This window comes from Physeter macrocephalus, chromosome 1 (genome assembly GCF_002837175.3).
Source record: "Physeter macrocephalus isolate SW-GA chromosome 1, ASM283717v5, whole genome shotgun sequence".
NCBI lineage: Eukaryota > Metazoa > Chordata > Mammalia > Artiodactyla > Physeteridae > Physeter > Physeter macrocephalus.
In genome coordinates, this window is record NC_041214.2 from 73,770,807 (window position 1) to 73,842,895 (window position 72,089).

At 37.0% G+C, this 72,089-nt stretch overlaps 1 pseudogene; it reads right to left on the bottom strand.

Moving 5' to 3' along the window:
• Window positions 1–30,612: 30,612 nt before the first annotated feature.
• Window positions 30,613–31,401, bottom strand: LOC102980128 (coiled-coil domain-containing protein 90B, mitochondrial-like; annotated as a pseudogene).
• Between the last annotated feature and the right edge of the window lie 40,688 nt (window positions 31,402–72,089).

The window sequence follows — 72,089 nt, forward strand, 5'->3', positions numbered from 1 at the left end:
TTTTCCATTATGGTTTATCATAGACTACTGAATATAATTCCATGTGCTATACAGTAGGACCTTGTTGTTTATCCATTCTATATATAATAATTTGCATCTGGTAACCCAAAATTCCCAAGTACTTTTATAATTATATAATTACTTTTATAATTATATATTCTACAAAATTCTAATGCACATAAAATTTATGTTTGTGTATGACAGGACATAGATTCATAGTTCTTTTCCAAAACAAATAGGAATTTTCTCAACACCATTTGGTAAATAGTCTATCTCATTCCTGTGGTTTGAAATGTGTCCTTTTGTATACTAAATTCTCATATATACAATGATATGTTTCTCGATGTCTGGTATTTCATTGATTTATTTATCTATCTCTACAAAAGTACCACACTGTTTTGAGTAGCATAGCTTCTTACTATGGTAGGGCCAAGCACACCATCTATCACCATCATCACAACTACTCTTATTTATTTTCAAACACTTCCTTGCAATCAAGTTGTGAAGTTCCAAAAAGGTCAAAGAACCCTAGGATTTTTCATTGAAATTTCCTTGAATATACATAATAATTTAAGAAGAAATGAAACTTTTATTGTATTGTCTTCCTACCCAGAAATATGGTAAATGTCTCCATTTTCTCAGATTTTCTTTTATGTAATTCATTCTTAACATAGTTCCATATGACTAGATTCAGAGCATTTATATAACCTCAGAATTAGAAGAAACTTCCAAGATAGCCCCTGGCTACAACATGCACCTCAGCAACATGCAATGCTTTTACACTGCTATTGTATTGCTGAGGTACTCACTCCCTCCTGAGGAAATTCATTTTATTATGAAACAGTTAATGACTTGGATAATGAGATAACAGTCTCATTGAAAGGTCAGAAGGGTCTTATAATTGTTCTGTTCCACAGTTTCCCTCCCTATACAAAACATGTTTTTAGTGCTGAATATTTTGACCAGTATCTATAACATTTTGCAAACTTGTACATTTTACAAGGCTATATCGGATAATTGGCTGCTCAGTTAATGAAAGAGATGGATGTAAGTCTTTACAAAGGAACACTTACCTCACAGCCAAATATTATGCAATATTTCTGAAATCACTGTTCTGTTTTTTCAATGTTCTTATCATTGTTGCTGAAACATAGTAATCCCTTGATTAATACTTGCTGAATTAATGAATTATTGAATGGATTATTTTTAAGGATTTATTTCTTCTGATAACAGGAGGCCATAACTATATTTAAAGAAAACATTTTCTACTGCAGAGAAACAGTAAAGGAAAGACCTCCTTAATTACAGACTTTCTAATATCCTTTTCTGGGAAATTACATTCACAAAATTTATTTTGCCAATGGCAACCACTGCCTTGTAAAAAAAAATTACATGATTTAGTTGGGTACAATGGGATATGCGTGTGTGTGTGTGCGTGTGCGTGTGTGTGTGTGTGTGTACGTGATGCAAAAAAAAAAAAAAATTTCCTAGATGCAAAGCCAAAGGGGAAAAGAAGGCCCTATATAGCAAAGTACTCTCATCTACTAGTAAAACAATCATCAAAATCAAAAGAATTGGCTAAACCAATTCCTATCAAGCTATAGGAAGCTTTGATATTCATAGTTTCATACTTTTGCTAGTGGAAATACAGATTTTATTCATTTATTCTAATCCAGTAGATGGTGCTACATGTCTGTCTATGTAAAGTACCACAAATACCTCTATTTTTCAATCTTTTCTTTCTTTTTTAGCCAGAACTATCATCAAGGTCTACTTTATAATGAAGCTCATTATTCCTGACATCTGAGTCAAATCTCTGGGTGCAGTATTAAAGATGTTCTTAAGGAGAAACCCCCCCAGAAATAATTGTGGCCCAAATACCAACCTAACAATCTATTAACAATTATTTTCCCCCAGCTCATTCTCACTGTAAAATGACAAAATCTTTGCTGTGACACAGAACTCTGTGTCATTCCATTGAAAAACATCCAGATGCAAAATCAGAGTCCGTTTTATTCTTCTAAACACTGTTATTTGCTATTAATGTGAAGCAACCATAACAATGATAATAATTAACAATGAAAGTTTAAATGTAAGATTGTCATGGATAGATCAACATGTAAATTAACCATTTAGAAGATAACATATGCTAAAAAACTTAGGTATATGAAATTTTATAAACAAAGTTTGTTGAATCTGCTTAAGTGAACCATACAAATTAATGTTTCATTGTGAATCATGAAAGACTGAAAGCTTTAGAAAAGTAGGGACTCTAATTAGGTATCAGGAAAAATAATCCATATCACCCACCACCCTACAAATAGTTAATTTATGTTACTTATTTACTAGAAACACAATAATGAAACTTGACATATAATCTGAATCAGAAGTTAACAATTTTTTTGGCTTTTCATATTTCTGTAGATTTGTGATATGTTATTAGCTCACAAATTTATAATGCTTTGAAAGTGTCATTGTATATAAAATAAGGATAAGGAGAAGACATCTACTAATATTAAATTAGAACATTTTTACTATTTTATTAGTTTATTGTATTAAATTTTGATTAACTGTGATGTTATTTCACAAAGTCCTTTCACATACTTTGAAAATTCTTTTACTCTTTTCATTGTATCAAAAGAAAAATGAGAGCTATAATTACTAATTTTAGATGAGTTCTATATATAATATAGGTATTAATAATCTGCTGACCAAAGGCTTAATAAAATGATTTTATTCAGTGAATTATATCACTTTAATGACTAAATTCTAATACAAATACAGGGAAGTCAGAAGTAACCTTTCAGATGACTATTTTATCATTTATGCTTTCCTTAATTCATATCTTCATTAACTCTTTCACCAGTCTTTGAATAAACACAAAGAGGCAGAGTTGCATGGATTATTCTTAGGTAGGTTATGCAACATGGAAAAGCCATGATCTTAATCCAGGAATGACATCTTCATGAAAAAGCCAAAAAAATACAATTTAAATGGTCAGTTATAATATAGGCAAGGTAAGGTAATATAAATCAACTTATGTATCTATCAGGAGCAAGGTCAGGGTGGAGGTGCCACTAAATCTCCTTTGTGTAACTAGCTTACCTGGAGGTAGTTATATTGACCCAATGACTAGATGAGCCACAGGGGATGCAACTTCTTAAAAGAAGGGGCTTTTTTATTTTTGTTTTTCTGAGGTATGATAATTGACATATGTAGAGTTTGTCATTCATTAAAGAAACATTGACCTAAGCCCTTAATTTACAAAATTGAAAAAGTGATTATCCTTTCCCTCAAGGAGTTTACCATCAAGTGGAGGAACCGAGGACAAAAGCCGTCTCCTAACAGGTAACTGCCTCCATAATTGATCTCTCTAATACCATCTCCACGCCTCAGCCAAAATGAGTTTTTCAACCCACAAATCTCAGCACGTCATCCCTCCCCAGCTCTCCAAGGCCTCCCTAACATGGATTCTGAGGCCCTCATGAACTGGGCCTTCTCCCTCCCCCATCTCGTCTCTCACTCGTCTTCATCTCGCACTGGGAATTCTAGCCCGAGTGAATTTGTTTCCTTTTCTTCAAGTTCTCTCTCACTTTAAGCCTTAGCACATCTGTTCCTGCTGCCTAGGCACTCTTCCCATATTTTCACAGCTAATGTCAACCTTCCCTGACCTATATACATTTCCCCTGGCATCATATTTCGGCTATCATGACATTTCCTCTGTTTACTTCCCTGAGTCCCCCTATTACATTGTAAGCAACGTAGGTCAGAGAGGCCTAGCTGATTTAACACTGGCTCCCCAGCACTAGGCACACAGTAGACATTCATTCATTCCTTTATTCACTCATTCTCACTGTATAGTCATTGAGCACCTAATGTGTGACATGCTCTCTGTAGTAAGTGATAGTGATATGTGTGAGTGAGCAAAACTAGTAGGATGCTGCCTTCCAGAACTTCTGTCAAATGAGCTAAAGCATACCAGGTGCACACAGTATGGCAAAGCTATCAAGACTCATCAGGGAAGCATGTCTGTCTCCAGGTGGGAGGGCGTCAAGGGCAGAGCAGTCACACCATTAGAATAAGGACTTACCTCCTAAATGTAAGACCAGATACTATAAAACTCTTAGAGGAAAACATAGGCAGAACACTCTCTGACATAAATCATTGCAAGATCTTTTTTGATCCACCTCCTAGAGTAATGGAAATAGAAACAAAAAAAACCCAAATGGGATCTAATTAAACTCAAAAGCGTTTGTACAGCAAAGGAAACCATAAACAAAACGAAGACAACCCACAGAATGGGAGAAAATATTTGCAAACAATGCGACTGACAAGGGAATGATCTCCAAAATTTACAAACAGCTCATGCAGCTCATGTGAAAGAAACAAACAACCCAATCAAAAAATGGGCAGAGGGCTTCCCTGGTGGCGCAGTGGTTGAGAGTCCGCCTGCCGATGCAGGGGACACGGGTTCGTGCCCCGGTCCGGGAAGATCCCACATGCCGCGGAGCGGCTGGGCCCGTGAGCCATGGCCGCTGAGCCTGCGCGTCCGAAGCCTGTGCTCCGCAACGGGAGAGGTCACGACAGTGAGAGGCCCGCGTACTGCAAAAAAAAAAAAAAAAAAAAAGGCACAATACCTAAATAGACACTTCTCCAAAGAAGATGTACAGATAGATGGCCAACAAACACATGAAAAGATGCTCCACATCGCCAATTATTAGAGAAATGCAAATGAGGTATCACTTCACACAGTCAAAATGGCCATCATCAAAAAGTCTACAAAACAATAAATGCTGGAGAGGGTGTGGAGAAAAGGGAACCCTCCTACACTGTTGGTGGGAATATAAATTGATACAACCACTATGGAGAACAATATGGAGGTTCCTTAAAAAACTAAGAATAGAACTACCGTATGATCTAGCAATCCCACTCCTGGGTGTATATCCAGAAAAAAACAATGGTTTGAAAGGATACATGCACCCCATTGTTCATTGCAGCACTGTTTACAATAGTCAAGACATGGAAGCAACCTAAATGTCCATCATCGATGAATGAATAAAGATGTGCTACATATATACAATGGATTATTACTCAGAAATTAAAAAGAATGAAATAATGCCATTTGCAGCAGCATGGATGGACCAGGAGATTATCATACTAAGTGAAGTAAGTTAGAGAAAGACAAATACCATATGATATCGCTTACATGTGAAATCTAAAAAAATGATACAAATGAACTTATTTACAAAACAGAAACGCTCACAGACTTAGAGAACGAATTTATGGTTACCAGGGGGAAAGGTGGGGGAGAGCTAGAGATTGACATGTATACACTACTATATTTTAAATAGATAACCAACAAGGACCTACTGTATAGCACAGGGAACTTGGCTCAATATTCTGTAATAACCGAAATGGGAAAAGAATTTGAAAAAGAATGGACACTTGTATGGGTATAACTGAATCACTTTGCTGTATACCTATATCTAACACATCATTGTTAATCAACTATACTCCAATATAAAATAAAAATTAAAAAAAATAATGTAGCCAATGAGAAAACAATAAAATATATGCACTCTATAAAAAAAAAAAAGAATAAGGTCTTATCTGAAACTCCAAAGATGGGGATATAAATGTTCCTGGCGAAAAGTTGAGGTGAAAGTGTATTCCAGGTAGAGAGAATAACAATAAAAAGGTAATAATGTGGAAAATCTTGAGCCTGAGAGGTGAAGAGAAGTGAGAAATTACAAGTAGTTCAACACTACTGAATGGGGACTGGGGACAATAGGGACACACTGAATAATTTTAAATGGGGGAGATGAATAGAAAAGGGATCAGTAATGAGGGTCTGAAATAGAGAAAGAGAAAAAAGGCAGAAGATAAGACTTTGTGACTGTTTAAAAGTGGGACCAACCAAGAGGATGGTCTTCTCATTCTGTGAGAAATATTGGGGACCAGTGGGCTTGGGATGAGAAAAGCTAGCTCCAAAATCTGCCAGCAATATTGTGCCACAAGTAGCAGAGTTTTCAAAATATCCTTAACATTATCTCATCAAAGTGTAAATGTGGTTTTGCTTAGCCTTTCACACCTTATATATTCTCTCACGTGCTTGACAATCCCACTCTACGCCATCAGAATATATAGCATCGCCTACGGGTACCTGCATGTTTTTGCACATCATTAGAGTGTTATTCTCCCGGGACCATGGTAGACACAGAAAAATAAAGAAAACAGGCAGGAAGTAATATCCTGTGTCTTATGCTATCCCAGCAGTTAGTAAAAAAAATATTGGTATTGGTTTTCTTTGCTTTCAGTACTGCTCTTCAAAACAATACCAAGCGGTTTCCCTGGTGGTGCAGTGGTTGGGAGTCCGCCTGCCAATGTAGGGGACGCGGGTTCGTGCCCCGGTCCGCGAGGATCCCACGTGCCGCGGAGCGGCTGGGCCCGTGAGCCATGGCCGCTGGGCCTGCGCGTCCGGAGCCTGTGCTCCGCAATGGGAGAGGACACAGCAGTGGAGGCCCGCGTACCACAAAAAAAAAAAAGAAAAAAGAAACCAAGATTCTTTCATTTCCTTCTTTGTTTTTCTGTGAACTTTTTTCATATTCTTTACAACAAGCTTGAATTTTTTTATAACCAGAAGAAAAATACTTTTTAACAACAATAATACCACCATCACCCCCCAAAAAAATCCTTGGGAGGTAGTGGGGAGTGGTGAAACAGCAAACAAAAAACACACCCACCGTATAATCACTATGTAGAAAAAGGTAGGGTAAACATACAAGAAAATGTGTGTTGTCATGATACTGTAACACACCATCCATTTGAGCGCAGTATAAAAACAAGGCTGGCACAGAGCTGCAGCTTGAACCTTCCATGCTGCTGTATGGAAAAAGCACCACTCCACTGGGCTAACAAGCTTGGCTTTTTTATAGTTGAGGCTTTAAGAGACACTGCAGAGAGTTGGCCTACTTTAATTCAAGGAGCTATAGCTCCCCACATAATATATGGGTAAGTTTACTCAAAGCACTTTCTATCAGCTGTCAATCTGTTTCCCAGCCTGCATTTGGCTTTATTTCAGGTAGCAAAGGAGAAAGCAGGGATTATCCTAAGGTTTTTGCCCTAGGGGAACTAATTGTTGCCTATTACTTTAGTGAATTGTATGTGAAGTCACTGCTGTTCTTCTACTATGTTCTGTAGTATTATTCACATAAATCTTATGTAAAGCTAGGTCTGTATACAATCTACTCAGTTTAGTCAAAAGTGGGTGATGTCTGTATACGTGTACCTAGATAGTTGGAAGTGGTGGTTATGTCATTCATCCCATGTTGAGACATCAGTGAAGGTATATTGATTCCTTCCTCTTGGAATCTGTTCAGTGTGTCTGCCCACATTCTAAGAATTTTATGTTATCTGCTGTTTTTCTTCTCTACACGTTGAAGGCTGATCTCTTGGTATTCCTATAGCATTACCTTACTCCAAAGTCTTTTGTGAATGAGTTTCTTAAGTTTCGGTGAGTATTTCTGAAAATACAAACTATTCTACCACCTTTTTCTCATCTTCTTTGAACTCTAACTTTCACTGAGGTTCATGTAGGGGTGGATAATAATGGTAGGACAGAGAGAGTGAAAGAGAGACAGGTGGGGGAGAGAGAGAAAGAGATGCACACATTAACCAACAGTTTTCTCTTACGAACAAGAAAATTGGCCATTTTCCTACTAGCATATGAGGAACCTAAGACTGTCCCTTGTTGTCAAGGCAACAGCTGTTCCTTGGGTAGCCTCAATAGAAGAGAAGCCAGAGCAATCTTTATAGGATCAAGTCTTTTTTATCATCAAATCATAGAAAGGAATCTTGAGAGTCTACCCAGATTATTCTCCTGCCTTTAGTTAAGACCTACTAAAATAATTTGAAACTAATACAAAAAAGTCTTATTTTAACTAATTCTGAAAAGATTACATAGTTTTACTTGGTAATCATTTGCAGTGTTTTACATTTCACACTACCTGTACGTTTTTTTTTCAATCATTCTAACTTAAATCTTCCATGCTGTAGTTTGAAATCCACTTCCTATTGTTCTAATCTCAGTGGAAATAAATAACTGTATACTTCCTAAGAGAGTCTTGCCTGTACTTGAAAAATAACAAAAATGTCTGACAAATTCCTCAAAGAGAATAATGCGGTTCTTTTTTTTTTTTTTTTTTTTTTTTTAGCCATTTGTATTGTAGGTCCTCTCTGATGAAGTCCTACACTCTGCAAGACCATCCCTAATTAGGGAACCCAGTCCTATCTTGTTACTTATCTGAAAAGCTGATCAGTGGTGCTCCAAAAGAGCAGGACACCACCCCTTTCTCAGTATTCCTCAAAGAGAATAATGCGGTTCTTTTTTTTTTTTTTTTTTTTTTTTAGCCATTTGTATTGTAGGTCCTCTCTGATGAAGTCCTACACTCTGCAAGACCATCCCTAATTAGGGAACCCAGTCCTATCTTGTTACTTATCTGAAAAGCTGATCAGTGGTGCTCCAAAAGAGCAGGACACCACCCCTTTCTCAGTCTGTCTACTCAAGGCTTTCAGGTTAACTTAATCTGTAGAATTACATTCATCATACAGTTGTTTTGCACAGATTGGCTGATAGAGCTTTTTCTTCTTGGTTTGAACATAATCATTCATTTCGCATGTGGTACTTGGGCAACTGATTTTTCTCTTCAAGTAGACTACTATCACCTTTCCTGGTAGAATTGTATTTTCTTGGTTCTTTCTTTCAAGGTGAAGCTCATGCCCCCGCTCCCTCACACTAGCAGGTTTAATGAGCATACTTTCTGTGCCACTGTCCATGTCACTAATGAATAGATGCTGAGCACTAGCCACAGGAAGGCATCCTGGAAATATATTTCTTTTAAGATATCCATATTGGTCAGCAAGGCACAAAAAAATTTATCACCTCGAACCAGAAATATCCTTCTCACTGGATTTCCTGTATCATTTTTGCTTACTTCTTTAGTTCTTCAGCCATGGATGACATACTTCCTGGTCCTAATTTTCCTTATCTTTAATGTGGAGGGACTGCAAACATAGACTAATAGTTAGCATGTATTGATCCATTTCTCTATGTGAGGCACTGTGCTAATCACTTATACCATCTCACTTGAGCTTCCTAACAATCCTAAAAAGTAGATATTTATTGTCATTCCCATTTTACCGAAAAAGAAAGTGACGCTTAGCAAGATCAAGCAACTTTCCCAGGATAACATGGCTACTGGACAATGGAGCCAGATTTTGGCCTGACCTCCCACACTCTTAACCACTCTGCCATGGGAGCAGGAAAAGGGGTACTCCACTCACATGCTGTGCTCTAAGCATATAAATTGGTAGATTCTTTCTGCAAGGTAAGAAAAGAATGCAGAAAGAATCCTTTAAAAGGTGCACACACTTTTCTCCGGTATTTATTTTATAATACTATGTGCCAGGCACTGCCCTAAGCATTTTTCAAATGTTAAAAATAAACCTTTATGGCAACATTATATTGATATTATCTCTATTTTACAAAAAAAACAAGTTGAGGCACGTAGAAACGAAACAATTTTCCTAAAGTTTCGCAATTCATAAGATGTGAAGCTGGATTGTGGCTGCTAAATCATATATTAATTATTGACAGGAAAAGATAGTAAATGAAATAATATTATGGTGTATCTAATTTTTATTTAAAAATAGAAATTTATGGGACTTCCCTGGTGGCACAGTGGCTAAGAATCCGCCTGCCAATGCAGGGGACATGGGTTCAAGCCCTGGTCCGGGAAGATTCCACATGCCGCGGAGCAGCTAAGCCCGCGAGCCACAGCTACTGAAGCCCGCGCGCCTAGAGCCCGTGCTCTGCTACAAGAGAAGCCACCGCAATGAGAAGCCCGTGCACCGCAACGAAGGGTAGCCCCTGCTCGCCGCAACTAGAGAAAGCCCGTGTGCAGCAACGAAGACCCAACGCAGCCAAAACTAAATACATAACTAAATAAAAAACAATAGAAATTTATGTACGAACACACAGAAACTAGGAGAATATAAGAACAACAAAATTAAACAGTGATGGGGTTATGGATGGGTGATTTTTTTTCTTGAATATATCTGTATTTTTCTTCCTTTTTTTTTACAGTGAAAGTATATTTCTTTTCTAAATAGCAATTCTTCATTTAAAAGTAACCTAAAGAGATTGTAGTAAGGTTTCTCTGGGGTCTCTTTGACAGTGGGATGGTGGTTACATTATATAAGTTTATAGGAACAGCCATGCTTGGAACAAACTTTAATTGGAAATCTATCTCCCTGGCCCATCCTTTATAAATATCAGCCTAGCAAGCAAGGAGGATTACTTGATTTACTTTAATGAAGTTATGTGATCTACTGAACAACCCTAATTTATGAATTTGGAAAACCGCATTGATGGATATCAATATGACAAGTCTTTTAACTCCTCTTGCTACATCTCTGGGTTATGTTGAAGGTGTTCGTAGTTCTAGGATAGAGTAATGGTTAAGAGCCAGGCTCCAGGGATCAGGCTTTTATAGGTTCCATTCCTAAATCCACCACTTATTTTAGCTGTGTGAACTTGAACTCTCTAGGCTTCACGGGGATACTAACAGCATTAAGCATTAAGCCCTATGGCTTTTGAGAGAATTAATTAAGATAATATATGTAAAACACCACTATGTCAGGTACACAGTAGTTACTCAGTAAAGGGTAGCTGTTTTATTATTACTGTTTATTATTGTTTAATGTTCATTTTAAAAGTACAGTTGAATTCTCTAGTAAAAGTTACTGTGCACTTTCTTCAGGTATGCTCACCTGAAGAATTTAAATTTTTCTTTCATAAGGAGATGAGGAAAAGGGCATCACTTATGATCTGATCTATTTAAACTTGTTAAACCTCAATATTTTAAATGATCCCTATGGTTTTCTAAGATCAGTTTTCTTTTTTTTTTAATTTTATTTATTTATTTGGCTGCATTGGGTCTTTTTGTTGCTGCATGCGGGCTTTCTCTGGTCGCAGCGAGTGGGAACTACTCTTCGTTGTGGTGCACGGGTTCTCACTGCAGCGGCTTCTCTTGTTGCGGAGCACGGGCCCTAGGCACGCAGGCACACGGGCTTAGTTGCTCCGCCTCATGTGGGATCTTCCCGGAACAGGGATGGAAGCTGTGTCCCCTGCATTGGCAGGTGGATCCATTTTTTTTTTTTTTTTTTTTGGCAGGCGGATTCTTAACCACTGTGCAACCAGGGAAGTCCCTAAGATCAGTTTTCATAATCAATGTGACTACTATACCTATATTGATTAATAATGATTGTATGAACTGTTCAGAATCCATAGTCAATCTATACTTGTTTTGGCTATGCCACAGACTTTGTTTTTGCATATAGACTTTTGCATATAGTCTCAAATTAAGCTGTGGACCCTCATACACCCTAATCCTCATCAGACCCCCATGCTATATTGTTTGAATATTGCCAGTTTCCATGGGAAAGGAACATTAGATTCAATTCTGTGTGTTATGGACAAGAAAAATATCAATGAAATAGCTTTACCCTATAGCACTCTATGGCCATTTCCAAGAGAGACTTCTTCCATGTTTCCGTGCCAGTGTAGGGAGGAATAAATGAGTGCACACACGTGTGTATACACACACACGCACACACTTAAACTTCTTTTTAATAAAATAAATTAAGAGAGTAGTATTTACATCCTTCTAGCACTGTTTCCTCTGAATTCTGAAGAAACAGCTTGGGGAAAACCCTTGCTGTCTTTTGCCAATAGAGTTGTTACATTAAAATCTGAACCGGCTTTTCAGCTGGATTTGGTCATGTGAGTCAAAGCAGAGCTTGTGTTGTTATATGTGTCCCTGCCTCTCTCCACTCCCCCACATTAGTTGAGCCTCACTGCTCTTCCCCATAATCCTCCCCAGCCCCACTCTCCAGGTTTGCTGAGCCTCACTGCTCCAACAAGTAATGCACTTCTGACACAATGGGGGATGGCAGGGGAAGTGCTGGGGAAATCAGATAATGCAGACACCAGCTTGACACACTTGCTTCCCTTTGAGTGCCACATTATAAACTGGCCAAGTGAAACATGAAGGTATTATCCTGTCTTATCTGGTGGTTGAAAGGGGTGCAGCCTCCTTAATGATAAGGTTTTGGGCTTGTTGCCAAAGGATTCTCACTTTCGCTGCTTCCCATGTTCACCCAGAGTGCTCTCTCCTCCCCTCTGTTAGCTGTTTTGACTTGAACATGCTCCCGGAGCACGAGAGATGATAACCTGTCAGGACCAGGTGTTGTCTCTGCCACACAAGTTTTATGAAGAACGGGTCAATTCCAAAGCCAATTTAGAAATGTGTACAACTGGAGGGAGAGTTTAGGGACTCCAGGATACCTTACAGATAACCTAGATTTCATAGAGTTTCCCACACTCATGCACCTACCCTGGACTGGCTTTAGTCTTCTCCCAGGGAAACCTGTCATTCTTGGATCACTATCTTCCTATCTCAGAGAAGAGCGTGTAAACACACACACACACACACACACACATACACACACACACACACACACACACACACACACACATTCTTCAGAGTGAAATCTACATGAAATGGCTCCTGTGTTGGTTTTTTTCAGCAAGCTTCCCAAGTGAATCTGATGCCTAATCTGTACTTTGAGAAAGAATGCCCACAGCATTCCTATAGTCCCATCTAGAGACAAACTCAAGGGCTAACTTTTTTAATTTATGAGCCATTCTGATACAGCAAAAACACGCTGAAGCTCAAAGTTCCTCTTACTGCTGACAGTAATCAATAATAAAATGTATAGCACTACTTTTGAAAAAATGTCCAAAACAGGCACCTAGTTTTTGTTAACTGTTATGAGTAAATGGCTTAATATGCCAGCACCCAAAGCACAGCCTTCCGACAGCATAATTAATTCTACAAAGACCAGCACACAGACCATTATCCAGTTGTTGTTTGTGTGACCCTGAAGAAAATTATTTAAGGTATCTGAAGTTTGGTCTCATTATGGGTAAAAGGTGTTCTCTATTTATCTCATAAAATTTTCTAAGGATTACAGATAAGTAAAGACCCCTGCTTAACACGCAGTTCGTGGAGAGGAGCCACCAATTCAGGGTGGCTCCCTTCCCTCTCCTGTTTCTGAGCCTCCCTTACAAACACCTAGACTTTGCTTTCCACCACGCTAGAGGCCTTAGTTTACCTGTTCGTCCATGATGCTACATGGCCACGCTATTTAAGAGCTCAGGAAAGTAAGGCACACCATCCTCGGAAATCAAAGGCGTGTATAGGTAATATTTCATTAAACCACGTAGAAGCCTGATGTTGAAGGAGGCAAAGATCCTCATCTTCATTTTACAGGCACTTGAATTTTTTGAGGTTGTGTGCGTCTAAGAAAACAACCAATCTGTGACCAAGATGTAATTAAGACCCACAATTTCTAATTCCCAGGCTTTGACTCCAACCTCTGAAAATGCTTCAATTCAATGAAGCTAATGGCACTTTGGTCTCCGGCATTAGATCCTGTTATCAATGACTTCCACATGGAAAGATCATTCCAAAATGTGTAATTAACCAAGAAAATGCAAATAAACCAATTTGTACCTGCTATTTAGAGGTAAGACACAGAAATGGCTTAAGTTCATTATTTGAAAACTAACCTTTTCTGCTTCGAATGTAGCTTATGTTCTCCACTTGTTCACATATTTTTCAGAAATTACATTTTCAGTGAAATATTGTAGATCATTTGTGATTCTATTACCAGTGCAGAACCTGAATGGAGAGAGAAATACATGTCATCAGACACAATGGGAAGAAAACTCTTCTTTGAACAACATTTAACAATTCAAAGTAATAAACATTTTTTAAAATTCTACTGTGTACTAGGCACTGTGCTGAGTGGGGTATGAGACAAGCTCCCAGTCTAGCCCAGTGGGAAACATGGTAACACTTGGCAAATGTTACTGAATGATTGAACTTAGTGGAATAAGTAAATACTTAACTATACCTTTGGAAAAAGCAGATGGTAATTGTATAATAAAGCAGGTCTATAAGGTTACAGTCTAGAAAGGCTGCATAGAGGAAGAAATATTTAATGTGGACCTGAAGACTATTCCTTTCAAGTGACAGAGACTCAATTCAAGCTAAGATGGAAACTAAAGTCATTCCAAGAAGAGAGTTTGAGCAAAAGCAAGAAGAGGGAAAACTCAGTGCGTGTTGAGGGACTGGATGGTATTGGTGGTGCACAGTGGGAAAGAATGGAAGGTTGCTGAGGTCAAATAGTGTGCATATTTGAAGCCCTGTAAAGAAGTTGGTGTTATGTTCTCTAAGCAGCGTATAGTTTTTTAAGGTTTTGAGAGTTACATAATACATTCTACATTTTAGAAAAATAATCTTATCTCATGGAGGATACGCTGGATAGAAATACTGGAGACAAGGAGATTGGGTAGGGAAGGTATGGTAGGCATGTTGTTTTGTCTGAAAGTGTTCATTTCCTGGTGAGAACTTCCTCTCCACTCTGTGCAGTCTTGGTGGGACTGTCAATCAGTGTCCCACAGAACCACAAAGTTGGGTCAATTTTAGTGCTGCATTTCCTGGGACGCACAATTGGTTCATGGATTAAGCATGTGATTCAAACAGAGCCCATCTGAGTTCCTTCCTGAGGTTAAGCCATGGATCCTTTCAGTAAACATCGACTAAAGATGTAGGCTGAGAGTTCCCAACAGCCATCCTGCCATTACACAGAAAGAGTCTGTGTAAAATAGAAGCCAACATATGAGAAAAAATAGAGGTGAAAGGAAAAAAAGAGCTCTACAACATTGTGTCAGCCCTGGGTGACAGTGTCCTCAAATTCCCAGTTACATGTGTCAATATCATTCTTCTTTTGTTTGTCTCTTAACTGCATTTATTTCACACTACAACTGCATACAAAAGGTACCTGTCATTTATTAAATAGCTATTACATACTACGCATGGTACTGGGTACTTTATGTACAGTATAATATTAAATCTTTACAATAAACCTGAAAGTAAATATTATGATTCCTCATTTTACAGAGGGAAAAAATCATGACCTAAATAAATTAAGTAACTTCAAAAAATTTATTTAAATATTAAGAGTTGGAAATGATATTCTAAAGGTTTGTTCAACTCCAATGCCTATATTCTTTTTACTTTACCATATCTATGCTACATTGCTCTGTACCATTAGAGAGCAATAGCCTCAATAAGAAATAATAAAAGCGTGAACTAAGGCGATAGCAGCAAGAATAGGAGAAAAAGGCAGATTCGAGAGACATTCAAGAAAGAGAAAAAATGGTTCCTACTGATTTTTTTTTCAAAGAATTTTAAATGTTGAGGAACAGTAAGAAATCTAAGAAGATTCTGAAATCCAGTTAATCTAAGTACATATAGGAGGAAAGGCTGATTGGAAGGGAACAAATCATGTTTCATTTAAAGTGTGTGTTGACTGTTGGTGGAAACATAAACCGGTGCAGCCACTGTGGAAAACAGTATGGCGGTTTCTCAGAAAACTAAAAATAGAACTACCATATGACCGAGCAATTCCACTCCTGGGTATACATCTGAAAAAAAACGAAAACACTAATTCGAAGAGATACATGCACCCCAATGTTCATAGCAGCACTATTCACAATAGTCAAGATACGGAAGCAACCAAAGTGACCATCAACAGATGAATAGATAAAGAAGATGTGGTATATATATATATATATATATATATATATATATATATATATATATATATACAAATGGTATACTATTCTGCCATAAAAAGCAGAACTTTTGCCATTTGCAGCAACATGGAAGGACTTGGAGTTATTAAGTGAAATAATCAGACAGAGAAAGACAAATACTGTAGGATATCACTTATATGTGAAATCCAAAAAATACAACAAACTAGTGGATATAACAAAAAAGAAGTAGACTCACAGATATAGAGAAAAAAACTAGTGGCTACCCATGGGGAGAGGGAAGGGGGGAGGGGCAATAGAGTGGTAGGAGATAAAGAGGTACAAACTATTATGTATAAACTAAGCTACAAGGTTATATTGCACAACACAGGGAATATAGCCAATATTTTATAATAACTATAAATGGAGTATGACCTTTAAATATTGTGAATCACTATATTGTACACCTGTAACTTATATAATATTGTACATCAACTATAATTCAATTAAACAATAATTTAAAAATAAAGTGTGTGTTGAATATCCAAGTGGAGCCATCCAGTGAGTTAAAAATACAGTTCTGGTGATCCAATAGATATATAGGCTTGAGACTAATATATCTATACCAGTGTTTGCCTCTGGAGTGGATAAGACTATTGGCAGATAGCCCATAAAGTGAGAAATAAAAGATGGAAGAAGATGAACCCTCTAGATTTGAAAACATCAGCGTTTAAAGAGTAGGGCTTTGTTCCTGCTCACTCCCTCTGGAGTGCTCTTCTCCTTTGTGTACCTTGTGTATGTATAGTCATCTGTAACAACATTACACAATCATAATACCTCTTCGAGGTCTGTTTGGCTCTTCCATTCTTCATCCTCTAACAGAGGGATGTTGTTATGTTCATGAGTTTGTTATATTTTTTAGATTCCACATATAAGTGATATCGTACAGTATTTGTCTTTCTCTGTCTGACTTATTTCTTGGTGGAAGTATATAAGTCAAACATTTGATCATGTATTGTCTAATTTACTCTCCACTGACCATATAACAAAATGATAAGATCATTTCATACTAGAGCTCTTTCACTGTCTCCACTTTTGTTAGGCTGGGGTAAATGCTCTACGTTCAGTTGGTGTGAAGAGACACTAAGCACTTGTTTTCTATGGCAGGTATATCTACTGCTGCTTTTCAAGTGAATAACAAAACCCATTTTCCCATAACTCAAATATCTGTTATGTACTCCTGATTTAAAGACATTTTTTTCTGAAATGTTTCTGCTTTCTGGGAACACTCAAACACAATGTTCCCGGAACACAGGGAACACTCAAAATATTGTTATAAAGTATAAGGTCAATTTGGCATTATCTATTAAGAGACTTCAAGATGTGAGTAACTTTTGATTAAGCAATTCCACTTCTAGGAAGGTATCCTAAAAAACAATCAAAGGCTAATATTGCATTTAAAAATGTTATTGCCACAGCATTTATTATGGTGAAAAAAAACCCTAATGTTCTTGAATAGGGAAATGGTTCAAAAATTATAGTACAGTGGATTATTGTCCTGTCAATACAATCACATTTTTAAAGATTATATGATGACACAAGACAAATGTATACAACAAAATGTTAAATTAAAAATTGGGACACCATTACACATATAATATGAAGCCAATTTTGTGACATGTACACATACGAAGATTGTAAAGAAATACAAATATTTCATGCTATCAAAATTCAGTTCCTGAATTCAGATAATTAGCTTTCAGACAGTTAGAAATATCTATATGTTAGAGTAGTAACTATCTCTAAGTGAGAAATGACATTATTTTCTTCATCTACTTTTGCAGATTATGCACATTTACTAAATTAAAATGCTTTCTTTATAGCTAAAAAGTTATTATGATACAAACATTTCTATTTTTACAATACGAAGAGATTAAAAGCATTTTTCTTCTAACCTCAGCTTTAAGAAGGTCACTGCATCCCTGTGACTCTATATCATTTCAAATCTAAGTTAAGGTACTTTTTCTTCTTTGCTGTCAGGTAGTTAAAGAAATAACCTAGGGCTTCCCTGGTGGCTTAGTGGTTGAGAGTCCGCCTGCCGATGCAGGGGACATGGGTTCGTGCCCCGGCCTGGGAGGATCCCACATGCCGCGGAGCGGCTGGGCCCGTGAGCCATGGCCGCTGAGCCTGCGAGTCCAGAGCCTGTGCTCCGCAACGGGAGAGGCCACAGCAGTGCGAGGCCCGCATACCGCAAAAAAAAAAAAAGAAATAACCTAAACCAAATATAACTAAGTAAAGTGGCCTGCCGATGCCCCAGCCACATGAGTCATCTACAGTCGTCTCTCTTGCCAGTCCACACAAGTCATCCATCCCTAAGAACTGTATATGCTGCTTCCTTAGTGTTCTTCAAACTGTCCACTTGTTTTCATCTCCACCACTACTATGTTCAGTTCACCACCATTTTTCTTCTAGATTATTTCACAGCCTTTTAACTTGTCTGACAAAGTAAAATCCTTCAGAACCTTCCCATACCCACTGTTCAGGGGATAAAGTCTCAACTCTAACGCAGTTCAGGACAGCCTCATCTTCTGGTGTCTACTTAATTCTCCAGCCTTATATCTTCTAGCCTCCTTGTCACACTCTACGCCCCGGCACATGCAAACAGTAGCACCAGAATCCCTAGAACATGTCATGTCCTCATTCAACTCTTGGTCTTTGTACATTCTAGTCTCTATGCTTAGAATGTTTTTTCTTTCTCCCTTTCCCATTGTGCTTAACAATAGCTGACATCTGGTTATCCTCCAGGTCTTAGTTGAGATAGTTCTTTCTATCAGGAGGCTTTCCTTGACCTCTTGGTCTGTGTAATATGCCCTTCCACTTGCATCCATGGCATCCTGTTATAAGCACTTTTGTGTATTATGCTATCAGAAAATATGCTATGATAATATGTGGTATGGAATATAGTATAATGTATTTTATTGTAACTATTTTTTCTTTGTATGTTTGTTTACTTGTTCATAATTGTTTATTTGTTTGTTATTTGGTTCTCCCTGACTAGACTGTAAGCTCCTTGAGGAGAAGTGCTCTACTTATTTCTACAGTCTCAATGCCTAGCACAGTGCCTGATATATACTAGGGGCTCAATCATATCATTACATGATTAAATGGACAAATGAATAAGAACATCTCAAAGCCAGATAAAAATGGTTCTTGGGTTACCAACTAGACTCTGAGTTAACGCAGATGGAGAGCAGCCACTATTCCACTATCAGCATGGATGGACGAGCACACTCTTTTTAAATAAGACATAGTGAATAACATGGAAAGCAGAGGTTTGTTTAAGAAATGAAATAAATGAATGTTAACTGATCAAAAATGTCTAGCTAGCTTTAAATATATCACTCATTGTTTTAAATTAAACTGAATACCTTTATTTTATCTTTAACAGAATTTGATGTTGAGGATTTTTTCCCTTGTGATTTCTTTAAATTTGTTCAATGTCTTTTCATTGTAATGAAGGGAAAAGGAGATGTAATACTCCATTGCTGCAACCCCCAAAGAACAATCTACACAAGTGACCCTTGTTATGTATTGTGGAAAATGGGGGTCTGGGCCAAGAGACTTTGGGAAACGCTGTTTATTTCCTGCTCTTAGAAAGGTACAACAGAGATGACATATACTAAAGGCTGAGAAAAATTTGTTAGCTTAACTTTTTTTGAAGCCTGAATTATCAAACCTGTTCAAGCTTGTAGCCCAAATAAAACATTTTAGAAAATGCTGATATATGGATAGATGATGGGATTCAAGGTCAGGAGACCAGGCTCCAGTTCTATCTGTACCAGTTCCTACAACTCACTTCAGTGCCAGAGCCTCAGTTCCCTGATTTGTAAAATGAGGAAGTTGGTCTAGATAGTGTCAAAGATCCCTTTCAGACCTAAAATTCTATTTCAATCATGTCAAATAATTTGTCTTTCTACTTTGCATAAGAGATACTTAAGAAAAAAATATATGTCAAGGATTATTTAATGTAATCATAGAGAACTAAACTTTTATTACACTTAACATTCTGCTTTTAAATTTTACATCATCGTCTAGACCTCTAGATGGACATTCAGATAACTGAAACCTATTTGATCCTCACTCATGAAAATAAAAAATAGTTAATTTGGCCCTCTCTGCAATGGTCCTCTTAAATACAAAGTGCCATTTTCTTCTTTTCCCTCCTGATAAGTAACTGAAATAAAACTAATGGATATATAAGTACAAAGATCATAAGGTTGGGACCTCTGAGTCTGACAAACAAAAAGCCGATTCTACATCTGCAGCATACTGTAGACACATCTGGCTTACTTTAGCTCACAATGGAGTAATATGAATTGTGATAAAAACCACTATTTGTGCAAATGCAAATAATATTCCATCTGCTCAGGACTTTTTTTTTTTCTTATATAGCTTTTGTTCCAGTGTGGTAAAAGCCTGTTTCTTTACCCTGAAGTGCTCCTGCTGATGAAGAGTGAAGTACATGACAATGAACTAAAATCCATTATCAAAAAAATACAGTGAGCTTTTCAGCAAGTCATCACAGGGAATGTTGCCTTTTTCTCTGGCATTAAGTTGAAAGCGATTTGTGCTCATGCAAATAAGACAAAGTGGTGGGCTTTTTAAATTTATATATATAAATTTATATATATAAATATATGAACACATATATATATATGTTCCATACACTGTAGTTTGCTTTGTAACTCTGCCATTTTTATATCTCTCTTGGTGGGGGAGGGCAGCAGAGAAGCATTTTGGCAGTCTTCTTTAGATTTCCTTTTGGTTTGAGTAGTGATAAGTTCTCAGCAGAAGAATTTGACCTCTGCCTTATGCTGTGTTGAATAACTTACTTGGGAGTTGGGAGAGCTGCCTTCCCAGCTCCTGAGAAGAATCTAGGGCAGGTTGGAAGGAAATTTAACCCCTGTCTGCTGAAACCATAGTAAGTTTCAAGAGATTCAACTTCAGGATTTGGTGGTGGTGACAATCAAAGGTAAATGGTCCGGGACTTCCCTGGTGGCACAGTGGTTAAGAATTCGCCTGCCAATGCAGGGGACATGGGTTCAATCCCTGGTCTGGGGAGATCCCACATGCCGTAGAGCAAGTAAGGCTGTGCGCCACAACTACTGAGCCTGAGCTCTAGAGCCCGCGAGCCACAACAAGAGAAGCCACCACAATGAGAAGCCTGCGCACCGCAAGGAAGAGTAGCCCCCGCTCACGGCAACTAGAGAAAGCCCGCGCGCAGCAACGAAGACCCAATGCAGCCAAAAATAAATAAATTTTAAAAAAGGTAAATGGTCCAAGTTCAAACTTAAATTAAACATTTCTGAGTGCTCAGACATTCTTTTCAGTGCCCTGAGCCTAAATCTGAGGGCTTTGTGAAAGTTATACTCTTCCTAAAATTAATAGGCTATTTCTCTATTTTCAGGAAGAATATCTATATGAGTGACAATTATACCACTGCTACTATTATTACTACTACCATACAAGACATTGATAAGCCAACTCCAGAGAACAGTCGGATTCGGGGAAATGTATGAAGCCTTCTTTTCAGTCCACTTCGCCCTTAGCTTTGCCCTTTGTTTCGCTTTCTTGTCCCCTTCTCCTAAGATCTATGATTTCTATTTCGATGAAACAGAGAAGAAAGCAAAAGAACTTGATCCTTTCTTCCTAAGATCAGAGAAGTGGGGCAGAAAAAGATTATAAGCTTGTATGAGCATGAAAACACACTTTTATTTTTACATAAAAACTGAAGGCTTATTTTACACCAAGTCTTACTGTTTTATTCATGCCTGATGATTTTATTCAATATTAGTTGGATTTTAAATAATCCAACTAATATTTTCATCTTTGTGAAATTTGAAGAATATTATTTTGGAACAGAGCATTTTTGGAGGTTTATCTTTTTATAATTTTTATAGTTCATAGATTTCAGGTTATGCATTTCTCTTTTAAGTTTAAATTTTAGAATGCTATTTTCAATTAACATTGATTTGTGAAAGAAGTACATATAGTATATTGATTTGTGAGTTTGATTTGAGAATGAAGTACATATAGTGATGTTAACATACAATGAAATAATAGATGTAAAAGCACTTGAATTATTAGAGAAAAGTTGCTATGGACTTCTAAGATGTTAATGCTCTTAATGCATATAATTTATAATTTGGGGGGAAAAAAATGATTGCCAGAAAATGAACAGTATTTACTTTCTAGAGTACATTGTAAACATCAACAGATGATTATTTTCTTATAGCTGACTTTCTAGGACATATATTAAACTACCTTTTACAACCCAAGTAAAACATGAAATTAAGCACTTGAATACACAATTCTGTTATATTGACAGTTTTGGAGTTAAGCTACCTGCAAATATTAACATCATTCCCCAAAGAGTTCAATTTCACAGCTAAAAACCTGATCTAAAATGAATTAGTTACTTAGAACCCAAACCTACTAAACTACAGCAGTTATGTTGGTATAGTGTTTGTAATTATATTTACAATTTTGTGGTGTATTTTAGAGCTACTGAGAATTGTAAAGAGATAAAATAATATTTGCCCTAATAAGGCCACTTTTATCAAAGGTGATTTCCTTTTATGTTAAGGCAAGATAACTTTTCACTCTTCCTGACTTCAAAGGAAAACGCATTATTCCAAACATGTTTTAAACTTTTAACATAAAATCCTTACACATTAAACCATTAATATATGGTTGGTCAGGAAAATGTCTCATTCCACTCACAATAATGTCTCAGTTTAATTAGACCCTGAAAAGTAAAGGATTTAAATTCAAATCCTGGCCAACATTAATTATCGAATTCTTAATATTGTAGTATGCCCTTTACTAAGTTCCTAGGATATGTCCTGCGCTAAATAAAAAAGGAAATGAGCTTCTGGGGACAAAGGACTGATTTTTGTAAAATATTGTATGTATTGATAATGTGGCACATCATTCTAAAGTCCTCTCCCAAGATTAAAGAAAACAAAAAAACAAAACAAAACTTTGAAGTCCTAGAACTTTGAATTTTGAAGAACTGGAACTTTGTTCCTGTGATCTTTTTCCACATGCACAGGGAACAAAAGACCTGCTGTGTCTAACAGCTGTGACTCTTGAACATTTTATCAGCCTATTTAGTGGGAAGATCACTCTTCTATGGCCCTTCCTTAATCCTAGCTCCGTGGAGAGTTGGTCCACATATAGCAGCTACAGACACTGCCAGGAAAGAAGGATTCCTGGGTCATTTCATGGACAGTAGGAATAGGATCTAGCAGTGACTGAGAACAAAATGCACAGGCACGTGCCAGGCCCTCTCCAGGCCAATTCTGACATTCTTGTCAGCCTCTTCTCACTTCCATTAGACATGACTTGCTTCCATACCAATCAATCAGTCAACACGTTTTTATTAAGCATTCATTTTCATATCAGTACTTCTATGAACCACACCCAGGCAGTATCTGAAGGGCAAAAAGCACTGACTATATTCACATTCACATCCAAGTTCTGTCAATTGCAAGCTGGCTACGTGACCTCCTTGGTCAGTCCCTTAGTTGCAAACATGGCTCAGTTTTCTCATCTGTAAAACAGTTGTAATAACTGCCCCATTTACCTCTTGACATGGTTCATGAGACCTAAAAAATTAAGTTATGGAGAGAATGCTTTGGAAATTGTAAAATACAAAGCATACAGAAAGTAGTATTATTGGACTTCATTCTGTGTGATTTATACATTTCTGTAACTTCTCAAAAAAGGGTCTTAAATAATTTTAAAACTGCAAAAAAAAAAATCTATCATAAAATGCACTTCAAATATCAAGTGAACACCGTCAACTCTAATTCTGGTAAACAGTCAAATAAATTAAAATTTATAGTGGGACAAACAATAAAAACATTTTATTTTATTTACTTCTTACTTTATTTCAGTCAAAAATTTAGACAATGACTCTGAGTTTCCAGAAGTCAAAAAGAAACAATCCAAAGTCAATTAATGCATTGCAATTTGGTCTTAGATTAAAGGAATTTTTAAAAATTCAGTAGGGTGTCACTAATGTTCAGTGCAGAATTCTTTTCTGGTATTTCTAAGGATGTTTATATGTTTTTTCATATCCTATATTCTGAGAAAACCTCATTTAAGAAGTTGGGATAACAGGAAATGCTTTATAATCATTCTTCATGAGTGAAGGCTTAACAATCAACACAGAGACATGACAGGTGTCAAGGAATCCACTGCCATCAGGTCAAAAGCAGAAAACACTGAGCACCAGAGTAACAATTTACCCATTCTGAAGCATGGGTCTGTGGCTTCCTCACCAATCTCAAAGCCAAAAAAAGAATATTAAGTAATTGAAATGTATATTATAATACACAGGCAGTAAAATTGACACTCAGCTGATAGGAGAGAACTCAATCTAGTTGTTAATGAACATTTCTAACTTGTTTCAGGACCAAAACTGATTTGAAGCCTCAAATTAGGAAGGGAGAGAAGGGCTGTAGAAGGGTATTTCCCACAAGCAGAACTTAGTATATTAACAAGATGTGACAATATAGAAGAAAAAGAAAAGATAGAAACACCATAAAAAGCAAAGCATGAATTTAAAAAGGGCAGCGGTGCAGAGCTCTTTACGGATGTGGCAAATGGTCTTACACACGTCACAGGAGCAGTCTATAGGAATTTACAGAAGACTCTTGGAAATGTTTGCTTAGTACATAAATGACTGAAACTCATACTAGAAAAATTAAAATATAATAAAAGGGTTGATTGTTGAGGGTTTAATCCTTAAGAAGCAGTACAGTTTGGCTATATAGTACAACTCACTTTCCAAGAGTTCAGAGTACCCAGATATAACTATATTTTAACCTTTCAAAACCATCTGAATCTTTATACAAATAAATGATGATATTACTGGCTCTCTTTTGATGCTGAAAGCATTTCAGGCAATACTTCATGTGGTTTTGTTACACTATGATAAATTCCTAGTTCTACCCCCCCTTCACTGGCAGAAGTGGTCTCATTGATTTAACACTGCTATTCCTCAATTTCCACGTTAGCACCAACTATTCTAGTTTTGTGCTTCTGACTGTGATTATAAGGTTTATAATCAATACTGGGGCCAGAATAAAAACAATAGCCTCTACATTCATAGCAGTTTATCAACTAGAATATTCTATTTCTTAGGGTTGGTTTTCAGTTGTTTTGACATGTAACCTCATGATGGCTCTTTCCAAAAAAAAATTAGATTTTTTTTTTTTTTTTTAGCAGCTCACAATTGATATCTAACCGATGTATTCCAGTGAGGGGCATTCACATGCCAGGAGGACATAAGACAATTTATTAACATATGGGAGAAATAATGAGTTTATATTTATCTTTATCTTTAAAAAGGAATAAAAGAACCCTATAATATTTAATACACAGCTGACACTGACACCCTAAATTGGTCAACCTATCATAAAAGGTTTGTCAGTTTGGCTGCGGGAGGTATGTGGTTTTAGCAATGCTGAGGGTCAACAGAAAAGCCTTAATTCATCTAGAAGCTTTCAGCATATTATGGCCTATTGCAGTTTGTGCATGAGGCCAAATATACATACAGATATTACTTTAAAGAATAGAGTCTTTACAATACCTGACATTAGATTGCGAGAGAAGCCTGGTATATTACAGATTTTGCTGGTAACTTCTTCAAAAAGTACTTAAAAGAGTGGTTGAATTTAAAGTACAGTTGTGACATTTTTTTAAAGACAACTGTTCATGATTTATTGACCTTTCTGAGATGATAAGGGTTAGGTAATAGTGTGTGATCCAGTAGATATTTTTATAAAATAAATATATTTAATAATGATGCTATTAGTGGGGAAGGGTTTTCTGTAACATTAATAAGTGAACAAAATAAAATTATTTTTAAATTATTTCGTCTTTATCTCTTCCGAGTTCCTTCCTGTTTTGTGAATTTTTATAATGTATATAATATTCAGTGTTACATATATTATGTCTAATATATATTTTTATTTATATATCACATAGATATTTACAGTAATGCATCTGGTAAACAAATATATTGAAGCTGCATGCTCAAACATTTTTGCTAATAGAGATGTGGGATCAACTAACTCATGCATACTGACAGCAACATTTCGTACCTAATGACATCTTAATGATGACAACCACATAGTGCTGCATTCCTGGTGATATTCTAAAGCACTATGGAATCATGCTTTTATTTGCTTAGCACACTAAACTGGGAAGAGATAATATGTATCAATCAGGATGCTTTCAGTTACAAGTAACAGTAACCTGCCAGAAGTAGTGTGGGCTTCAGACAAAGGGAGATAAGGGCTCCAGTCTCCACCTTCTGTTATTTTCTTAACTTTTCCCTCTCTTTGAGTCAGCTGTAGTCTTCAGCCTGCTTGCCTCATAATCTCAAGACAACTGCCAGTAGTAGACAGGGAAATGGAATTCCTTGTTCATGTGTAAGGGAAATGTGCATGTGTGTCAGAGAGAGAGACAGACAGACCAAACCCACTTTTACCCAACTGTTAAAGTGCAGGAAGCTTCTTGCCCAGAAGCCCTAAGACTTTTCTCAAGTTTTATTGGCCCAATTGGCTTAGACAAGACCTTATCTAAAGCAATCACTGTTACGTATGAAAAGACTATCATAACTGGCCACTAAAGAGTTGGAGTGGAATGCCTATTGAAGAGTAAACCATAATGTTCACTAGATACTATTCTGCCCATTTTACAGATGCTTCCCACTTTACTTACCCCAAATGGGTAAGTAAGTAGTTTATCCAAGGTTACCTTGCATATGAGTCACTGACTTGAGTAAAGTGATCATTCTTGTCCTAATCATATTTCGTCTTTATCTCTTCCGAGTTCCTTCCTGTTTTGTGAATTTTTATAATGTATATAATATTCAGTGTTACATATATTATGTCTAATATATATTTTTATTTATATATCACATAGATATTTACAGTAATGCATCTGGTAAACAAATATATTGAAGCTGCATGCTCAAACATTTTTGCTAATAGAGATGTGGGATCAACTAACTCATGCATACTGACAGCAACATTTCGTACCTAATGACATCTTAATGATGACAACCACATAGTGCTGCATTCCTGGTGATATTCTAAAGCACTATGGAATCATGCTTTTATTTGCTTAGCACACTAAACTGGGAAGAGATAATATGTATCAATCAGGATGCTTTCAGTTACAAGTAACAGTAACCTGCCAGAAGTAGTGTGGGCTTCAGACAAAGGGAGATAAGGGCTCCAGTCTCCACCTTCTGTTATTTTCTTAACTTTTCCCTCTCTTTGAGTCAGCTGTAGTCTTCAGCCTGCTTGCCTCATAATCTCAAGACAACTGCCAGTAGTAGACAGGGAAATGGAATTCCTTGTTCATGTGTAAGGGAAATGTGCATGTGTGTCAGAGAGAGAGACAGACAGACCAAACCCACTTTTACCCAACTGTTAAAGTGCAGGAAGCTTCTTGCCCAGAAGCCCTAAGACTTTTCTCAAGTTTTATTGGCCCAATTGGCTTAGACAAGACCTTATCTAAAGCAATCACTGTTACGTATGAAAAGACTATCATAACTGGCCACTAAAGAGTTGGAGTGGAATGCCTATTGAAGAGTAAACCATAATGTTCACTAGATACTATTCTGCCCATTTTACAGATGCTTCCCACTTTACTTACCCCAAATGGGTAAGTAAGTAGTTTATCCAAGGTTACCTTGCATATGAGTCACTGACTTGAGTAAAGTGATCATTCTTGTCCTAATCATAATTTTCATTTATTGCAATTATTATTTTATTATTGCCAAAACAATGATAAAATGGTGAAGATTTGTATTGCATAAAAGAGCATAATATTAGGGAAAAACTATCTACAGATAAATAGATCTAATCAATAACTGAGAAGTAAGTCAGAAACTGTCATAAATCCATGAGACTTAGCCAATATAAGAGATTGGAAAAAACCAACTCTCTGATAGTAGGTTGGCCTACAGTATGGAAAAAATAAAACTAACACCCTACCTCTTCATAAATACAGAAATAAATTTCAGATAGTTTGTATAAAATGTAAAAAAAAAAACTACAAAAGGAGAATTAATTTTAAGCAATAATTTTACTACTCTCTATGAGTAAAATATTTGAAAGTAATATATATATAAGTATTGAAGTTTATAATATTATAAATAAAGGAAAGGATTTATTTTTTAATATAAAAACATAAAACTATATTAATTTTAAAACATCATAATGTTAAAAGGCCAAAAATAAATGCAAAATACTAAATGGTTTTATTTTAATATATAAATAGTTCTTATAAGTCAATAAGAATAAGATAAACACACCAATAGATAAATGATAAAAGGGTGAGAAAAGATGATTCGCCAAAGAAGACAATTCAAATTCCAATAAACATAGAAAAAAATGTTCAATCCCACTACCAGTTTAAAAAGTCCTTTCATTTAAAAAATAAATTTCGCCAAAACAAATAAAATACCTTGTTTTGTTGATAATATCCAGTGCTGATTCGGTTTACTGGAAACCGGTACTCATACACTTTTGATAGAAATTGAATTTTTCAATTATTAATTCACAAAAGTTTTTAAAAATAACATGCTCAACTCATGCAAAGGGGATTTGAGAAGTATATTCTTGCATTTTATTTGTGGAAGTATAAAGTGCTACAACTCTTGCGGAATTTGGAATTAAATTCTAAACAGGTCAAAAATGCCTATATTCATTGACAACTAGGTTACCAAAGAAGACAACAAAAAAATGCAGACAAAAATTTGTTAGTTAAATAAAATTATGTAATAGACCTAAGTTAGAAACAACCTAAGCATCCAAAAATAGTAAATGGTTTGATAAATTATTGTAAGATCATTCACCTGAATATTTTGCAGTCATTAAAAATTATGCTTATAAAAATATTTGTCATGAGGAAGGACTAATATGTTATTAAATGAAATGTTTATCAAATCTTAGCAAATACAATATGATCTCAGTTTTGTAAAAAATATGGATATGTATAGAGATATTCAAATGTCTTTGGAATATGGAAAGAAAGAAGGTTTTCATTTTTCAATTTATATCACTGTATAATTCTCAAATATTCTACATTGAGCAACTCAAGTATTTTCTTATTTAAGAATGTTTTGAAATCTTTTGTATTTTCAAAATCCTTGTCCTTTTGTAAGAAACAAACTCTTCTCTGCTTCATTCATGGATGTACATACTGAGGAGTTTTATGGAGATCATACACTACAAAAATATATTATATCTAAAGTACAACAGCAACAACAAAATTTTTACATACCTACAATTGACTAAAGAGAAGTTATATATGGAAATCATACCTATAATACTACCAAAAATGTATAAGATCTGAAGCCTGTTTTAAAATGTCTTACATACCTGTAGCTGATTAAATGCACTAAAGAAATCCTAATGTTTACTGAGCACCTACATACTCATAAGTCAATCATTTTCATACACGACCTTATTCAATCCTCCTGATATATGTGATTAAGGTAGTATTCCATTTTTACAAAAGAAGAAACTGAGGCTTAAGTGAGGTTATGTACCTACACAGCTAGGTAATGTTATAGCCAAGTTTCAAATCTAAGTCTGTTAGACTCAAAAGTTCCTAGCTTTTCACAACTCTATGCATGCTGCTCTTCAAGCAATTTACAGGGAAACAACTGATCAATTAAATGATGAATTAATTCAAAGCCAAGAGTCTATAGGAAAAGCAAGCTATAGTTTTTGAGGAATAGCATGTGACCGATTTATTTGCAAAACTTTATTTTAGCTTTTTGCCTAAATTATCCTGATAATTTAATTCATCTTCTATTTTCAATTTAGATTTAAGTTTCTTCTCAGCCTACAACCCTTAGAACTGATAGGAAGCTGTGTCTACAAAATGCCAACCATGCTGTTACCTTAAACTGTCTAAAAGAATAGATGATTCTTTTTTCATGCAGGTGTTAGACTTTATGCAGATGCCTGGGGAGTAATGGCACACTAATTATTTGTCTTCCGTGGGATTTCTTGGCTTAAACCACCATTGCCAAGGTAAAAAACAAGACATCTAAGAAACTTCAGCTAGTTAAGTATTTTATAAACAGAGGATTAACTATTATGATTCAATTAGCTCACTGATCTCAAACTCTATATTCTTTTTTTTTTTTTTACCATGGAATCTATACGGTCTTTATTTATTAATCCAACACAAATTTTTCTACAGTGTGCCAAGAATTTTCTTAGGCAAGAGGATTCTGAGTTATTTTGAATCAAAATACAGTAAGTTTTGTTTTGAAAACAACCCAGCTGTTAACTCTTTGAAAAAAATTTAGTTGGAGAGCCTCTGATTCTCACTTGCTGGACCATACAAGGTCAGTCTTTTGACTACTCTACACTTTAGATTCCCTATTTATTTGCAACACATACCAAAGAAATCCTGTATGATTTACAGTTGTTCAAGCAAACAAGAAAACTCTGCTTCAGTTTCTATGAGCTATCAAAAGGATGAAGACAAAAGGCCTGTCTATCTCAAATCAATGAGGGTTTGAATGGCATCTTTTCAACATAATACAATAAAGACATATATAAAAAACAAATCAATCAGGTTTTGAACGGCATCTTTTCAACATAATACAACACAGACATATATAAAAAACAACACAAAATACACCTTCCCATTCTAAAACATTTCCTTTAGTCCATATGTACTTTAAATAATCTTGTATTAAGTTTCTACTGCAACTTCCAATGTTCAAAGTAAATCCATCCTGGCACAGTGTTTGTTATAAGAAGTCAACAGCAGCAGGAGCAGGAGCATAATATAGTAGCTTCACTGTTACTTCCAGAGTCTATAAAATCCCAATGCTATTGCCAGGCAAGTAAACACTGAGGCTGCAAGGTAACGAATTGTCTCAAGCTTGTTAGACTCCAATAGGATTTTTAAATAAGCAATTTCAGTGTCAGTTTTGTTCCCTGTCTCTGAAATATAACTCTGGTTTTGGTTTCATTTTTGGTAAATTCTGTGGTAGCTTCCATAAGTTTCTTTTCTTGATCTGTAAACATATCTGTTACTCTGCTCCTTTCTAGGTTGATATCCAGTTTATTATCTGCTCTGATTCGACTGGTTTTATTTATCAGTTGTTGCTTAACTTGTTCTAATTCAGTTTTCATTTTCTGGTTCTCTGCTCACAGATTTGCAAATTCACTTTTCTCTAGGATGACCATGTCTTTCCTGATGGAGTCCAAATGAACCATTAACTGTTGTACTGTTATTTCCTATTGAACTTGAGTGACCATCTCCTTATAGATAGTATCGAGGCTGACATTTGATAAAGTGGTTAATGCTGATACAATTGTTTCTGCTTGTGCTTTGTCAAATCCATGAGTTTCCAAGTCCTGAACCAATGCACGGGTATCAAAAGTTAACTTCCTTTGTCCTAAAGGAGTTATGTCCACTCGCCTCATATATTATCCTTCTTTGGTTGTGGTGGTGAAGAAATCTCTCCGCAGGGCCGGGGAAATACGCCCACAGGGAGTTGAAACCCGGAGGCCCCCAATGCCTTCAGAACACAGGAGCTGCCAAACCCAGTGGCTCCACATGTCCTCGGCTTTGTAGCTGGCAAGGGAGGGCAAAAGCTCAAACTCTGCATTCTTTTTGATACATTTGACAAAACTCTATTGCTAGTGAATTCCACCTCACTAGTGAATTCCACCTTGCAAGTTTCAGAATAGATTTATTTTAAATGCACCATATAATTACACACTGAATTTTAAAATTAATAATGCTGGATACACAAATAGTATTTTTAATCCAGTTCTCTCAAGGACAGAACAACACTTTGTCATTAAACTTTGACAGGAGGAGAGATGACCCCATTTGAAAATCGCTGTGGACGGACCTGAAAATAATACTTTCCTCTGGTATCTTACAGCAGCAAATTTCCAAAATCATTTGTATGCCTTTTAGTTGTGATGCTGGGTTTGGTTTACTTGGTATTCTTTTCCAACATCCATTTTGAATGTGAGCATAAGTATGTTTGTTACCTTTGTTTGAAAGATTTCTCCCAAAGAGAAAGAAAAATGGCTAGTTTGGATTCAGGGCAAAGATGAGGGCAAAAAAGAGGTATGTGTCTCCTTTCCCCATTCCACCATACTTTCCTAAGACAGATCCACTTTCACCCCACACATACACCACAAATACTTATTTGTAATTTTATTCGTATTAATAACTTATACTATCAAGATGCTGTTTTTAAAACTCCATTTAGTTATGTACAAAGCTTATATCAAAACACTATGAAGATCTTAACAACAGAAACTAATGAGCATATTTAATTTTTCAGAACTAGGTTAAATGCTATTTGAGTATGATAACCAATCCTCCCCAACACAGGATGCAATTCTCTTTTAAAAAAATCTGTTTATCAATATATTCTATGAAATGGCTTGGGAGTGTTCTTTATTTTATCTTTTACAATATGAGCTGCAGTTGAAGTTGCTTTTCAAAATAGTGCTTTGATAACTCTTTTAACACCATGGCATGAAAGGGTAGAGCCTCATCAATACTTACTCAGGCTTCAAAGACATGATAACCAGATATTCTAAGAAACTTGTGATCATACTTGAGCAAAGTAATATTAACAGAAATTAGTCTTCAGTTATTGGGAACTTTGGACTTCAAAACCCTCTAGAAATAAAAACTTTTCACCTGTCCTTAAAATCAAGAGCTCAAGTATTCATTGGCCAATAAAGATGCCCCCTCATCAGCTAGAAAACACTCATTGAAATCCAATTAACTCTTTCACACAGACAGCCTTCATTTTCTATTTTATCAGAAAGTTAAATTTGCCATTCTATACTCCAATAAAAGTTAAGTTGTTTTGATCTGATAATTGTAAGATGTACTGTATGTATCTTAATTTGTAAGTTTTTAATGCTAAAGCTCAAAGCTGTTCAGATTTAACGGGAGTGCTGGAAATGAGGTACAAAATGCTGGAATTCAAATTAACCAATAAATATATTTTAATATATATCAGCAGGACTCTAGAGGATTCCATTAATGTTGAAAAATAGAAAGGATTTAGGTTAATTTGGTAAGAAGGCAGGTCAGAACGTTTACAACAGTGGTATAGAATTGTATAGAGATGCAAAATTTTTCAAGAGAGCAGAATTTTTTCAAAAACGCTGACTCTAGCTGTCACAGTCCTGCCTTGGCTAAATCCAGTGGAGAGATAGGAGGACTTTCTAATTTGCTTTCCCTCCATTTTAATAATAGCTGTGCATAAGTAATTTATGAAAGGCCAACCAGGCAGTGGGCAACAGAAAATTAAACTCATTTTATCTGAAAGCAGGTGGATTTCTATATATCATTAGCATGCATAGAATTCTCACAATGTTATTTCTCATACTGATGGAATGTAACCAAATAATATATGAGTTTTTTGCTTATGCACGAGTGAAATTTTTAGATAAAAGTGCCAGCCCCAATGGCAATTTTCTGCAAAACGAAAACTAATTCTGCGAAGCTTCTTATTACTGGAAAGACTCATTTGGCTTGCATTAGAGACTGACATAAGTGACTTTAGGATTTTACTAACAGATTAGATGAGATGTGCCACATACTGTCATATCATTAGAGAATGTAACAGCACTGGAACGCTTTGGGGCACTTATTAAGGGTACCGGCACAAGTAAATTGTTTTCCTTTATGACACAAGCTTTTGAATTTTTTCTCTGATTAGAATGTTTTATTTTTATGGATTTTTTTCTGACATTTAAAACAACTTTTATTTTACACTCCCCAAAATTGCACACAAATTATGTTTTGCATGATTCAGCTCAGTGTTACTAAATGCATTATCTATGCCTTATTTCATGAATATCACCTAGGCAGAGGGTAGATATGTATTAAGAAAACAGCTTACACAATACTAAAATCAGAACTCCTCTAACAGAATATTATCCTAACTTACAGCAAAGACTAATCTTCATGGCTCTGAGGAATTTTTGCTATTAGTACCTTTCACTAACTCAATGTTTGTGTGGGTTCTATTCTTAGCCTCTAACAAGATCTTAAAATGGGATCATTAAAAATGGTTATAATATGAATACACCTATTGTTCTGTTTAACTTCCATCCTAAAATTCATTCAAGTATATGAAATATTATCACCTTTTTATTCTGATGCATCTTCCCTTATCAAAAATTATGTATCAAGCAAAATATTTCTTGCTAAGGTAGGCAGAAATGTAGGGTGAAGACGGAAATGCTTGTCACTTTATAAAAGAAGCTTTGGGAAAAGCTGGGGGTATCAGGAGAATGACTTTGTGCTCAATATTTTTTCCTTTCTGAGTTTTCTTTTCCTGATTTAAGTTTTTACCTCTTCCTGGATATGGAGAGGGTTTTTTTCCCCTTCTTTCTAAAAGTTCTTTTACATTTCATCGTCAGAGAAGGAAATTGAGAAAAATGTACTGCACACCAAGTTACCTAGAGAAGAGCAGCCATAGGAATGAGGTGGGAGTGTGCGTTCAGTGTCCCAGTCTATAGAGTGGTGAGGTTAAGGGTTGTGGAGTCACACCAATGGGAGGTTGATCCCCACCTCTGCTATTTTACTACCCGTCTGACTTTAGGCAAATGACTTCCCTTCTCTGAGTTTTTATTTCCTCACCTATTTGATGGGATCACGATAGCACTGACCTCGAAGGTTCTCTCTGAAGATCACATGCAACTGGATCACCCTCCTATTCATATTCTATCTCTACCGTGGAAGGGAGGCTCCTGCAAAGAGGGTGACCCAATGGGTTGAGAATCATATCAGACCAATTCTGGTAGATGTTCCAGATTTTTACAAGAACTCAAGATTGTATTCGTTAAAAAATAGAATGTGAAAATAATTAATGAGACAGTCCTCCATGAATGATCCTGACTCTTCAATCTAGGAATGACTGAAGTCAGTCACTGTTACGCTCAAAAGTCACCTCTTCTGAGAACTGGGTTGAGTCGAGTTAGTCACAGCCAACTGTGTGTCCCTAATGCTATTTTAATTAGCGCACTTATCACCCTGCATGGGTATTATTTCCTTAAATATGTTCCTCTGAACTCTTTGAGGGCAGGGACTTTGTCTTTTCAACTTCTTAACTTTCTCTGCCAGCACATTACTCTCTATATAGATGTCATTAAAATGAGTGTCTATGAAGAAACAGACTCACAGACATAGAGAACAGACCTGTGGTTGCCAAAGGGGGCAGGGGGAGGGAAGGACTGGGAATTTGGGATTAGCAGATATAAGCTATTATATATAGGATGGATAAACTACAAGGTCCTACTGTATAGAATAGGGAACTATATTCAATATACTGTAATACACCATAATGGAAAAGAATACGAAAAAGAATATATATATGTACAACTGAATCACTTTGCTGGACAGCAGAAATTAATACAACATTGTAAATAAACTATACTTCAATAAAATAATTTTTTTTTTAAATGAGCCTTCAAGGACTTCCCTGGTGGTGCAGTGGTTAAGAATCTGCCTGCCAGTGCAGGGGACATGGGTTCGATCCCTGGTCCGGGAAGTTCCCACGTGAGTCGTGGCAACTGAGCCCGTGCGCCACAACTACTGAGCCTGCACTCTAGGGCCTGCGAGCCACAACTACTGAGCCTGTGTACCTAGAGCCCGTGCTCTGCAACAAGAGAAGCCACCGCAATGAGAATCCCGTGCACCACAATGAAGTGTAGCCCCCACTTGCTGCAACTAGAGAAAGGCCACGCACAGCAACTAAGACCCAACGCAGCCATAAATAAATAAATAAATTTATTTATTTATTTTTTAAAAATGAGCCTTCTGAGCACTTGTAAAAATGTTTGAAACCTGAAAAATAATTTCATTACAAAAAACTTTAAAAGTAAATTAAGTGCTTAATTAAATTTCCACAAACTGTCACCATCATATCTTCTTCACTACCTGTGAAATTTAATATTCATAAAACCTCATTACATTAAAAAAAGAGTAAGGTATATTTTCTTATCACCAAAATTTCTGAGGATGCACAATGATTACCAAGAAATTATAGTCAATCTTAAAATAAACAAGCTATACATAGCTAAAAATTTTTGGACATAAAAGTATTACAATCTTTTTAAATTATTGTTGCAGGAAAAAAATATATAGTTGAAGTGGGATGTCAGTACAATTCGATATGATATGATGTTGGGTAGGGTCTATAAAAGTGTTAGGCCCGGGACCTTGGAGGTCTTTAACAGCCTGATAACAGTGGAAGAGTAGGCCAGAATTTAAACAGGCTGGCTGAAGCATGGTGAAACTAATCAAGAAAAGCTTCTTAGTAGAGGTTTCCCTCATATGCAGTATAAAGGTGGGGAGAGAGAGATGGTTTGGAGAAGGGGCGCTATGCCTCACCAGAACTAATCTCATAAGAAAGCAAAGTAAAAGACTCGGAGTATTTTCTGAGGTGCTAGACGAGACCCTTTGACTCACCTGCACCCCCGGCACCCCCCAAGAAACCTTTTCCAATATGTCTTTTGAGACCTAAAATTCTACCAATAAAGGATAATTTTATTATCTAAAACTCATGTCAGCTAGTAAATGTAGATGTGCCTGACAGATCTAACCCTTTAAACAATATCATTGGTTTAGACTGAATTGTGGGTTTTAAATCTTCCTTGGGGTTAGATTTGTTAGGAAGAAAAAGGGAATGAGGGCACTAAATGACCAAGCAGGGATAAGACTGGAGAGGGATGGGAAGCCAGCTCTCAGGATTCTACTGTGGACTGCATTGGAAACAGCTTGCATTCCTGGGCAAAATCTGAGACAAACACAAATTGTACTGACCCATCTGTTGGTGAAGTGTGAGTTGTATTTGATGCAAGAACCACGGAGGGCTGGTGAATTGTGGAGCAGCCTGGCCAAATAACAGGTATGGAGAATTACCTGAGCCAAGGAAAGGAGCAGGGAACGAAAATAGCAAACAGCAGCAGCCACATTTTTATTGAGCCGCTGCGAAAGAGAAGACACAGATTAATCCTATAAAGATGCTAAAGACAGGACAGTCTATCTTAACATATCTATAGCTCATTGTTTTATATATTTAATTCTCAGAGTTTACCCATATGTCCCAACTAATAGGTGGACTAAAATGGTCTCTAGTAGAAACCTAGCAATGTTTAATGGCTACTCCATAGTTGAATGCATGTGTAATTTTTAAGGTTAGCGACATCTGGGAAAACACCTACCAAGGCACCGTATATTTAAAAGAAATTTAATTCAAGTTAACAAATGGATCATACAGTAAAATGCCAAGAGATTGGCAGACAAAAAGTAATGAGTATTTGTTATAATAACTATAAACGGAGTATAACCTTTAAAAATTGTGAAACACTATATTGTACACCTTAACATGTAATACTGTACAGCAACTATACTTCAATTAAAAATTGGTTTCAGGGGCTTCCCTGGTGGCGCAGTGGTTGCGCGTCCGCCTGCCGATGCAGGGGAACCGGGTTCGCGCCCCGGTCTGGGAAGATCCCACATGCCGCGGAGCGGCTGGGCCCGTGAGCCATGGCCGCTGGGCCTGCGCGTCCGGAGCCTGTGCTCCGCAACGGGAGAGGCCGCAGCAGAGGGAGGCCCGTATACCACAAAAAAAAAAAAAAAAAAAAAAAAATTGGTTTCAAAAAAAACTATTTGTGACTCTCTGTGTGTCTCAGAAACTTCAAGGAGGTGTGGAAATACTCAGACCTCACTGTTGGGACTTAGTAAACCAGGAATTCACAGCAAGACTTTGAGTAAACCAGGAATTCACAGCAAGTCTTTGAGCTCAAAGCCATATTTCTTATTAATACATAAATTTATTTCATTCTTAATCTTAAAATGAATATCTATGCAGTAGTTGAGAGAAGAGTAGTTATTTTTCTTTGTTGTTTTATATCATTATTTATCCTGTGTCTTCCATGGGTAAAATGATTGGTACCCAAAGTGCTATCAATGAGTTCCCCCATTCTTCCCACAACATTCTATCTCCTAATCTCTTTTCTCTGTTCTCACCATAAAATGCTAAATCTCATACCCTATGATATTCAGACAATTTCAGCTCAATCAGACTGAGGGAAGCATAGAATTATTCTGCTACAGTTTGTCTCTAATCTATCTTCTAATTTGAGGAGTCTAATTATTGATCTCCACAGGACTTTAAGGAATGTTATGAAAATGGGTTAACATTTATTTAAGGAGGATTCATCAAGGATCTTATTTAAAACAAACAATTTCATCTTTTCAAAATCAGGGAATGGAGAAAAAGGATATTTTTCTCAAAGTATGAATGCCACAAGGGTTTCTCACATTGATTCATTTCTTATCGATAAAAACAACTTAAGCTGATTTTTGTCGTTTATAGAGTAAGTGTAAAATGTTCCACCAAAATAGGTAATGACATTTTTTGTGTGTCCATAAATGTGCATGTAAGTCCAATTATGTATTTGTTGTCATTTAAACATCACCACCATTATTGAAACAGAAGTGCCAGTACTAATTCTTGCTGTCACATTTTCCAAAAATGAAAATAAGGCTTTTAAGTAAAATGCTAAGGTTTTCAATCTGAATTATTCATTCTTTGCATGGCCTTAGCATAACACCTTCAGCAAAATAGCTAAACAAAAGCCTACCAGGGTTCTGGTTTCTAATCTGGTTAAGAAATACATTATAGGATTTTTTTTTTAACTTCACAGTTAATGGAAAAGTTTTCCTTTCCTGAAACTCTGCAAAGAGTTCAAGAAAGCTTCTCTAACTGTCACAGCTTCCATTTAATTGAAGTGCCATGAGGAGACCTTGAAAACAGTGGCATTAGTCACACAGCTAAACAAACTACCTTTGATGGTACCAGATGACCAATCAGAACCATGCCCCAGATGATCTTTGTGGGAATAGCATTCCATTAATAATAACTGAAGCAATGATCTTTCATGCCACCTTTCTTTCATGCAAGACCACTTCACTGGTAATCTCTTAGGGGAACTATTAGCTACTTCAATGTCCTTCATAGAGGACACTCTGCCTGTTCCAACATTTATTTCACTGTAACATTTTTTTTCCTCTCTCCCACAGAAGTGCCTTTTAGAAATTAAAATAATTTTCACTGTGGCTCTAGCAGGGATATAGGGAGTGAAGAAAAGAAGAAATGGGTGGGAGAATAAATGAATTGAGAAGAAAAACACCTTTTCTCCGACACCTAGCTCTGAATTTCAAGATTATCAAAGAAGAGTAATGCACTAAATTATAATATCCAGTAGTTGTTCGTCTTAGCTACTCTTTGCCATTAAGGAGAATAAATCTATGTGTTTCTAAATGTTTCCAACTAATTATAAGTAACGTTTTGCAGAATTTTCTAAATTCTGATCTTAATACTTGTATTAATCTTATACTTTTTAAAAGAAGCTGGGAGAGTGAGAGGATGAGAGGGTAATCAGAAGTAGTCCAGGCTGTACCCCCAGCTATCTACCATACCCTGAGCTCCACGTTGGAGTCTGTGTATTATGTCTTCTCATGTCCAGTTCTTTGCATAGCGTAGGTGCTCAATAAATGTTTTATGAATAAACTCTCTACCATAGGGGACAAACCAGGGATGAAATCAGCCATTATATTGCTAAATATTCTATAACCTGCACAGTAGCTCCTTTGTCATTTTTTTTATATTGACATGAACGTTACCACTACTTTATTTTAATACTATGTTTTACTCATACTAACTTCTTTCTCTTATAGGAGCTTGTTACATTTTCAAGAGTGTGGTTAGATCAGTTTACACAAACTCTCAGCAATGGAGGCCATAATTTGGAAAACATTTTCCATTAGCTGAACTGTGCAGAATAACTCATGTGGTGTAATCTCTTCCCTACTCCTGCCCCCCAACCAGCTGGCTAAAAGGTTGATTAAAGAATCATCAAGACTACAAAATATTTTCACAGTTCCAAACTTTCTGCATCAATTTGCACATCTAACACGGTGAATATATAACCAAAGGATATTAGGGAAGTATCATTCATATTTTTAATCATTAAATATTACCATATCCAAAGTCTGAATTGACTGATTGGTTTGTGTAATAGGATGAAACTTTGATATATTAACAAGATTTCTCCTTTCCAAGAATATTATGTCACTCTGTGACTCTTCTCAATTGATCAAAGCTAGGCATTACTCAGGGAAGGAGCGATAACCAGAATGCAGAGTACACAGATGTTCAATTCTTGTTTTCTGATTGCTGTAAGAGGCTCTTAGAACTTATGGCTTTAAAAAAAACAAAACAAAACAAAACAAAAAACCATTTTTATTATGGGAATTCTCAAACAAAATACAAAGGCAGAGAGACTAATACAATAAACTCCTATCTATGCACCACCCAGTTTCAACTATTATCAACTCAAGGCCAGTTCTGATTAATCTACACCCTTACCCACTTCCGCTTCTGCCTTGAAGTTTCGGAGGCAAATTCTGGACACCATATAATTTCACTCACAAATATTAAGTACATATCTCCAAGATAAAGACTTTTTTGTGATTCCCTTTTTCCACACCTGTTTGTTTGTTCTACAAGATATATTAGCTGGAAAAGACTCATTTTTTAAAGAAAATATAACCACAATAAATACCATTATAACATTTAAAAATTAAATAGTAATTCTTTAATATCATCAAATATCTTGTCAGTCACATTTCTCTGATGGCTCTTAAATGAAACACACAACTTTTTACTTGCAAAATCTGGGCTTAAAGCATTTCAAAAATCCAATCTCTGGAGGATTCAGGACATAAGGTTTATCCATTTAAAAAAAATTGGAAGGAGACTAGGTGAGGAGACATAACATCTACTCCGAAGGCTAAACATAGGTTGTCCAGACTGGGGGAAGGTAAAGCAGGGTGAGGGGATAGACAAGAAAGAAATTGTGCTAGATGTTTTAAATGGATTGGAGAGTGGATCCTGCACCCAACTCTTTCAGCCAAGCCCCAGAAATTCTTGGTGAGTTCCATTTAAACCTTCCAGGATTAGATGCAAACCTGAATTAAATGGAAATTGAATCTCTGCATCTCAGAGGAATAAGAGCTAGAGATAGATATTAATTTTACCTGTAGAAGAATAAAGTGCTTTTTGACACACCTGGGTGTGTGGCCTGTAAATTTATTCTCAATCCACTTGATTTGTTGTTCTAAATTGAGTACTGGGACTGTGGGTTTGACCTGCTCTACATGGCTGGCCACCCTCTTGGAGGACACAAAAATAATATTCAACCACATAGATTTCCTGGAAGAGTTGTGTTCTTACCTAAGTGTCCCAAATGAAAGTACTATCACCCCTGAAAATGGTCCCTTTGGGCCCTATAAAAAAGAAAGTTTCTAAATTCTCATTCCTGGAGTTATTTGGTTTCCCAGTTGTAAATTTCATACAATGCCAAAATAACAGGCAAACATATACAATAATAATAATTTGTTTTTTTAAACATCAAGGTATATTTCAGAACACTTCAGTGACAAAAGATTTGCTCTACTAAAGAATCTGCTTCCGGGTGTCCCCTCCACTAAAAAAGAAAAAAGAAGCCGTTTGATAGCTAAATACTTCAGACCACAAAGTTAACGTTAGATTACACATTATCTTACAACAAACACTACCTCGATCTGTTAAAATAATAGCTATTTTAATAAGTGTAAGGCACTGCTAAGCACTTTATATGTGTTGCCTCATTTATTTTCATAAAAGCCCTTTGAAGTAGCTGCTGTAATCCCCAATTTATAGATGAGGACATCAAAGTCACACAGCTAACGAGTGGAAGAATCAAGAGACCCACACAGTCTAGTATGTCACTCATTGGAGCCTACAGGTCTTAACAATGCACTACCCTGAATCCCTCTCTCGGTAATTAAAAAAAAAAAAAAAATCTTCTCAAGAATATGGTCTCCACACAGACATAGAGAACAAACGTATGGACACCAAGGGGGGAAAGGGGAGGTGTGATGAATTGGGAGATTGGGATTGACATATATACACTAATATGTATAAAACAGATAACTCATGAGGACCTGCTGTATAGCACAGGGAACTCTATTTAGTGATCTGTGGTGACCTAAATGGGAAGGAAATCCAAAAAAGAGGAGATATATGTACATATGGCTGATTCACTTCGCTGTACAGTAGAAACTAACACAACATTGTAAAACAACTATACCCCCAATATTAAAAAAAAGTAAAAAAAAAAAAAAAAGAATATGGTCTCCCAGTGACATTTCCTTGAACTCTTAACTATTCATATATTTATCTTGAATTCTCAGTTTAAACTTCAAAGTATAGAGTGAGATCAAAAGATACTTAAAAAGTAAGTTTTTCAGAATCCTAACCTATATTGATGCTTTACTATTGTTTTTTTAACTACAATAAGCTTTGTATTTATTATTAAACTGCTTTTTCAAGTAGAAGTACAGAATTTGACCTGGTATTCATGACCAGGGTTTCTGTAATTCCAAGTCAGAGTTATGAAAGAAAACTATGAGACAATGGTTGATAATATTGAAAAAAGTCCATATTTACAGGAGATTTTTTCAAGTGACTTACTATGATGTCTATTCATGGGAAGAAAGCCTTTGAAAAGACAAGTATATAAAGAAGTTATCCTACAGTGAACAGAACAAAGCCCATTAATGACAATGATGTGAACATTCAAGAAATTATTAAAAGGACCTTTCACTTTGAGGGAAAATTAATTTACCCAGAATTTAGTGCAATTGTTGAAATAAGAAAATCAGAGAGGCAAGGCAGCAGACCTTGTGGCCAAAGTATTGCCTAAAGTAATAGCAGTTATGAAGGAGACAGCATTCTGCTTTTCTCCTCTACGTTTTGTCAAAAAGCACTGGAGGCATATACATTAGTGGCTCTTAACATTGTTATTTCTTTAACAACATAGTTTTTTTTTTTCTGCCAGAACTTAAAATAATCAATAGGTCTACAGATTTTTATCTCTGTTTTATCTATACATATTTTAAAACTCTTAATTCATGAATTTTACAGGAAAACAGTTTTATTTCATAAAATTGAGGTTTTCTTTTTCGAAATATTTAAATACATAGAGCCTTGCAGAAAAGAAGTAGGTGTTTATCAGGGACACTTGCCTCCAGGCAGAGAGATAGCTTCTCTGTCTGGCTCCCTCCACAATGAGTAGCCATTTTTGTCCAGGAAAGTATCTTCATAGTTCTAATGCCATATAGGTGTTTCTCTCCCCAGGCTCATCAACAAACCAACAAAGAATAATACTGGAGGGAATTCCCTGGCGGTCCAGGGGTTAGGGCCTCGCACTTCCACTGCAGGGAGCACGGGTTCGATCCCAGGATCCCACATGCCGCGCAATGCAGCCAATAATAATAATAATAATAATAATAATAATAATAATAATAATAATATTGGAAACCAGGGAGGATAAAAAGAAATATTAGACATGTCCCCTGACCTCAAATTTAATATAGTCTCCCCTGCTTAGGGAGAAATTTCCATTTTCTCTGCTTGTCAATGTGTAAATTGAAACTTTGGACCCCACTGCTCCACAGAAGAGAGAACACGACTAAAAAAATAGCAAAGAAAAAAACTAGCTAATTCTTGAATTTCAGAGTGAGCAGGTCAGACCTTATCAATTTAAATGGTGATTTAAGAAATTCTCAGGGATCATTTCCATATAAGAGGAAACTCTAGAGAATGAGTTGAGTTGTGTGTCTAATGTTCTCATTAGACCATAAACACTTCATAAATTCAGAAAAAGATGGTGCTATGTACTACAGTAGTCAGGGAAATTTTCACCCTGGGTATTCCTGAGATGTGAATTTCTCCTTGAAGGACAGGTTAATTTCAGATGAAAATAGATTGGCTATCTGATTCAAGAACTAGTGTAAGCAAAGAGCATAGATGATACGGTCAAGATTCAGCAGTGACTTAACACAACATTGTTAATCAGTTATACTTCAATTAAAAAAAGAAAGATTGGGCTTCCCTGGTGGCGCAGTGGTTGAGAGTCCGCCTGCCGATGCAGGGGACACGGGTTCGTGCCCCGGTCCGGGATGGTCCCGCGTGCCGCGGAGCGGCGGGGCCCGTGAGCCATGGCTGCTGAGCCTGCGCGTCCGGAGCCTGTGCTCCGCAATGGGAGAGGCCACAACAGTGAGAGGCCCGCGTACCGAAAAAAAAAAAAAAAAAAAAGAAAGATTTAGCTGGATCATGTAGGTTCCCAGGAAAGCCCACCTGAGTGGGAATCTATCAGGATGACCACAAAGCCCATTATACCATTATATGCCCTTACCCGTAGTGTTTTAAGTGCTGACTTCTTTCATAAACATCACTGTGTCATGGATGGAAAATCGCTTTTTTTTTTTTTTTTTTGCCATGTGGCGCAGCATGTGGGATCTTAGTTCCCTGATCAGGGATCCAACCCATTGCCCCCTGCAGTGGAAGTGAGGAGTCAACCTCTGAACCGCCAGGGAAGTCCCGGAAAAAAGCTCTTAATTATAGGTTGGATTTAGCATCATTGTTTTATGAATTTACCTCCAGTCCTTTACACCATAAAAGAGCCATGACCTGCATCAAATATGTGTGCTCCCTGCTTCCAGCTGGAAATCTGTCCTTTAGAGCTCTATTATCCTTCATCCTCCTAAGCCTTTGCATTTCATGGAAACTTTACCCCTCAAGAATTAGCTCAACCATAACTTTATACCTAAAATATTTCTGATACCTCCAATTTCTGAAACACTACCCCTCATTCACTATAACATTCACTATGTTAATTATAATGTAACCTAATTAACATTATCACACAACTATAATCATCTGTTTACCTATATTTCTCTAGTACCAGATGATTGTTCTTCAAAGACATAAACAATATCTTGTTCACCTTTTGATTCTTAGCTCCAAGTCCAATGCCTGACATATGTTAAATATCTAATTAAAGTTTCTGTTTTTTGGAAGAGAAGAGGAGGAATGAACTTCCACTGTGAGTATCTAGGTGACCTCAATTAGGCAGATCAGAAGCTATGAAGGTAAAAATAAGAACAGAGAAAGGAAGCACAAAACTTTTTCCCCTAGCGGAGCAGTACTAGACTAAATCATGACTAAGCCATTTTGACTTTAAAGGCTTCTTCTTTTCTTTTTTTAAATTTTATTTATTTTTGGCTGCTTTGGGTCTTCGTTGCTGCACGCAGGCTTTCTCTATTGCAGCGAGTGGGGGCTACTCTTCCTTGCAGTGCGCAGGCTTCTCACTGCAGTGGCTTCTCCTGTTGTGGAGCACGGGCTCTAGGCGTGCAGGTTTCAGTAGTTGCAGCACACGAGCTCAGTAGTTGCAGCACACAGGCCCTAGAGCGCGTGGGCTTCAGTAGTTGCAGCGCATGGGCCCAGGGCATGTGGGCTTCAGTAGATGTGGCTTGCAGGCTCTAGAGCTCAGGCTCAGTAGTTGTGGCACACGGGCTTAGTTGCTCCGTGGCATGTGGGATCTTCCCGGACCAGGGCTTGAACCCATGTCCCCTGCATTGGCAGGCGGATTCTTAACCACTGCGCCACCAGGGAAGTCCTTGAAGGCTTCATATTAGGGCCTAGCCTCTAGGACCCCTGGTTCCCCCATGATGTCCTCAGCTGCTGTGAGCTTTTCACTTGGATTTGCCCTCCCCAGGCTTCATCCTATATCCCATGCCTTTTCCTGTTTCCTCTTTCCCAAATCCACCATTCTAGTTTCTCTCTTAGCTTACTGCTCTCTGCTAGCAAACCTAAAACTTCAATGTGTAGAAATATGTCATTATGTAGCCCAAGTGTGTTCCCCTGAGATGCTTCATTCAAAAGGATTTTCCTGTTAAATTTAGGAAATGTTTATACACAACCTCACCCTTGAGGACAAAATGTGCATTAACATATTAAAGGCTCAGAGAAGTCTTACACTGGAAAACTTTATTGATGTTTTTTAATCCTGCATTTTCCAAAATTATTTGTCAATGAAACCTTTTTTAATACCACCTCTTAATGTCCCACAGGACTCCTGTTCCACAGAACACACCCTAGGAAGCACCAGGTAAGGATTAGCAGTTCAAGTGACTTACTTGAATCACAAGTATTTTCTAACATGGTCCGAAGGGATACATGCACCCTAATGTTCATTGCAGCACTGTTTACAATAGCCAAGACATGGAAGCAACCTGAATGTCCATCGACAGACGAATGGATAAAGAAGATGTGGTACATATATACAATGGAATATTACTTGGCCATAAAAAAGAATGAAATAATGCCATTTGCAGCAGCATGGATGGACCTAGAGATTGTCATACTGAGTGAAGTAAGTCAGACAGAGAAAGACAAATATTGTATGATATTGCTTATATGTGGAATCTAAAAAGAAATGATATAGATGATCGTGTTTACAAAACAGAAATGGACTCACAGACTTAGAGAAATGGTTACCAGGGCGGGGAAGGGTGGAGGGAAGGGATAGTTCGGGAGTTTGGGATTGACATGTACACAGTGCTATATTTAAAAAGGATAACCAACAAGGACCTACTGCTCAATGATGTGGCATCTTGGATGGGAGGGGAGTCTGGGGGAGAATCGATACATGTATATGTATGGCTGAGTCACTTTGCTGTGCACCTGAAACCATCACAATATTGTCAGTCGGCTGTACTCCAATATAAAATAAAATGTTAAAATAAAAGAAAAACGTATGAGCCTTACACCTGATTAAAAACAACAACAACAACAGGTATTTTCTAAAGATTGTGTTTTAACCCAGAGGCCTGATTCTTTGGTGGGAATTTCAGGTGATTACTTGTGGTAGACCTTGTGGGTAAAGAGTCTCTGTGGAGCGCTTCAGATTATGTCATGAAGGGCTTCCCTGGTGGCGCAGTGGTTGAGAGTCCGCCTGCCGATGCAGGGCACACGGGTTCGTGCCCCGGTCCGGGAAGATCCCACGTGCCGCGGAGCGGCGGGGCCTGTGAGCCATGGCCGCTGAGCCTGTGCGTCCGGAGCCTGTGCTCCGCAACCGGAGAGGCCACAACAGTGAGAGACCCGCGTATCGCAAAAAAAAAAAAAAAAAATTACAGATTATGTCATGATGGAGAAACTTTTTAATATCTTTATTATGTGCCAAGCAACATACTATATGTTTTCAAGTATCTTTTCCCAGTTAATTCAAAAAACAATCCTATGAGGTAGTTATATGTTTACACATTTTAAAAATGAGGAAACTGATCTCAGAGGTTAAGTAGTTTGCCCAAGATCACACAGTTCATAAAAGGTGAAGGTGAGTCAAATCCAGTTCTTAAAATATTAAATCTCATATTCTATCATTTTCACACTACCTGAATTTCTAGGTCAGTATTTCTCAAAGCTTGGTCCTAAGATGCTTAGCAAAAATCCAGATTCCTGGGGGACTTCCCTGGTGGTCCAGTGGTTAACACTCCACTTTTCCACTGCAGGGAAAGTTCCACTGCCAGGCATGCTGCAAGGTGCGACCAAAAAAAAAAAAAAAAAAAATTCAGATTCCTGGGACCTATCCAGATGTAATAAATTAGAGTTTTGCGGATGGACCAGGACCAGGTGCTTTTAACAAGCTTCTCAGTTGATTATTACTCAGTTTATTAACACTAAAGTTTGAGAACCACAGTTCTAGCTATATATTATTTTTACCACATTGCACTACCATCATCCAACTAATTAATCAATCAACACATTATAATGTTGGTCTTGACTCACAATGCTGTACTCTCAAGGCCAGCCCAATCAACTCTCCATCTTACATTGTCTTTGAATATTACCATATACCTTCCCCTGAGTAAGGCAACTCATACCCTGAAGAAGAAAGAGACAACAAATGAATCTTCTCACTTTGAATGCATTGCTTTTGTTGATGATATAGGCACTCCCCACTTCAACTGGCTATCCCAGTGAAATAACATATTCAATTGGCAAAAATTTGAAAGCAAAAGATACCCAAAGAAAGGCAGTGTTTGAAATAACCAAAGAAACTCAGGACTTTTGACTTTCTTCTCCTGAGTGATTTGTAAAAGGTTTTGCTTCTTTTATTGCTGATGCCTTTTATATATTAGTATATTCCTCTTTACTAATTCCCTAGACAAACCAGCAGTCCTTTCTGTTAAATGATCTGCCATTAAGTAAAAAAAGGTCAAGTAACTGTCATTTTCTCTTCACTGGATCATGTGAAATATTTCAACTCTACAGTGATGTGCTCTGGCCAAGAAATAAGAAAAAATAGCTAGAGTGTGTACAAATTTGTGTGGAGGGGGCAGGGGTGAGAGAGAGAGGAGGAGAGAAAATGGGTCCTTCTTCCCCCTTGTCTTTTTGTTTCTGAGTTAGAAACCATCTCTACTTTACCTCTTGTCTTCCCAGTTCATTACTATTGTTAAAGGCGTCACATAATGTAACTGATGTTTCATTGCTCTGTACTTTCATCCAGGAGATATTAGGTGAAGATAAAAGTGAAGGAAAAAGTAGTAACCAGGATGAGAACAGTTATCAGAATAGGCATCTTGTTGATATACAGACACAGATTGATGGCTCTCTGCCCTGATATTCATTCTCGCCTTCTTCCTTATTAATACAACTCCAGCACTCTACTGCCCAGAATAAGGAAGACAGTCCCTGCCTTCCTTGCAGCCAGGCGTAGCCATGTGTTTAAGCAATGGCTTTTGAAATACAAATGGAGGAGCTGTGTGGCAGTTTCTGGGAATCTCCTTGGCCTTCAATCTTCTATATCCCCTGGAATGCAAATGTGATGACTAGAGCTAGAATTGCTGTTTTGGACATGAGGTAAACTCTGAAGGCAAAGCAGCAAGAACAAAGGAGTTGTGGTCTCTGAGGGCCATGGAGTTACCACGTCAGCCCTGAAATCATTAACTCCACATTAATTTCACGTGAAAGAGAAACTTTTGACCTTGTTTAAGGCTCCATAACTTTGGGCTCGCCATCACATGCAGCCCAGCCTAGGCTAACTGACACAGCCTCTATTCCCACAGGGACTGCCTACAGCATGGCTCTGGTCCTGAATTTATTTTCATGTGAGTAAATAAAATAAAAGAGATGCCATCTGTAATAATATTTTTGTTTAAAAATTTTTAAATTCTAGTTATCTTAACAGGATATTCAACTCACAGCTACAAAGCTATGTGATTCCATGATTCTTTGATGGAATTACCTCGAGGCTCTCAAGGTGATATGGGAGACTGTGAAAGAGGCTGGGTGTCTGGGATTCACACAACTTTTTCTTGTATAAAGTGCAATGTCTAGATTGACTCAATTTTAAAAGAAAACTAGATCACTGCTATTCCTAAAGTTCCTATATCTTGACTTTTTCTCTTCCATTTAAAATATATTTTCCTAACTGTGATACCTGATCACCACAGAAAATTTGGAAACACCAATGGTTTTCTTTTTCTTTGTTTCCCCTTGCCCTTTTTTCTCCCAGAAGTGCACAGCAAGGCAAGGGAAATGCCAAAATCTAGAGGAAGTTCAGGGAAAACCAAGGGAAAGGAAGGGGTGAGGTCTCCAGAATCCTCTATGCACCTGAATTGTCATAAACTGCGTAGTGGTTTGAAGAGGAGCTGTTTACATGTCTGCTTTTTCAGAACAAGTCTCACAGTGGCACCTTCCTCTGTTGTTGTTTTTCCTAAACTTCTCCAGCTCTTTCTTCTTATGAAAATATATGTCCTGCACCCCATTTCATGCTTTATTATTCCCAAATAGCAAATGCATTAGGTCCTTTGATTCATCTGTGGAGAATGCATTTTGAAGCAAAGCTTAATACCCTAAAATGGTTAGTTCATGGGGTTTTAATTTTAGGAATATCAGAAAAGCATTAATTCATAGTCTTCAACTGGCACAAAAACTCAATGGATCTCCTTGTGGAAAATCCCCCCTCCTGTCCTTTGCTCAGAAGTGTGCGGGAGACTTAATGCAAATCAAAGCCCTCATAAAACTTGTATGCTACCTGCTGGCTTCCTGGAGAGGCCGCCTGGACCACAGTCTTGAAGAAAACTGTCTCCATAGGGGAGGCGAGTCCTTGAAGTCTCATGGTGGTCAACCGAGGAAAACTCATACCACCTCTGGGTCTTTCAAAATGTTTTTATTAGAGACCCAGTTTTAGTCGCATGATCAAAGGCAAGGCCTGAAGACCCCTATCTTATTTTTACTTTCTGCACTGATCAAACCACCCTGATCAGTGGCCCGTCTGTGAAGATAGTATTGTTAGGTTCACATCACAAGAATATTAACTTAAAATAGATGATGGCTCATAAAAATTGCGTAATGCTAATGGCAATTTTGTGACTACTAACCAATGGGTCATTTTTTCTCTATCTGCATAAGTATAACTTTTGAGCAAATCATTCTCCATGAAAATAAGTAGTTTCATAGTAGAAAAATAGTTGGAATATAATTTCTGCAAAACAAAACCAAACCAAATGAACAAACAAAAAACCCAGAAGGAATGCTACTGCTGCTTCTCTGAATTTTCTCAACATAAAACTAAATTAAATGTTACCTGCCAAAATCCTCCTAATAGCAAGTTCCTTGGTGGTCTAGTGGTTAGGATTTGGCATTTTCACTGCCGTGGCTCAAGTTCAATTCCCAGTCAGGGAACTGAGATCCTGCAAGCCACATGGAACAGCCAAAAAAAAGAAAATACTCCTAATAAACAAGTATGGGGCGGGGGGCGTTTGAGCAAAGCATTTTTAAGTGACATACTGTGTGTCTTTCAATTTTTTTAAAAACAGCCTCTATATTAGTTTATTTTATCACTCAATATAGTGCCCCACCTGGCTATCAACTATAGAAATTTTGTTCTTTACATGCTTCCTGGCCAAGGTCAGGATTGGGCTCAGCCTGTATTAGGACTCACCCTAAGGTTGGTCTAGGTAGGAGCAATCTTAGTTCATTGTCTTTAGAATTGTGTACTCTGACCTTGGGCCCCATTTCTAGTAGCTAGCCTTCGTCCTTGAACAGGCCTTACCCTTACACCCTTGAACTGGGTCCTGACTTCCTGCCCTGAACTGTTTTCTGACCTTGACACCTGCTTGGTTCTCCCCAGTTGTCCATAGCTCTGGAGGCTTATCCCTGAATGCCAGTCTGGAGATGGGGGCCCAGCTACCCGCTTCCAGTTTTGCCTCAACCTTCTCTTTCTGAATGTCCACATAATTCCGAGTCTGGGATTTCCTGCTGATCTTTGAGAACACCTAGCTCTTGCCGCTTCAGCTAAAGTTACTCTCTAACCAGACTACCACAGATGTATGTCTCCATTCTCGCTGGATATTGTCATCCATCCACCTAGAGTCCTCCAGGACACTGCATACCCCAAAAGGCATGTAGATTTCCCAGATCCTCTCTGCCCTGCCTTGCCAGACTCTAAGCTACCCACCAACCTCCAGTGCTCACACTGACTCCTTAAGATTATGTTTTTCCCATGTCCATCAGCTTGTCAATTTTAGGTTTTTAGTTCTACGAAGGAAAAAATTAAAAGCTGTTATCTCTACCTTACTTCAGGATTCAGGCATCTGGTACAAAAACAAAACAAAACAAAAACCAACCAACCAACACACAATAGCAGATAATCAACATTTATTTTAAAATCTCAGAATCCCGGAATCAAGGAGAGATCATATATGTGATCTTGTAGCTTCCTACTCACTGCAGGCATCCTTGATAGCTGATCCTCAAACCTTTCCAGACAACCTGTCCCATTGTCAGCTATTTCCTCTCTCTATTGAACTGGAATCTGTAGCACTAAACATTCTATTCATTAATGAAAGATGGAAACAAAGAGCGTATGAAACTTCATAATCATCCATTCATTCCATGAACACAGTAGCAGGCACTGAATTACAGTTGCCCAGGAGTCAGGGTGACAGAGCAGCAAGCTGGAGGCCAGAGGATTCTGTCAACTGCAGGGAAAAGCTGAGGTTGAGAATGGGGCAGGCCAGAAGGAGTGAAATGGGAGACTGGGAGAAGAAATCTTTTGAATCAGAATGGAGCAGGAATCTCTCTCTCATGTCCCTAGGGTCCCAGAAATGAAAGATATTTCTACATCAGAGGCCAGGCAATTCATAGGAAATTATGTAGAGCTACTGGGAGTTTTTCTGTTGTTGTTCCTTCAGTACCAATTTCCATCGCAAATTAGTTTTTTTCGTTTCACAGGTGAAAGTAGTCATTTCTAAAATATGGATAAAAATTGTCAATTTTTGAAGTAAAAATTATCCAACCTTCAATTTCTTCAGCTTCTAAGAAAAAGAACCATAAGGCAGAATAATGATAATTAAATTCAGATGCTAGCCCCAGATTCTGTCATCTTGAAAAAGCTGTTTAACCTCTCTGAGCCTGAATTTCTCCATCTGTAAAAAATTAGAGTTAAAATACGTTTTACCACATCACAGAGTTGCTGTGAAGCTACAAAAATAAAAGCCACCATTCATCAAACTCTGACCCTAGGCCAGACTTCGAGCTCTGCAATTTAGGTACATTATCTCCTAAATCCTCACTACAGTCCTGTTAGATAAGAACCCATTATCCCCATTTTCCAGATGATGAAACTGAGGCTTCCAAAGGTTCAGCAATTTTCCACTAGAACTTTAATCCGCATGTATCTGACTCTAAAACACTTTCTCTCAACTAGGTCTAAACTGTGGGAAAGGATCAACAACTAGAGTTCTTATGTAAGCACATGAAAGGCAATATTAATAAGGATTTTTGTCTTCCCTACAATATGCCTTGTTTATATGAATTTGATGGTGGGTTTCTTGTTACTATTTCACTGCAAAAGAAAAAAAAAGCATACTATTGTAAGAAAATTTTCAAACAACACAGTGTGTAATGAGTAAAAACTTCACACACACACACACACACACACACACACACACACACACACACTGCCCAACCTGCCAATCTCAGTCTTGCTCTACCTCCCATTATTGAAAATTTGGAATTGTATCTTTCCAGAACTTTTCTATGCACTACACATATACATATATAAAGAGAGAGATTTTACATCAATAGGACTACACTACACATATTATTCTGAGATTTGCTTTTTTTCACTAATCAATGGACCTCTTTCAATCTGCATAATATTCCATGTGTGGATGTACCATATTTTTTTTTAATTTTTACTTTTATATTGGAGCAAGTTGATTAACAGTGTTGTGTTAGTTTCAGGTGTACAGCAAAGTGATTCACTTACACATATACATGTATCTATTCTTTTTCATATTATTTTTCCATTTAGGTTATTACAGAATAGCACAGAGTTCCCTGTGCTATATAAGTAGGTCCTTGTTGGTTATCTATTTTAAATACAGCAGTGAGTACATGTCAATCCGAAACTCCCAATCTATCCCTCCTCCCCATCCTTCCCCCATGGTAACGATAAGTTCATTCTCTAAGTTTGTGAGTCTGTTTCTATTTTGTAAATAAGTTTATTTGTATCATTTTTTTTTAGATTCTGCATATGTGATATCATATGATATTTGTCTTTCTCTGTCTGACTTACTTCATTCACTTAGTATGATAATCTCCATGTCCATCCACGTTGCTGCAAATGGCATTATTTCATTCTTTTTAAAGGCTAATATTTCATTGTATATATGTACCGTCTTTATTATCCTAATGTTAATGGACTCAGTATGTTTCTAATTTTCAGTTATTACAAGAAATGTTATCATGAACACCTTTATACCTATATCTTTGAGCACATGTACAAAATATTTCTATAGAATTGTTTTTAGAAGTGGCTTGCTGGGTCAGGGAGTGTGTATACTTTTAATTTTCATGGGTATTGTATTAATTCATATTCCACCACAGTATATGTATGCTCTCTACATCTTTACCAAAACTAGACATGAGCAGGCTTTTACATTTCTCCTAGTTTAATGGAGGAAAAATGATAACTTGCTCTCATTTGCATTTCCCTGAGTGCTAATGAGATTATGCATTTGTGTTGACTACCTAGTTGTATTTCATCTTCCAAGAATTATTTGCCTCTCCATATCCTTTGTTCAGTTTTCCATTGGAATATTTTTCTTTTTACTGTTGGATTTGAAGGAGAACTTTACATATTGTAGATATTACTCCTTTGAATAGTATATGTATTGCAGATATTTTCTTCCAATTTATTGCTTGTCTTTTAACATTTTTAAATAGGTAAAACAATTTTTTACTTTTATGTAGTTAAACTTCTTTTCATTTATGATTTGGCAGCTTTTTGTATTGTTTAGAAACTTCTTCCCTGGTTAAAGATCATAAAAAACATTCTCCTATATTTTCTTCTAGGATTTTTATTACTTCCCTTGAATATTTTCATGTAAAGTAAGGATCTAATTGCATCTTTTTTTAAATGAGCAACCCAATTGACTCAACACGTGAATTGAATGGTTCATCTATTCCACTGATTTGAAATGTGCTTTTATCATAACTACATCAATGTGTACATTGATCTTATTCTAGACTTTGTATTCTGTCCCCTAGATCACTTATTCTATCCTTGTGTCACTACCCCTTGCATATTAGCTAGCGTATCTGTAGCATATATTCATTTGCTGCTGGTAAGGCAAGTCTTCAAAGATAGTACTCTTCCTAAATTTCCTAAGCCATTATAAGTAATGGTATAAAGGGATCCAGATATACCCTACCTGCCCATTTACTCTTGGAACTGCTAAATTCATAGGGAAGATAGTGCTACTTTCGATGAAAACATCATTAATACATATTGTACTCAAAAAAGTCTGTTTGAAGCTACCTAAAACAGCAAATTCAACCACTACATCATACCAAAGCCATTATGTCTCCGAATGAGTGATTTTGAGAACTCCAGCCCTCTGCATTTTTCCCTCTTTTCCCAATTAATATGGTCAAGAGATAAATATCTCTCAAATCTTATTCCTTTGGAAAGGCAGGGAATTGATTAAAAATCCTGGTTTTCATAATTCATAACATAACATACTGTCCATGTAATTTGGAACATTCATTTTAATACACATTTTTAAAATAATGATGATTATATAATAGAGATATTTAAATAATTAGAGCCAGCATAGTTCAGTGATTTAAATTATGGGCTTTAGAATCAGACATTTTAATTCAAATCATAGATCATGGTAAGTTACTTAACTTCTTGGGAAACTCAATTTCCTCATCTATAAAATAAAGATTAAAATGCCTACCTTGTCTGCAGTTTGTAAGGATTAGAAATAATGTATGTAAAGTATTTAAACATTGCAGCACTTAGTAGGTACCCAATAAATTGTGATTGTTATTCTATTGTATCTTTTGCATGCATGTAGCAGTTTTCTCTTTTCAAAGTGCTTTTGTGGGTCTTTTCCTCTTCCTGTTCTTTTTATGGATGAAATGTGGGCACAAAGACATTGAGAGGGAAGGCTGCTGGCAATTGTTCACTGCTGTGGAGGGAAACAAGGGTGAGCTTAAGAAAGCACTGTACACTGTGGAATCTTAAGGACTCATTCCTCTTGCACCCCCAGTCAAGACCTGAGAGGCAAAGCTCCTTTGAGAGACTGAGTGTTAGAAATTTATGAGGTTTTTATAAGATGATCCATTTAAAATAGATCATACTTAATCCCATTGAGGATCTGGTTTAGATGAGCTTTTCTTTTCTATATAACCATTGTGAATGAAATATGGTGTCAAAATTCTAACTTCCTTACATTTACACAAAAGTCACTGGGTTAATAAAGTTGTATTTACATTTTGCATCATTTACTTGATCCTCATGTTAGGCCAATAAATTACATATTAAAAGTCCTCAGTGTCCAACTTGCTTACCTGCTAAATTAACCAATTAATTGTGCTATAACCTTTACTGGAGGTGCTATTTAGAGGTAAGCTTAAACTGCTAGGTGGTGGTTTCAGTTCAAGAAATGAACAAGTGTATTTTTTCAGCATTGTAAAAAAATTCACTTTCTATCCATTTGCTAAGAATGACTTGCCTCAATATTTTCTTCCCACCCCTAGAGCCTTGATCAACATGCTTTGGTATACGTGCAATTTAGCATAGAATAACAGGGGCAATAAAGAAATAAACCTCAATTCGCTCATAAAGAGGTCATTCTGGGACCAAGCCAGAGAATATAGGTCTTGAGGGGGTTGTGCAAAAAAACATGTTATTGACATTAATTACTGTTTACTTCAAAGTAGAGAATTACTTTCTGGGACTCAATGTCTAATATGGATCATTTTGAGGCATAAGATTATATGAAAACGGACATCTGATGTAAAAGGTAGAGTGAATAATACATATTTTATAAGTTTACAATGTAGTATTTGAAATGCGTTTGAATCTAATCATCATTTTCCTTGTTAATGGTAATATGATAAAAATACAAATTTAAGCCGATCGTAAATGGACAAAGCAATAACTACATATGAATGAAAAACAAATCAACACTTTTAAAAATCATCAAAAAGGTCCATTTGTACATAAATGACCATGTATTTTTACATTTTGCATTTTCAAATAATGAAGCCTCACATGGATCATCATAATGGTTACTGGTTTTTAATATTGGGCAAAGCACAAATACAAAATGTACTTGAAGCTCAGCTTTAAGTAGATTATGAACATTTAATATAGAATGTTATCATAATATTCAGAGCACCAAATTGCAGACTTCTGTCACCCACTTTCAAGCATGCTTCTGAAGATCATAGTTAATTCTGCTGATTTATGGTAATGCTGCAGCATTATCGTCCACAGCATCAGAAACCACTAACAAGCTTAGTATAAGCTTGGGCTGAAATGGTTTGAGGTTTAAATTTCTGTAACGATTATAAAGTAGAAGGAGTAAAATCCCACTTCAGCAAAAAAAAAAAAAAAAAAAAAGTACTGCATTTCCACTTACTATCACGTCCATCCCCCACCTCCCAGTAGCCTTCCCCGACTGCATCAAGAAAAGTAACTTCTAATGGACGGGCATTTAAAATTTTCCACATAGTCTTTTCTGAATGGTAATATTCCTAATTCAAATATATAATGCTCACAGCTTTTCCTTGCTGAGGAAGACTACTCTAAAAGAGTTTACCCTATCCTTTGAAAACGGTTGCTCTTTTTAAAACAAATTCCATTTTGGAAGTTCCTTTTTTGAACATTAATTTACATTACATTCAATCTTCTAGAAAATGGTTAGAAATCAGAACATTTTAATGGCCATTATCTTCTTCTGGCCAAATGATTGTGTCATGTTAATGTGGGGCCCTTAAGCAGATGAGACCCATTCGTTTGTCTTCTTTCGGACTATGGAAAGTCAAAAGAAGCCCCGGGTTGAATCAGCACAGTAAAAATAGGGGCCTGTCTATCCAGACGGCTCCGCCAAAGGTGAGTGCATCCTTGTCATTGAACACAATGAGCAGAGGCTAATGGTGGCAGGAGATTTGTGGCGTCTTCAAGAAGAAAAATAGAGTAACAACCACACCATCCCTGCTGCAAGATAAAAGAGCCCCTCCCGTGATCGCAAACCGATTTCCAAGAAAGTGAGCTAAAGGAAGAACCCTGTGTCCCACACTTGTGGCCGTATCCTCCTGCGTGGAATAAGACAGAAACAGGTTCAACAGGAACTGGCTTCTTGTTTTCTATAAGAATGTAAATTCATTCATCATTCAGAGCTTTAGCTAGTGCCTCTATGAAAAAGCCAATCTTGCCTTTGGTTCTTGGGAAATAGCCACAATTGAAAACTAGGAGGGGGCGGGGGACGTACCTTCCACAAAGGTGCTAATGGTCTGGGGTGGGGCAGAATTGGGCACAGGTTCACCAGGAATCCTTCCTGAAAGAGTAGGATTTGGTCCAGCAGAATGTACCTCCCCAAGCTCTAATTTCAAAATCAACTGAAAAACAGGCTGACACTTAGGACACAGGGAAAACACACCGGTAAAGAAAACAGAATAATCATGTGTGTTAATTTACACGCTACCTCTGCACCAAAAACCAAATAAGAAGGAATATCTCATGACACCTGTTTTCATTTGAGAGAGAAATTTTAGTATGCATGACCAAATTTCAGTATCCCTGAAGGCAAAATCTTGTTCAGGAAAATAACAAACAAAAAAACCCTGAGATTCCTAAAATTTTTCTCTCCTCTAAGAGGGATAATGTTTTTATGCGGGTGGGGGAATTATCTCTTCAGAGAATATGCATAAAGCATTGGACTCCTGCTCTGAGGAATAGCAGCGGATGGGAGCGAATGAACGAGTAAGGGGTGAAGTACAGTTAGGTTGGTGGGAAACTAAGGAAGGAAGAAAGGAGACGGAAGCGTCTGTGGGGATTTGGTACAACGATGGCAGGGGTACCCAGGGAACCGAGCCTTTGTGATTCCTAATGGACTTCCCAAGGCAGAGTAGCGAGGTCAGTAGCAACTGTTCAGTATAAAGTGGGTAACGGGGTCAAAACAAACAAACAAACAAAAAGCAAACCCAAGAAGGAAAGTAACTCGTAATTTCACGGCTTTTAGAGCCCAGAGCGATACGGGGAAACCACAGGTCTCCTTAAGATTCCGGATGGCTCATCTTCTGAAGTTCAAGCACCGACTCCTCACTATGGCTTTCTTTTCAAGATGTCATTCTCCCGCCTCCATACCCATTACCAAACAAACATAGAAATCTACTACTGTTCTCCCCATGCACTCCATTTTCTTCCAATCTGAGAGCCATTTGTGTGTATAATTGAAAATTAGCAGTGCAGCTGTTTGAAGAGAGTAATTTATCACAGCGCATTGTTCGTGCCTGACACTTTAGACCTGGCTCTAACAAGCCAGTGGTTGCTGGGGGTTGAGCTACAGAAAGCGATTCGGCTGTAATGCTGCGTTTCCCCTGCTTTGTTGCTAATTGTAGCCTCTTTTTCTCCATTGAATTGGGAGTTGAGTAAAAGAGCTTGTTTGCTCTGTGCGGTGAGGCTGCCAGGGCCGCTTGGGCTATTATCACAAGATACTCTTGATCTTTTGAAAAGCAGGAAATAGAATTTTTCTCCAACAGGGAAAGTAATTTGCGATGCGTCCATTAGTTCTTCATTAAAGCAAGATTAAATTGCACGGCAAATCACATCTGTGTTTGGATGATTAAAGGGTGGCATTTTAGAGGCCAAAACTAATTACTAGTCAAAATGAATGGGAGTGAAAAAACAGTCATGTTTTTACATTAGATAGTGTGGCTTGTAATTAGATTCAAGCTAATTCCACTATTTCTTCTCTTTTAATGAGATGAGCCTGTCCTCATCTTTTTCTAGGCCATGCTAACAACCCCAAATGTATAATTTTGATAATACTAAGAGTTTACTTTATTGAAATTTCTTTGCTACCTGCCACAAGTGACTGTTCTCTCCAGTGGTACTTCATTACATAGAAACATAACTACTCAGCAGTATAGTTTACAACAAGAGTCATTCCTACAGGAAAAAGAGTGATTTTAAATGAATACGCATAAATGTATATATGTAAAAATGTATATTTTTAAATGTTATTGAAATTAACCATCTCCTGAAATTTGTACAAAACAAATCCTTCTCAGTTGGGCAACTAAAACAAGTACCTTTAGCAATGAAGAGTAAGGAGTAAGGTTTGCATGCAAAAAGTATTGAAGGGCTCCACATTCAGTGTCCATTTGGATATTATTGTTTCTTTCCTGCCTTGCAATATAATTTTTCTCATATCTCCTGTATGTTTTCACCTTTTCCTATGATTAAGGCATGTTATGATGAATTCCCCTCTGATTTCAGTTTTTATTTTTATTTAAAACAAACATGGGAAATTAAAAGCATTGCACCAAGGAAAAGAAACACGTAAAGTCAATAATGTGTTGACTCCTAAAGCAATTATGATATTTCTCAAAAGTAGGTTAAATTTGCTCTCAGAAATATGTTTCAGTTTTTAATGGTGGAAAAATGGTAATTTCTGAAATAACCACAGATCATATTTAGATGAGTCAAGCAATTATTGAAGGAAAAAAGAAGGAAATGGGCATTTACTGACCTAGGTGCTCTTGGATGTGTTTCCTTATCAGAAACACCCTGGGAGGACCAGAACCCACTCAATTCTCTGGTCTGAGTTTTTTAATACATCAGCTTCAGTGGCCTCAGTGAAGTGGGAGCCTACTAAATAGGACAACACAAAGTTTTCCCTTTCTAGCAATTAACTTGGACTTTGACATCAGAATTTCCAAATCTCTCATGATTAAGGCAATTTTTTTTTTTTCTTGCGGTACGCGGGCCTCTCACTGTCGCGGCCTCTCCCGCTGCGGAGCACAGGCTCCGGACGCGCAGGCTCAGAGGCCATGGCTCACGGGCCCAGCCGCTCCGCGGCATGCGGGATCTTCCTGGACCAGGGCACAAACCCGCGTCCCCTGCATCGGCAGGCGGACTCCCAACCACTGCGCCACCAGGGAAGCCCCAAGGCAATATTTTAATAAAAGTCTTTGTAGAAAAGTCCCTACTGCATCTTCAGGCCAAAGACCACTTTCTTCCCCAGTGTATTTCCAAAGCTTAGCACTTCTTATGGCAATGGGATAAAGGAATAATTGACCAAGAGAAAAGAGAACAAATAAATAAATGAATTGGGGGAAAACAATCTTTGCAAATCAAATTTTCCTCAGTAGTTTTAAAATGAAATCTATGAAATGTGGGCTGTTATTCCTATGTGATATAGGCAAACAGCATACAGCACTTTAAAACATGTGAACATGTAGTTTACATGTACTGCCAACACAGAGATAAGAACAGGAACAGGATTCCTGAGATCTAGTAATTGTACCAGACACATGAATTTTTATATTAACCATTTATTTGTCCATTTACTCACTTATTCATTCATTCCATTTTTTAGCTGAATTTTATTAGGTTAATTGCATTCTTTAACTTTTCATACTATAGTTTTCATTTAACCAACACTTAATATGTGATGTTTCCTAAGACAACAATAGCTCCTATTCCACTCTTATTTTGCCTTAATCTCTTGCATCTTGTCACAAAGATGTAACAATGGCACAGACACATTTAAAAGACTTTCCTGGTACAAAGCAGAAGATGTACCATGTAACACACAGAGGCAGTCACAGTGAATACTAACTGTTCATATGTGTGGTGCTTTGACTGCAGTGCAAGTGAATAGTTAGAGATGATTTCTTTTGATACCACCTCTAGAAAATGGATAAAATCAAAGTTTGTGATCTATGGTTCCACAGAAACAAGTGGTTCTAATTTACGTTCTTGTTGGCCATCTCAGGAGAGTGTTAAGAGTTTGAATGGTCCCTCAACCAAGTGTCCCTAGAAAGAAGTCTGTACTCAGCAACCTTCACTGAAGACTCACGGAGAGCTCTTTTTCCGTTGCTTTGGGAATATGTTTCTTACTTTCAGGAAATTTGAACTAAGGATGCTTGTTGGTGATTTTCAAAAAAACCTAGCAGTTACTACACATACCATTAAATTCTCTTTCTTATGACTGAGACTCTTGAAAGCTGTAAAGCAACAATATCTGTTGACATTCTACAAGTATTTATTGAGGGCCTCTGTGTGCCAGGTAATGGGGATATAGTAGTGCATAAAAAATTTCTGCTCTCATGGAACCTATAAAACACAGAAACAACAATAGCTTAAATATTGTCTTCAGTAAGAATTAAGAGGCCTTTACCAAGAGGCACATGAAAAGATGCTCAACATCACTAATTATTAGACAAGTGCAAATCAAAACTACAATGAGATATCACCTCACACTAGTCAGAATGGACATCATCAAAAGTCTACGAACAGTAAATGCTGGAGAGGGTGGGGAGAAAAGGGAATCCTTCTACACCGTTGATGGGAATGTAAATTGGTGCAGCCATTATGGAAAGCAGTATGGAGGTTCCTTAAAAAACTAAAAATAGAGCTACCATATGATCCAGCAATCCCACTCCTGGGCATATATCTGGAGAAAAACATGGTTCGGAAGGATATATGCACCCCAATGTTCATTGCAGTTCTGTTTACAATACCCAAGACATGGAAACAACCTAAACGTCCATCGACAGATGAATGGATAAAGAAGATGTGCTACATATATACAATGGAATATTACTCAGCCATTAAAAAGAATGAAATAATGCTGTTTGCAGCAACATGGATGGACCTGGAGGTTACCATACTAAGTGAAGTAAGACAAATATCGTATGATATCACTTATGTGCAGAATCTAAAAAAAATGATACAAATGAACTTATTTACAAAACAGAAACAGACTCACAGACTTAGAGAACGAACTTATTGTTACCTGGGAAAGGGTGGGGGAGGGATAGATTGGGAATTTGGGATTGACATGTACACACTGCTATGTTTAAAATAGATAACCAACAAGGACCTACTGTATAGAACAGGGAACTCGGCTCAGTACTCTGTAATAACCTAAATGGGAAAAGAATTTGAAAAAGAAATAGGCACATGTATATGTATAAGTGATTCACTTTGCTGTACACCTGAAACTAAAACAACATTGTTAATCAACTATACTCCAGTGTAAAATAATAATTAAAAAAAAAAGAAATGAGGCCTTTAAAACACAACTTACTAAAGGAACATTATGGTGCTTATTAAACATGACATATCCGGCTCATTGTGACTTCTTTAGGACATCTAATTCAGGTGCAAAAATGATTATCAACTTGTGGCTTTGTTTTCATCGCCTCAACTCATTTGGGCTACAGGGACAGTGGCTGAATGAACTGTGAAGAGAGAAAGATCAATTGTCCTCTTGATGGGTAGCAGCTAGCTGAGGGGAGGAACCATTGGTTGTCCAAAACACCATACTCCTATCTGCCAGTAACTCTCTCCTCTGGGACTGAAGGCTAGTTGGGAAAGACAGATCTTTATAAAGAGTCCACCTGGAAATAGGCAGTAAATCAGAACTTAACAATATATTTTTTAAAGGCCTGCCAAGTTGCTCTGAGGCCAAACAACGTGGCAGAGTGCCAGAATCCCTATTTGTTCCACTTTGTAGAACTATAGTACTCGCTGCCAGTCCTCTTCTGCAACTAATCCTGGAAGATACAAGATGGCTGCTGGGCAAAACATCCTAAAGCTTCCTGTTGTGTTTTTCCCAACTCTCTGCTTCCTAGAGGAGAAATGTTTTTAGCTCCCAAGTACCATTCAAGATCCTAAAGCCCATTTGCATGTGACTATTTTCCAATTATTGGCTTAGTCAAAATGGTGAGCACAAATAACTGCTCTGTGTATCTCAGGGAACAAGAGAACATAAAGCTTAAATTGTGGCATAAGTAACTTGTTTTAGGGATATTTTTAATGCAATTATTATTATTCTGCCTGGCTGTGGGGGGCAGAATTCAATGAATTCTGTGACAAAGACTATGTCTCTCACCTTGAACCCTGGTTGTGTGACTAGACACAAAACCAACGGACCAAGATAAAGACTTTCAATGCAAACACTTAAATTATTTTTTCTTAAAAAAAGCTTCCCTTCCATCTATTAGTCTTCAAAGGAGAGGAGGAAGTTATAAAAAGAAATGACAAGTATACAATAGTCCCTCCTTATCCAAGGAAGATATGTTCCAAGACCCCCAGTCAATACCTGAAACCTCAGATAGTACCAAACCTTACATATATATACTATGTTATTTCCTATACATACATACCTATGATAAAGTTTAATTTATAACTTAGGCACAGTAAGAGATTAACAACAACTATTAATAAAATAGGACAATTAAAACAATATACTGTAATAAAAGTTATGTGAATGTGATCTCTCTCTCTCCCTCAAAATATTATTGTCCTATAACCACCCTTCTCCTTGTGGTGGTGTGAGATGATAAAAATGCCTACATGAGGAGATAAAGTGAGGTGAATGACAGGCATTCTGACTTAGTGTTAGGCTTCATTTGACCTTCTGACTATATGTCAGAAGAAGGATCATCTGTTTTGGGTGATCCTGGAACATCGAGCTTGATGATGGTTGAATGTTAGGAACAGACAATGCTGATGATTGGGGATCCCTGGCAGGACAGGGTGGGATGGTGCAAGATTTCAACATGCTACTAAGAATGACTCACGATTTAAAAACTTATGAATTGTTTGTTACTGGAATTTTCCATTTAATATTTCAGAACACGGGGACCTTGAGGAACTGGAACTGCAGAAAGCAAAACCATGGACAAGGGAGGACTACTGTAATAACTAGGCAAGTATGAGAGTTTTTCTGCACAAACTCTACTCTAAGCAAAACTTAGTCATGGATGAACATTTTGGCAAATCTGAGAAGAAAAATCTTAGTGAGGCTTTCCAAGGGAGTACAGGGTAAGGGGAGGAGGTTTAAAAGTGCAGAATTACTTTTTTAAAGTAATGAAAGCCAAATCTGTCTATAATTTTATGTTCTGCAACCCTAGCATCAGTTACACTATCTTATACATGTACAATATGATAATATGATACCACTTCTAGCAAAAAAAAAAAAAACATTTACACACACAACCAGATAGGGTTAAGGGGTTTTGTGTGTGTGTGTGTGTGTGTGGATGTGTGTGTATAAACACACACACAGTGTTTGTACATGTGTGTATAACCCTATATATAGGGTTAAGGATCTATATTTATATTTTTATGTGTATCAAGCTGTGTACATTGGTTATTTTAACTGTGGGGAAGGGGACAAATATGAAAGACTTTATAGTTTGGGTTTTTGTTTTTTTTTTTACACTTTGGCTTTGTATTAACAGCTTGCAATGTCTATGCTTTACTTTTTTCTTTAAGAGCAGAAAGGGAGGAGTTTGTCTCCAAAACTAAAGTGAAGAACTGGAGACTCTCTATGCTCCCAGGATTTGGCAGGGATACAATTGTGAACAGACTGCAGCCAGGTCATTTTCTAGTGCTCTGAGGAAAGCTCTCAGAAAGCCATCTCCCTCCCCCTGTTAAAGGCTTCCCTACAGAACCAGGCCTTCTGCAGGCCGTTACCTGTGTTAGAGTATGGGAGCAGACCTGGCTGGGCTGAAACTTGGGACCTAACTTCTTCTACTGCAAAGAACTGCCCATGGTCAGGGCAGAGACCTCAGATTTCTTTCCAACGGGACAGAGGAAGTAACCAGATCCATAGAATCTGTCCTGATCTTTTCTTGAAAAACAGCCTGATGTTAGCAATATTCCTCTACTCAAAATAACTTTTAAATGCTTGCATAACAGAAAAAGGTAAGGGTGCACAGAATAAAAACAATTTAAAGGAGAAATGACATAGGGCTGGCTTAACTGTTGTGTAAACTGGTTACAGAGAGAGAACTCCAATTTTATTTCTTATATATTTCACACACATTCAAAGGAGAGCCAGAAGGACATTACAGAGTTGTAGATTCCACTCATCATTGGCACATAAGATGAGAAATAAATAGTCTACCTTGTTGCACATAAATGCAACACGTGGGCTCTTCACTCCCTTGATCTCTAATTTTCACAAGTCTCCCTTTAGTAGCTGAGGAAACTGAGTCAAGAGAAGCAAAGTTAACCTTTTCATGTCACACTGTTCAACTAGGTTTAAAACCCAAGTCTAGGCTTCCCAGGTGGCGCAGTGGTTGAGAATCCGCCTGCCAATGCAGGGGACACGGATTCGATCCCTGGTCCGGGAAGATCCCACATGCCACGGAGCAACTAAGTTCGTGTGCCACAACTACTGAGCCTGTGCTCTAGAGGCCGTGAACCACAACTACTGAGCCCGCGTGCCACAACTACTGAAGCCTGCGCGCCTAGAGCCCGTGCTCCACAATGAGAGAAGCCACTGCAATGAGAAGCCCGCGCACCGCAACAAAGAGTAGCCCCCGCTCGCCGCAACTAGAGAAAGCCCGCGCGCAGCAACGAAGACCCAACACAGCCAAAAATAAATAAATAAATAAATAAAATAAAATAAAAACAAACCCAAGTCTATCAAATGTAAAATCCCATGTACATTCTCCTTGACACACAATGTCTCCAAAAAGAACCTACTGCTTTATGTAAATAAAGTGATAATGGTGATGATGATGCAATTAAATGTTATTTTGGTTATTTTTTTACAGCTAAACTAAATAACTTACAGAATAGTTGAAATAGTTGTCTTTTTTGCATCAGAGATACAGAGCAGTACTCTCCAACACACTGCTACAAGACTATACATGGAAACTGAAAAAAATGATCAGCAACTTTACCAAGTTGCCAAAATATACAAAATATACAAACAGCTCATGCAGCTCAATATCAAAAAAACAAATAACCCAATCAAAAAATGAGCATATTTTTTTTAATTTTTATTTATTTATTTATTGGCTGCACTGAGTCTTCATTGCTGCACATGGGCTTTCTCTAGTTGCAGCAAGCAGGGGCTACTCTTCACTGCACTGAGTCTTCGTTGCTGCACATGGGCTTTCTCTAGTTGCAGCAAGCAGGGGCTACTCTTCATTGTGGTGCACTGGCTTCTCATTGCGGTGGCTTCTCTTGTTTGGGAGCACAGGCTCTAGGTGCGGGCTTAGTAGTTGTAGTGCACGGGGTTAATTGCTCCACGGCATGTGGGATCTTTCTGGACCAGGGCTCAAACCTGTGTCCCCTGCATTGGCAGGCAGATTCTTAACCACTCTGCCACCAGGGAAGTCCCTGGGCAGAAGATTTAAATAGACATTTCTCCAAAGAAGACATACAGATGGCCAAAAAATACATGAAAAGATGCTTAACATCACTAATTATTAGAAAAATGCAAATCAAAACAATGAGGTATCACCTCACACCAGTCCAAATGGCCATCATCTAAAAGTCTACAAAACAATAAATGCTGGAGAGGATGTGGAGAAAAGGGAACCCTCCTACACTGTTGATGGGAATGTAAACTGGTACAGCCACTATGGAGAACACTATTAAGGTTCCTTAAAAAACTAAAAATAGACCTAACATATGACCCAGCAATCCCACTCTTGGGCATATATCCAGAGAAAAACATGGTTCAAACGAATACATGCACCCCAATGTTCACTGCAGCGCTGTTTACAGTAGCCAAGACATGGAAGCAACCTAAATGTCCATCGATAGGTGAATGGATAAAGAAGATGTGCTACATATATACAATGGAATATTACTCAGCCATTAAAAAAGAATGAAATAATGCCATTTGCAACAACATGGATGGACCTAGTGATTGTCATACTGAGTGAAGTAAGTCAGACACAGAAATACAAATATCATATGATATCACTTATATGTGGAATCTAAAAAAATGGGTACAAATGAACTTATCTACAAAACAGAAGTAGAGTCACAGATGTAGAAAACAAACTTATGGTTACCAGGGGTTAAGTCAGGGGAGGGTTAAATTGGGAGATTGGGACTGACATATACACACTACTATATATAAAATAGATAACTAATAAGAACCTGCTGTATAGCACATGGAACTCTACTCAATACTGTGTAATGGCCTATATGGGAAAAGAATCTAAAAAAAAAAAAGTGGATATATGTATAACTGTTTCACTTTGATGTACACCTGAAACTAACACGACATTGTACATCAACTATACTCCAATAAAATTTTTTTAAAATAAAATAAAATAATAAAATAGATCCATATGAACAGAGTTGGAAAGCTATCTGGGATGTATCATAAACTGAAAAAGCAAAATGCAGAACAATATGGAATGTATGATTCCATTAAAACTAAAAAATATACTACACATATGTGGTTATGTGTATTCATGCGTGTATATGTACCCTCCTTTCATATATGTTGGTATGAGCATAAGAAAAAGACTAGAGCAGCGGTTGTCTCCGGAGTGGAAGTAGAAAGGTAAAGGAGACCACTTTCAGTATTTATTTTATACAATCACTTATATTATTTAAATTTTTATAGCAAGTATGTATGTTGTGGACTGAATTTATGTGTTCCCCCACAAAATACATATGTTGAAGCCCTAATCCCCAGTGTGGCTGAATTTGGAGTAAGGAAGTAATTCATATTAAATGAGGTCATAGAGTGGGGCCCTGATCCAATAGGATTAGTGTCCTTATAATAAGACACCAGAGAGCTCATTGCATCTCTCCTCCCCTCCCACTTCTCCCTCCCTTAGAAAAGGTTGTATTGTGGTTCAGGATGAGAATGGACCCAAGTTCAGTATCCTGGAGGATAGAGAGAAGTTTGGTTAACAAACTGAAACCAAACCAAACTTTTGTTAACAAGTGTTTTTGTTCCAGCTGATCAGTGAGAACAAGCAGTTTGATCATTTATGAGGCAAAGAAAAGGAATTTTGAGGGTCTGTGTCTGGCTTTGTTCCATTTAAACAAGGGAGGCATCTGTGAGTCTTACTAAGTCATTTTTCAGAACACAAGGTGTGGGGGGATGTATTAATCTTCACTGTTTTCCAGGATCAGAGGGCTAGGTAAAATTCAACATCATCCATTTCTGCAAATGAGGTTAAAAATAGCTACCATTCCACTTCTTGAGAAGTTACTGGTATTCTTGGTATTATGCCGGGCATATCTGTAAATATTTTCATAACCTTCATAGCATTAATTTAATTCATAACAACCCCCTGAAGTAAGTGTTACTGTCCCCATTTTTACAAATAGGATTCAGGCTCATGGAAGGTAACATTCTCAAGGTTACAAGACTAGTAAGTGGATGCAGCCAGTACTCAAACCACATCTTTGTAACCCTACATCCCACTGCTGTTATGAAATTACCTGGAAAGTGTTTGTAACTGGAAAGTTGGTGGATTCCTTGGTGATCTGTAAGGTGAGTGTAGATTTAAACAACCAAGTTCTCTTGAAGTTTATACTCTCTGAGTGGAAGGTGACTTGGAGAAATGAAACTTTATGTGGCAGAAAGAATACAGGTTCTCACATCAAATTACCTTTCTCTGAGTCCTAGCGGCATCATTTCCTCAATAAGATGCTTTCGATGAGTCGCTTAATTTAGTTGAGTCTCAGTTTCTCCACCTTTGCAAAATGAAGATAAAAACAGAATTATTTCAAGTTTTCTCTAATTTGATCAGTGTATTAAATGCTTTGAAAATTATAAAGCCCCAGTACAAAGTTAGTTAGTTAACCTTCATTGTCCTTCCTGTTCTTATCAGACAACCAAATTTAAAATGCTGCTATTAAGAAGATAAGACTCATCCAAGTTGGCTAGAACGTTTTATAGAGTTGTTGACATGTTAAGCTGACGCTGTTATTTACTTCTACAAAATATGTAGAATATTTCTAGCAGAAGAATGATTTAGGACTAATAATTTAAACCTGACAAGGTCATCTTGGATTGTGGTGCTTCATATGCAGAAGACGTGTTAAACAATCAGATGAAAAGAAACAGGGAAACTCACAGAGTACTTGATCAATAAAACTGTATATAAAAACTAGGAGTGATTTACTGAGATAGTGAAAAGATACACTTGCAGTCATAATATAGCAATGCACTCAATCCTCATCATACAGTGCTGCCTACAAACACTGTTAGAGTTTGTTCTAACTCTATCCATTATAATAAAACCCCACTTTTAAGGATTTATAATTCAGCCAAAATAATTTGCTACAGGAGTGTTTCAAAGGACCTTTTTTTATAACCCTTTGAAAAAAAACCCCAAATCAGAAATTCTAAACAATAAAGACCCTGCCACTTCTAAAGCAGTTGTTGGATGAGTGTTAAATTTTTGGTCACGTGGGCTTTATTTCTATTATATGAAGTTCTTCTAGATCACATCTAACTTTAGTTAATGGGCTCTAATAGGAAATGGAGAGCTTCAAAACAGGTTTTGTTTGTATACTTTTTATTAAGAGAATAAACAGAAAAGGCATTTGAATATAAAAAAAAATTAATACATTTTTGCTAGGAAGTCAATTTGTCCAGCCCTGACCATTTAGTTTTACAAAATATAAAGATTTTATTTTGCCTAAACTATAGAAAAAGTGCCTGGGAAGTCCCATGTGGCTGGGAAGTTTATTAAATTTTTCAAGATACTAAGGGGATAATGGGAAACACTATGACAGAAAAATCATGTAATCCAGGATTCCCAAACTTTGTTCCTAGGAATACCAGATTTTAATAGTTGGCCTACCCAAAACAAACTAAATAAAATAAACAATTAAATGAATTCAGTGAGTTATACAAATTTGGAATATTCTACAAAAAAAAGCCCTCCTTGGAAATTCACAAAACACCTTTAGCATATTAAAAATTCTGAAAAATATATTTAAACTCGTTTAGTATGTTTAACCCTGCATGGACCACATTTATTTTTACCCAATGGCTCACTTTTCACAATCAACCACTGTTCATCACAAAACAAACATTAGGAATCAGTGATTTAATCCACAGAGTTTGTATAGTAAGAGACCACAGCCAGAATCCTTTGTTAAAAATACAGACTCCAGGGCCTCAACCCCAGACCTACTGACTCAGAGTCTGTAGAGTTCAGGCCCACATTCTGAATACTGACACCCTACTTCTGCCACCAACCCCATCCCTGGAATTATTATGTACTCTAAAGCTTGACAGCCACTGTGACAGTGTCCAATAAGAAAGCCCAAGTATGTAAAATTGGCAGGTGTTGTTCCTCTGGGGTAAAGTAGATGCATTTTTTTTTTTAGAGATTGAAGTAGCTTTTATTCGGAACCAGTCTCATCATGGAGGATATGATTGCACAGGCAATGCAATTAAATTAGTGTAACTAAAAAGGCACCTGTGTAGAGTGACGTTACAATAACATAGAAAGCCTCTTATTGAGAATCTGTTATCATGGTATTCAAAATTCCAGTATTTGAAATTCTATTGTTCTTAGAAGTATAAATTCACAATAATGTTTTTCACAAGCAATTTTACATCAGATATCAAAACCTTAAAAAATATGAATAACCTTTAACTCAGTGATTCCACTTCAGGGAAAAATTTAAATTCAGAAAAACAAAGTTTGTACAAAGATGTTCACTACACAACTTATAATATGGAAATATTGGAAACAATCAAACCCTCTGAGAGTGTGTAACTAAATTTGTGTATATTCCTATAATGCTATATTAGGTATTTATACAAAAGTTTATAATAACATGAAAAATATACTGTAATGCTAATTTAAAAGGCAAGATAGCATCCAGATATTGGAATTAGAAAAAAAAGGGAAAGAGGTAAACCACCTTTTACTTTTAACTTTTAAATTATTAGAATTTTTTTACAAACAATATCTATCATTTTTTAAACCATTTTTTAAAATTGCAATATAGCTAATTTACAATGTTGTGTTAGTTTCAGGTGTACAGCAAAGTGATTCAGATAGATAGATAGATAAACAGATTCTTTTTTCAGATTCTTTATTATAGGTTATTACAAGATATTGAATATAGTTCCCTGTGCTATACAGTAAGTCCTTGTTGTTTATCTTTTTATATATAGTAATGTGTATATGTTAATCCCAAACTCCTAATTTATCTCTCCCCTTCACTCCTGCTATCTCCTTTGGTAATCATAAGTTTGTTTTCTATATCTGTGAGTCTATTTCTGTTAGGTAAATAAGTTCATTTGTATAATTTTTTAGAATCCACATATAAGTGATATCATATGATATTTGTCTTTGACTGACCTATTTCACTCAGTATAACAATCTCTACGTCCATCCATGTTGCTGCAAATGGCATTATTTCATTCTTTTTTATGACTGAGTAATATTCCATTGTATATATATACCACAGCTTCTTCATCCATTCATCTGTTGATGAACATTTAGGTTGTTTCCATATCTTGGCTATTATAGACAGCACTGCAATGAACATAGAGATGCATATATCTTTTCAAATTAGAGTTTTCTCCAGATATATGCCCAGGAGGAGAATTGCTGGATCATGTGGTAACTCTATTTTAGTTTTTTAAGGAACCTCCATACTGTGGCGTACCAATTTACATTCCCACCAACAGTAGAGAAGGGTTCCCTTTTCTCCACACCCTCCCCAGCATTTGTTATTTGTAGACTTTTTAAATGATGGGCATTTTGACCAGTGTGAGGTGGTACCTCTCTGTAGTTTTGATTTACATTTCTATAATAATTAGCGATGTTGAGCATATTTTCATGTGCCTGTTGGCCACCTGTATGTCTTCTTTGGAGAAATGTTTATTTCAGTCTTCTGCCCATTGTTTGATTGGGTCGTTTGGTTTTTTTATATTAAGCTGTGTGAGCTGTTTCTATATTTTGGAAATTAATCCCTTGTTGGTAGCACTGTTTGCAATTACAATATTTTCTCCC